The sequence below is a fragment of the Triticum aestivum genome, chromosome 6B, assembly GCF_018294505.1.
Source record: "Triticum aestivum cultivar Chinese Spring chromosome 6B, IWGSC CS RefSeq v2.1, whole genome shotgun sequence".
Lineage (NCBI taxonomy): Eukaryota > Viridiplantae > Streptophyta > Magnoliopsida > Poales > Poaceae > Triticum > Triticum aestivum.
This window is the reverse complement of record NC_057810.1, coordinates 272,243,742-272,315,830: the sequence shown is the minus strand read 5'-3', so window position 1 is coordinate 272,315,830 and position 72,089 is coordinate 272,243,742.

The window sequence follows — 72,089 nt, the reverse complement described above, 5'->3', positions numbered from 1 at the left end:
CGGCAGACCTTGGGATCAAGAAGCTTATTGTCAGGGGTGACTCGCAACTTGTCGTCCGCCAAGTTAACAAAGATTATCAGAGTCCGTTGATGGAAGCCTACATTGATGAAGTGAGGAAGTTGGAAGAGCATTTTGATGGCCTGCAGACGGAACATGTTCCGAGAGCTCAGAACGACATTGCAGACGGCCTGTCAAAGTGCGCCGCACTCAAGTTACCTGTGGAACCAGGAATTTTTGTGCTCAAGCTGACTCAACCATCTGTAACGCCATCAACTGGACAGAGCAAGAAGAGGAAGTTGGTTTCTGGTGACTACTTTCCAGCAGAGCTCCCCGAAGCCGCTGCCAAGAAGGTCCCCAAGATCAACACAAACAACACTGAGGGGCAGTCTGCTCCGACAAGCCCAAGGGTTTGTTTTGTTGAAGCAGACGCCCCCGACAAGCTTTGCTCCGGCAAGCTTGCCGGGGAACATCAAGCTCCGGCTGAACCGCGGGTTCTTGCCATAGAAGCTGATGTTCCCGCAGCAGCATTTGTGCCTTTAGTCCTTGTCGTTGAGCCACAGGCTCCGGCATGGGCGCAGCAGCTTGTCCATTTCCTCCAAACAGGAGAACTTCCCGAAGAGCAAGAAGAAGCCGAGAGAGTAGCCCAGCAATCAAGTATGTACCAGTTTGTTGATGACATACTGTACAGAAGAAGATTCAACGGAGTGAAATTGAAGTGCATTTCCCGGGAAGAAGGACAGGAGCTGTTGGCGGAGATACATGGAGGCATATGTGGTCACCACATTGGCGCAAGAGCACTTGCCGGCAAAGCTTTTCGGCAAGGTTTCTTTTGGCCGACAGCCCTCCAGGATGCAACTGCACAAGTAACCAAGTGTGAAGCATGCCAGTTCCACTCCAAACAGATACATCAACCAGCTCAAGCTCTCCAAACAATCCCTTTGTCCTGGCCATTTTCGGTCTGGGGGCTCGACATCCTCGGCCCCTTTCCCCGAGCTGTCGCTGGCTTCGAGTACTTGTACGTGGCGATCGACAAGTTCACGAAGTGGCCAGAGGTGGAAGCAGTGAGGAAGATGACAACACAGTCAGCAGTCAAGTTCTTCAGATCAATTGTTTGCCGTTTCGGAGTCCCTAACAGGATCATCACTGACAATGGCACACAATTCACGAGCCGCACCTTCATGCAGTACGTCCAAGATCTTGGCGCCAAGATCTGCTTCGCTTCTGTTGCTCACCCGAGAAGCAACAGTCAAGCGGAGAGGGCAAACGCTGAAGTGCTGCGCGGGCTCAAGACCAGAACTTTTTACAGGCTGCACAAGTGCGGAAGAAATTGGATCGAGGAGCTGCCAGTGGTTCTTTGGTCGATCAGGACGAGACCAAATCGAGCCACTGGCCAGACACCTTTTGCTCTAGTCTATGGAGTAGAAGCAGTTCTCCCCATGGAACTCGTATACGGATCGCCTCGAGTGCTCGCTTATGATGAGCTTGAGCAAGAGCAGATGCGGCAAGATGACGCGCTGCTCCTTGAGGAAGAGCGTCTTCAGGCTGCTGTACGAGCTGCTCGCTACCAGCAAGCTTTGCGCCGCTACCATAGCCACAAAGTTAATGCCAGAAGTTTCGAGGAAGGCGACCTTGTTCTTCGGCGCGTTCAATCCGCCAAGAATTCCAACAAGTTGACGCCGAAGTGGGAAGGCCCTTATCGGGTAAAGCGAGTCACTAGGCCCGGCGCTGTCTGCCTTGACACCGAAGATGGCTTTCCGGTGAGCAATTCCTGGAACATAGAGCATCTTTGTAAGTTTTACCCATAAGGCGCGGTTGCCGGAACCTGTTCCGGCAACCACCTTTTGTACAAGCCTTGCCGCTGTTGCTTGTAACCCTTTGTACAAAGCCGGGCGCAGATCCCGTGCATAAATAAAGCTCTTGTGCTTCACACATCTTGTTAAATTTCATGAATTTTTTTCTTTTTGCATGCTTTACCTGACACTTTGTGCAGCACTCGCCCCCGGTAAGCAGTAACGAGCCTTGAGGCTCCATATCTTTATTTTCTCTTCTTTCTTTTTCTCAAAAGGAAGGTTCCTCCGCCCACAAGTTCACCGGGGGGGAAGGAGAAGATAATGGTGTGGACCAGGCGTCGTTCAAAGAAGTTTTGGCCTTGCCGGGGCACAGACGACAAAACGAAAAAGCTAAGTCGCCAAAGTCTGAGCATGATCAGTTTTTAAAATTTTAAGTTATCTTCCTTGAACGACCGTGCTTTGTATGGAAAACCTGTGCGCGAAGGAACCTCCTCGTAGCTAGTTGCGCCCTTACTTTGTTTCGAGTCCGCTCAACAACTTAAGTGTGCTGCAACTAGTTGCAACAAGGTTTCTTGCCGGAGCCGGCACCGCCAGCGGGCTGCTGATGTTCCGCACTCAGCGCTCGCGGCAAGCGTGCCTGCGCCGGCAAGTTCCCTAAAAGCGTAGGGTAAAAACATACAAAGAAAGGAATCAAGTAAAGGAGATAACATAACAAGCATTGCCTAGAATAAAGTTATATTACAAAAGTAACTTGTTGCGGCACTGACTGAATTGTTTTCATAACTTAAATATCAGCGACAAGGAAAGGAGAAGAAGGGTGGCCTAATCCACGCGCTCACCGTCGATCCACCTGACTTCATTCACCTTGTCCACAATGGGTGCGACAATGGCTTTGAGCTCTTCAAGATCGGCACCCGCCGGCAGCTTCTTGAGGACACGGGTGAGGTCGAGGCCTGGATTGCGAAAGAGTACCTTCACCAACACCTTCTCCAAGACCTTGGCACAGATTTCGCGCGACTCGTCAGCCAGCTGCTTCAGGATCCTTTCCCGGAGTTGCTGGAGTGCCGTCGCCACACCCTTGAAGAAAAGAGTAAGCTTGGCGCTGGGCTGGAGGTTCTCATCGGAGGAGTACCCGAAGCCCTCCAAGTCCAGTTGCGCCAGCTCGTCGTCAATGACTGCGGCAATGTTGACGAGGCTCTCCGTCCAGAGCTCCACCGTAGCCCTGAAGGTGTTTTGAGTCTCGGCGGCCCTCGTTAGCAGCTCCTCGTTGGCCTTGATCTCTTTCTTCAAATCCTCCTCTCGCTTCTTGGCGCCGCCCAGTGTCTCCGTCAGCGTGGCCAGCTTCAACTCCAGATCAGCATTTGAGTCCTTGGCGGCGTTCAGTTCCTTGCCCTTATCGGCAAGTTGGACTTGCAGATCACCATGAGCGAGAGCATCCTTCTCGCGTTCGCGCTAGAGCGCGGCAAGCTCCTCATCTTTCCCTTTCAGATCAGCCTCCAGCTGCGTCATCTTCATCTCTAATTCCTTCTTGGCGGCCTCGGCAGCTGCGGCAACGTCCTTCGCTTCCTTGAGTGCCCCGCCAAGTGATTGCTCGCGTGCGGCGAGCTCCTCCTCATAGCTGTCCAGATTGACTTTCCGTTGTGTCAGTTCACCTTCCCGGGTGGACAGCTCTTCAGCGGCAAGCCTCTGCTGCTCCTCGGCTTCAGCCTTTTCAAGAATGAACGCCTTCTTCGCCTCGACAAGCTGCGCCCTCTCCTCAGCAATAGACCGGAGGGCCTCTTGGTTGCGGCTCTGGAGCTCCTCCGCGTGCTTCTCTATATCAACTCCCGCCTGCGCGACAAGCGCTTCCCGGGACTCCAGTTTCGCTTGCCGGGCGCGGTAGAGCGACACCAACTTCCGAAGAAATTGCTCCTCTTCGGATTCGCCACTACTGCTGCTTGGTGCGTCAACCACCGCCAACCCAGCGGAGGCGAGTACTTCTCCGTCAAAAGCCTCTCCCTCGATCGGCACCCTAGAGCTTGACGCCCAGGGGAGCCTGATGAAGATACCTTCGCCGGCCTTCAAGTAGGCGCCGGGCTGGGGCTCTTCGGGGCCCGGCGCTGTGTCAGCGGCGGAGGGGTCGGCGGTCGGCGTAGCGCCTTGTGCTCCTGCGGCCCCTGGGTCGTCAGTACGTTCGCCGGACCCCTCGCCAGCTCCAGCGCCAGCAGCCTTGGCGGCCTCTTCATCGGCGGGGTCGTCAGCGCCGGCCTCCTCTTCAGTAGCAGCGGCATCACCGGTATCGCCGCGCACGTTCTCCTCGCCGGTGGCCTCGGTCTCCATTGGCTCCGCGGAGGGAGGATCTGAAGGCAGGAAAAGGGGGGGAAAAGTCAAGCAAGTATCCAAAGAAGAAGACCAGAAGAAGAAGAACCCAAGGGAAAATTTCCAACAAGGAGGGTTACCTGTGCTGGGCTCTGTGACCATGGGCTCCACCACCGAAGGCTCGCTGGTTCCACCCCTTGCCAGGGACCCCTCCCTTGCCGGAGAGCGCTCCCTTGTCGGAGAATCGCCCCTTGGCAGCGTAGTTGAAGCAGATTGCACCTCCGGAGCGGCTTCTGGTTGCTCCTGATGGGCCTGTTCTGCTCCTACACAAGCAAGTCAACAATCAAGATATCAACGGAGAAAGAGCACCCATGCGCGCCCCACAATGGGAAGTGAACAAGTACTTACGATGGCGGCTGCTTCGAGGAGAGGGTGCCGGGTCTGTCAAGGTAGTCTCGGACGTGTCCTCTGCCATCACTGCAGGATCGTCCTCGATGACAACCACGGGGACCTTGGCCCTCTTCGCCGCTCTCTCGGCCAGAGTCCTGAAATGGAACGAGGTTCAGAGGGAAGCAGATTAGATACAAGACAAGGAACAACAAAAAAATCGAAGAAATATAAGTACAACAAGAAGAAAGCCTTACTCCTCCTCCTCTTCTTCCTCCTCGTCAGAGGTCAGCGCGGAGAGGTCAAAATCCGGCACTCTTTCAGTGCGACGAGGCGGAGGAGTAGGCTCCCTTGGACGCTTGGCGGGAGCTGCGGCAGGATCAGGAGTAGCGGCTCGAGAAGATCCCGCTCCAGTTGCCGGCGCGGCATGAGACGCTCCCGCGGCAATGGTGCTTGTCGCGGTAGAGCGTGTCCCGCGGTGCTGCGGCTGTTGGCCTGCCCGCCGCCCTGCTGTGTCCCCAGTCTTGCGGAGGCGCCTTCTCGGTTGAGCTGGGGGCTGCACTGAGGCCCCCGTCTGCGGCAAGTTGCTTGAAGATGGCTGGTCACTTGCGCCCCCGGCAGGCTCACTCGCTTCGGCTTCGGGCTCCCCCTCGCCAACGACCTCCCCGCCAAGGTCCTCCCGGTCGGCAAGGCTAGCCGCCTCGGCCGCCTCTGCCTCGTCCAGCGTAAAACCAAACTCACCCGCGGCGGCGGCTGCCGCCGCCTCTTCCGCCCTGGTGGCGATGTACCGCATCTCGTCATCAGTGGTGTCGCGGGTGAGGAGCCTCTCCTCGTCGGCACGGACCGCCACCTCCACCAAGCTGTCGAAGAAGTTCTTCACAACGTCGTCGGCAGGCTCCTGCCACGTTGGGATAATCCCATGCGAGTCGCACTCCGGCATCATTGCGCGGATGCGATCGAGCTGGGAGTTATTGCACAACGACACGACACCCTACGGCAGCCTGAACCACTCCGGGTGGTTGGAGTCGTGCTTGAACAACTCCTTGAGCATCCCATCCAACTCCAAGACTGTGAAATTAAAATTGAGGCCTGGACGCAGCCTCATGATATCTGCCGGGCCCCCGAACAGCCAGGCGGGCCTCCTCCTCTCCTGTAGAGGGGCGATGCAGCGGCGAAGGAAGTCCGTGCCAACGGCCCCTACAGTAAGCCCGGCAAGCCTGAGCCGTAGAATCCGCGTGGTGGCGATCTTCAATCTGGTGTCATCCGCCGCCAGGGCGCTCCAGTCGCCGCCGCGCACTACTCGGGCTTGACGCAGGCTGGTGAATGGATGCAGATCCGCGTCAACAATCCAGCACCACTCCGCCCTCCACTCATCCCACTTGCTGTGGAGCTCGCCCTCCAGGTAAACCTCCTTCATGCCGACCCTCGAGATCCAGGCGATCCCGCCAGCTAAGGGCTCCCCCTTCTTGGCCCGAGGCATGAAGTAGTGGCGAAAGAGGGCGACATTTGGGTGGATTCCAACGAAGTTCTTGCAGAGGTGTGCGAAAACCGCCATTGTCAGAATGGCGTTGGGGGTGAAGTCAAGAAGATGAAACCCGTAGGTGTTCTTGATATCACAGAAGAAATCGGAAAAAGGTGGGCAAAGCCCGCAATAGAAGAACAGGGGGAAGAAATAGTATCCTCTTGGACATTTTTTCGAAGTAGAAGCTTCGGCGGAGAGTACCTGCGTGCGCGGATGCGCCCGCGTATCCGTCGACCAGAATAGATAGAACTCCTCCCGTAGCGCCTTCGGGGTGAGCTCGGGGGGGAAATGTGCTCGCTCCTTGCGCAGCGCCTCAAGCCGCAGCGCCTCGGCCGACTTCGTACTCTTTCCGGTTTTCAGAGCCATGGCGGAAGCAGTGGAGGAGGTTGGCGGCGACGGCGGCGACAGCGGCGGCGAGGGCGGAGCGCTGCTCTCTTTCGGCTTGGGAAGCGGAGGGGAGCGGCGGAGCTTTCTGAGGAAGGAACCGCAAGTGGTGAAGGTGGGGGAACGGCCCCTGTTTTCTCTGCTTATAAAGAGGAGAGGTGAACGTTACGCCTTTCCTGATTAAAGAATTGCCCATGATCTCTCCCACGACGCCGCGTTTGACGTGTGCCGTTACGGGAGGGCGCGGTGGATACGGAGTTAGATTTGGTATGGGCCCAGGCCGCGTGTGCCCGTGCCCTGTTTTGGGCCTGGCCCAACAGCGCTCGGCACCGTGTGTGGCCCAGGCCCGGGGGCTCCTGTCGGTGTACTAAAGTAGGGGTACCTTAGTATCCCGAACTTGTGCATGGGCAGTCGCAGCGCCCAGCGGCAAGGCTTGCCGGGCATCAGCCAAGATCCTCCGCAGCTCATATTTGTGCCATTCAAGAACAAAGTGTTTTAACTAAGAAGACAAGGCTCCGGCAAGAGGAGCTTGCCGGGAAGGACAAGGCCCCGGCAAGAGGAGCTTGCCGGGAGGGCCAGCCAAGAAACTTGCCGCGACGCGCCCCGCATCCCGAAAAGACCCGGCGAGCGACAAGCTTTCGGGTGCGGCAAGACAACGGCCACGGCAAGACACTTGTCGCGGCGGAACCACCACTCTGCGCCCACACTCCAGCGCATCCGACGACGTGTCGCCACAGGATCGTTCCAGGCACACGTGGCGGGGAGCTGTGCAGCCAAGCAGTGCGAGGTGGCAAGTAGAGATGACGAGAAGGCCATCGTGGCAGGCGGTGGCGTCCCTAACAGTTGCTTCTCTGCACTGTTTGGGCGACCGGACGGGCATTAAATGCCCTTGTCCCCTGCCGTCAGAGTTAGGTAGGGGGCACTGTAGATAGCGGTTGTACCAACCCCTCTTTTTACTTTTATACCCCTGTCTGCGTTGCCACCTATCGGTGACCCCTTTAGCCTATAAAAGGAGGCCCATGCGCAACGTAGCAGGGGTTCGACTCATTCGAAACTACAGAACGCTCACTCCCTTGAGCAAGAACACAATACAAACACAAAGCAGCAGTAGGAGTTTTATCTCTCCGAAGAGCTCTGAAGCTGGGTAAAATCCCTCGCGTGCTTCGCCTTGATCTGCTCTTCGTGCGCCCTCCGCTCCCTTGCCGGACCAAAAGGGGCCCTGCCCCATAGGTGTTCGTTTCCCACGACATTGGCGCCCTTCCCGCTCATTATTTGGGAAGAGGCCCAGGGCCTCCCTCTATAAATAGGACTAGCCACCACAGTAGAGAGGGAGAGGATCTAGATTACGCATAAACTAGAGAGAGGCGACTGAACTCACCCAAGCAGTTCATCGCACCAGCTCAAGAACAACCCCTCGCGAGGCTGTTCTCCCTTTTGTATTGTTCATCATCAGCCCCTAAGGCAATCCACCACACCACACAGTGGAGTAGGGTATTACACCACAATGATGGCCTGAACCAGTATAAATCTCGTGTCCCTTGTGTGTTCTTCTTTCTAGCCTAGATCCTTTGCGAGCCTTCAAGACGCAAGTTCGTAGGGAAAGATCTTCGTGCGCACCCCAGAGTTCGAACCTCAAGGGTCCGCCGGAACCCGAAATCCGACATTTGGCGCGCTGGGTAGGGGTGCGCCGAGATCTTTCTTCCGCTGGTCACGTGTGATCTTCCGTCGTATCCATGGCTGACGCTCATCGGGCTTGTGCCGAGCATCGGGCTGCTCTCGCCACTCGCGTCGCCCGGACGGCGCCCGTCAGTGGACGCCCCTGTCGTTCCCCATCGCCTGCCATCAACGCCGCCACCGGCCCGACGGGGAACGAGCAATAGGCCTCGTCCCTGCATCCTTCGGTGCGGCGGGAAGGCCGCACTACCACCCCGTCGCTGACTCCAGCCGGTTCGTCGTCCCACGCCCGTCGCACCCCCACGGACGCGCACGCTGCGCTGCTCCTGGCACGTGAGCTCCTGCACTAACGTCCCGTCGACGACCTCTACGACGAGTGGCTCGCTCGCATCACTGAGCTCGTCAGCGCCACAGGGGGCTCCCCGGTGCCGTTCCTCTTGCTGCCTCGCCCTCCGTCCTCCGTAGGAGGCGCAGAACAGGAGGTGCCTGTGCCACCTCCTCCCCAAGAAGGCACCCTGGCTCCAAGGCGCGCAGCCCCAGGACGAGACCCTCTGCGTCTGACGCCCGCGCGACAAGAAAGGAGTTGCCAAGAAATCCCCGCCCCCAAGTAGGTGCCCGCATGCTCCCAGCACCGGTGCACCATGACCGCATCCCTGCGCCACTCGGCGGTGCGTGGGAATCCCCAGGAGCAAGCCCCGCACCAGAAAAGCGCTCCGGTGGCCACCGCAGGCTGCCGCGCCTTCACCCCCAAGCTAAAAAGTGTCGCATGGCCAGGCAAGTTCAAGCCTGACATGCCCCCTCGCTACGACGGCACTGCAGACCCCGCGGAGTTCCTACAGCTCTACGAGCTGGGCATCGAAGCCGCCAACGGGGACGAAAAGGTCATGGCGAATTGGTTTCCCTGGCGCTCAAGGACGGTGCCCGCACCTGGCTCCTGAACCTGGCTCCTGGCACGATCTCCTCCTGGGATGAGATGCGCACTCGCTTCATCGCCAACTTCCAAGGCACTCGCGACCGGCCCCCGGCCATGAGTGACCTGCGCCGCATCAAGCAACAGCCAGGAGAGACCCTGCAGAAGTACATCCAGCGCTTCAACAACGCTCGCCTCAAGATCCCCAGGGTGACTAAGGAAGCCATCATCTCAGCCTTCTCCGATGGCGTGCGTGACATCAAGATGAAAGAGGAGCTAGCAATCCATGAAGACCTGTGCACATCCCAGGAGCTGTTCAACTTGGCGACCAAGTGCGCCAGGGCTGAGGAAGGGCGCCTCTCCCTCCTCGAGCTTCCGGTTGCCGATCCAGAAGAGAAGAAGCCCAAGGTCAAGGACGTGAACCGTAAGGGAGCTGTTGTGCTCGCAGCAGAGCCAGACACCAAGCAAGGCAGGGATCATCCTAAGTCATCCAAGGGTAGCCGGTACTACGTGTACCACGACCTCCACACCCACAACACCAACGAATGCCAAGAGCTCAGGGCCGTACGAGATGGGCGTATCGGCAGACGCCCCGAGCGCAACGATCGGGGCTATGGCCGAGGAGGAGGAAGAGGTGGAGGATGATGGGAAGACCGTGGCCCTCACCAAGGGTGGCGTGACTGACCTCGCGAGGACCGTTGGCAGGACCAGCCTCGTGAGGGAGGTAGGAGGCATCAGCCTCGTGATGATCGCCCGCACGGCAACGCAGGCCTCCCTCCAGTGCCACCACCGCCAAGGAGGAATGAAGACCAGCATCAGGACGAGGGGGCTGGGGGCTTCCAGGAGCCGCGTGCAATCGCTTGCATCCTGGGCGACGCCCAGGCCTCGGCCTCACAATGCATCTTCAAGCAGTTTGCTCGCGATGTGAATGCATTCCTCCCCAAGCTTGAGTCCACGTGCCCTCTCAGGTGGTTTGCATGCGCTATCAGGTTCAGCTCAGCTGATCAGCTCAAGTGCGCAGCAACGGCCGGAGTCCTCCCGATGCTTTGTTCCCCAGTCATCAGCAATGTGCAAGTCACCAGGACCCTCATCAATGGCGGAGCAGGACTCAATGTCCTGTCCGTCGAGACATTCAACAATCTCCAAGTGTCATATGATCAGCTTCAGCCGACCAAGCCTTTCTCAGGAGTCACTGATGGTTCCACTGTTCCGATAGGGCAGGTTCGCCTTCCAGTCACCTTTGGGCAGCGCAACAGCTACCGCACCAAGCTCATTGACTTCGACGTCGCCCACATTCACCTGCCATACAATGCCATCCTCGGGTACCCATCCCTGGCCAAGTTCATGGCAGTGACTCACCATGGCTACAATGTCCTCAAGATGCCAGGAAGCGGTGGAGTCATCACAGTAACTTGCGAGGAAAGGGATGCAGTGTGTTCTCTTGAGCGTGCCTTCCAAGCCGCAGCAATCGAAGACCCAGATCACAGGAGAGGGAGACTTCCCGAGGCGGTCCCTAAGAAGAAGAAGGCTTCGCCTGGCCCAAGCCATCAGGAGACTGGTACCTCCGAAGGCATTGCGTCAGGATTCGCGCCTGTTCAGGGGAGCCACCCTCTGTCGCATAGGAAGGCGCGCCCGATGCCCTCCTCGGGCAGGGCTCGGGGGCTCTTTCTTGGAGAGCCTCCGACTTTGCCAAAGTCACAAGGGAGGCGCTCGGACACCACTTGGAGGCTTGCTTCAAGGCACGTTTCCCTCGGGAAGGAATGAGGCAAGGAGGGCCAAACCCTCAGGAGTTCATCGCGAGAAACACTCAGGAGCTGCAGGAGTCAAGAGTCATGCGCGGCAGCCGCAGCCCCCCATCCAGGCGAGGATGGCAGGCTGCACGTCTACATCGATGTGCCAGGGCTCAACCGAGCTGCGTCTCAGGAGCGCCTCTGGCCTTCGCGCGTGGGGCATTGTGAGGGTCCACCTCATAGCTATGTTCGCATGCCTTTCGGCCTGCCGAACGCGGTCGCCACTCATCAGTGCCTGCTGAGGGGCATTCTGGAGGCTCAGGAGGTCATGCATCATGTGGTCCTGGCGAAGATGGAGATGGCCCTCGAAGATCCACCTGTGCCCCCGGAGCCTCCCGAGGCTCCAGGTCCCGAGAGCTCGTGAGGGTCGGTTTCCTCACCTCGCGTCGTCCGCTACTTCAGCATCCCTTCATCTTCAACCGTATCAGGTGACATCTTTCAAAGTTCCATTTCCAGCTAGGAGCGCCCACAGGGCTGCCTCATTCCTAGGTCGCGTGGGTCCGTCCCTGCGGCATGTATCCGTTTTGCTCATGTCCTTTACTTACCTTGTTGGGGGCGCCCCTCGGGCTGCATTATCCCCAAGCCGCTCGGGCCTGACCCAGTGGTGGTTGCTTATTCTGCACCTATCTAAATGGATTTGCTCCTTCATGCTTAACATGCTTGACCTAATCGCCTGCTCGATTGACACCTACCTTTGGAGCCGCTCGCTCTGGCATGGTACTTGCGTACGGGTCCGTCCCTGCAACGCCAATAAATCTGAGTGGCCGAGCTCTGGTCGCGGCAGCCCCTCAAGGTGCCACCTCACCAGGCCCTCAGTGCCCCAATCACTCCCTCGGAGAGACCAATGGTTGGCTGGCAACCGTAACGATAGACCTTGTTTCCCCTCGTGATTGGTATGCATGACCCACTCCAGAAGTAACGCTGGGGACGTCGCGAGCTCTCTCTCCCTCTTTCCGGCACGATCCGCTCGCGTGTTAAAAGGGGGGCGCCTGAGCATCGCGACTCATGGGCTCTTACTGGCTCTCCAGCCCTCACCCCTGGCCTTGACCCACGGCATCGCGACCTGTCATACCAGCGGCGGCTGAGCATGAAGGAAAGTGCGGGGGAGAGGGAAGAAGCTCACGAGGACCTATCCCAGCAACACCTCAGCTGCCGCCATGCAGGCCTGGCACTTCACCGAAAACCACTCCAAACCTACAAGATAAGTCACGCAAGACTGAATCAACTCAGCGCTAAACCCTTGCCTACTGCAGCTCTGTCACAGCAGTGTTGCCTACCTTTCTTGCCCAGCGGAGGCTGCTTGAGCGCCAAAGGGGACCTCCTGAGCATCACGACTCAGGGGCTCTTACTGGACCTTGGGCCGCTCAACTCATGGCCTTGACCATGGCATCGCGACCTGGCATACCAGCGACGGCTGAAGCTTGCCTGGGGACCGGGACCTGTCGGTGTAGAGCACCAGGCCCTCGTGAGGAAAGAAAGGGGGAACTGAGCTGGGGCAGAACGCGCCTCCCGCATCGTTTCATGATAAGGATGTACAATTCACAAAACATGGCAGGCGCCTTACATACCCCCATGGGGTGTCATTTCGGTTCCTCGCAGGGAACAAAAGGTGCTAAGGAGCGATAACTATGCGCGCCTCCGCAGGAGACGCCATCATCAACAGTGGGGCCTCAGGCGCCGGCGCTAACCCCATCCAGATCAGCAGCACCGACGGCATGGTGTGGCCGCCCTGCTTCGGGCGCGACGCGAGCTCGAAGGCTCGTAGCTATCGTCGCTTGTCTCCGGAGTCGCATGGAGCTAGGAGGAGTCGCTGGACCCCTCGGCTCCTCCGCTGCTGCATGAGGAGCTGTTGGGGAAGCGGTTGGCAGGCCTGGTCCTTGCCACGCCGATTCTCCGGCCGCCTCCCTCAGGGCAACATTCCAGCCAGCGTCCTTCCGCGTTGAAGACCTTGAAGAACATCAAAGAGGCGCCATCGTATTCGAGATGGATTACGAGGGCGCCCCCCGTCCGGCAGACCCGGGCGATCTCGCCCCAGCCGCGGGTCAGGAAGACCTTGCCCGGGGCAACAACCTCGACCTCCGCCCCGGTCGCGGGGGTGTTGCAGTCGGCGTGCTGCAGCCAGAGCTCCCGAGGCCCCCTCGGCGGAATCTCGAAGGCGAAGGAGGGAGGAAGGTGAATCCAAGATCGAGGAGGCATGGCGGGGTGAAGCACAAGCTCGCGAGAGGAGCCCTCAGCATGGACTCCAGAAGGAACAACGCGCATCACGGTAACTCGCCGGCGTCGGCGGCGGCACCATCGGTGTCGCTTGACGCCTTCTTCTCTAGGGCCCTCGATTCGGGCGTACAAGGGCAGCGGAAACCCAAGCGGCGGCCGCTCGTACCAGGGCCTCGACGCCTCCTACAGAGCACCCTCATCTCGGTGGCAGAGGACTAGCCGTTTCTTCGGTGGAAGCGGTTGGGACCCTCTTGGGGTGCCTTTCCCTTCTCTTCCGCAGAAAACCGGCGGATAGGCACCATTGGCGTAAGGTGGAGCAAGGGCAAGGAAGAAGGAGAAAAAGAGTAGCGGGAAGGGATGGACTGGAAGAGCTTGCAGCGTTCCGTACTTATAGCCGGAGAAGGCCAACCGCCGGCCACCACGATCGCAGGTAATCATGATCCATTTTTGCATGCAGGGACTTGTCAAGTCGTGCGGTTGCCGAGGCGTCGTGGGGAAGCGAGGGCGCCCACGTCCAATGAATCGCCACGCGACGCCCAAGGCCGCAGGCTATTAGGGCCCGCGGCGCTTCGAACTTGCCCCTTCGCTTCTCTGCTAAGCCAAGTCCGGGCGCGCCTTGGGCCCGGGGGCTACTGTCGGCGTTTTGGGAATGGGGGTCCCCAGACTTGCTGTAACACCCCGAATACAACTTTCCATATTCGTAACTCCAACTCTTGCTTTTTCCGGAGATGCGATATGTTATTTCCTCCGTGGTTGGGTTTTTGTTTTTGTTTTGCATCTTGTTCACGTCATGCATCTCATCTCATAGCATCATGCGCATTTCATCTGCATGTTTTCATAAAGCTTGCACCCGTTCGTAGTTGCCGCGCCCCCCCCCCCCTTGCTTTTGTTGGCCGTTCCGAGACCAACCGTGTTTTTGGTTCCCTCTTGACCGTGACCATCTAACCTCTTTCGCCAGCTCGCAGCCCCCTCGCGCGTATCCGAAACTTGCCCGAACCCAACCCGCTCAGTCATCACCGTTGCATTCGGTTCATCCCCAAACATCCCTAAAACATCTCCGTTTTCTTAATTGGACTCCCATAAGCCATTTATCTTCGACCGTCCGATTACGATCGGAGGGACCAAATACCCCAAAACCTACCCCACTTGCTATATAATCAGATAAAACCCTAGCCTAACCCTATTCCCCTCCTTGCGCCGCCACCCAGTCTCATCCTTCCTCGGGATCCTCCCCGACGAGCCAAGCCAATCGACAGCCTCCCTCCATCCTCGGGATCCCTCTCGATCCAGCCACCATTTCTCCTTCGTTTTCAGCACCACCCCAACCGGCAGCCTCCACCTTGCCCCGATCCAAATCCACCAGAGCTCCCTCCACCGTGGAGCACCACCAGCAGATGAGTTGCCGCCTGTCTCCTCTTTCTCTCCCCTGTTTCCCTCTCCTTCCTTCTCTAATCTCTCTCCCTTCCTCGTTTGAATTCTTATCTGCCAGGAAACAAACGGGGCTCACCCCTGCTGCAATGGCCGCCGGCGACCGAAGCCGCCGTGTGTGTTCTTCCCGTCCCTGCCGTTCGTGCCGCTCGATCGGGTCGTCTCCGCCCGGCTCCTCTCGCCTCGACTGCCCGTGCTCGCCTCCCCTGCCCTGCTCCCTCTTCTTCATCATGAAGCTGCTCGAGGCCCCGAGCAGGAGCGCTCGGCCTCGTCCCCTCGCGCCGTCGCAGCCGACGACCACCTCCAGTAGGCCCGTGCCGCGCCCCATCTCTCTCGCTCTCTCTTCACTTCCTTTTCTTCTTTCTGCGATTCATCTCTCTGCTCTCTCTTCGCTGGACAGGAACCCCATCGATGGTCGCGTCCTCGTCGCCGTGCCCAGCCTCAGCTGCCGCCTCGCACGCCACCAACTCCGTCCCAAGCACCCGCAGAAGCTCGTCTGCCATGGACGCCAGGTCCCAAGGAACTAGCCCGCCATGGAGTTCGTCAGCCGCGTCTGCCACTTCTGCACCCGCAGACGCACGCCCGCGTTGACCTCTCCCCTGCGCCTCAAGTTCCTCCGGCCGGAGTCCCAAGTCCACCTCTGCCCCGCGCCGTGGATCCCGCGCCAAGTCCCTGCCTCGCCGGACCCCGCTGCTGCCTTCCCGTCCAGGGCCGCCGCTGCTCTGCTTCCTGACGAGAAGACGCGCCCGCCCGCTTTCAGTGCCTCCCAGCTGTCCAGATCGAGCGAGAGGAGCTCGCTCGGTCAAGCTGCGCGTTGACCTCCAGCGCCAAGGCCCAGCGCGCCAGCCCTCTGCTTCCTCTCCACCGATGGCCCAAGGCCAGTTGGTGAGCAGTCCCAGATCCAGCGCTCACCAGTCCGGCCCAGCCCAGCAGTTTCGGCCCTGATATGTTTTTTGTACCATCTGCGATTTGTCTAATTTCCACAAAAAACTGCATATTTACAGATTGACCCCTGTTGTTCATGCATATAATAACTCCACAACCGTGCATCGGATTAAAATGATTCAAACATGTAAAATTATTAGAATTTCATCTAGTTTCATAATATTCAATTTTTATCCATGTTTGAAATGTTTAAAATGCTGTTTGTTTAAATTTGCTCAAATGCCATGCTAAAATGATTTATTTCATAACTAAATAATCGTACCTTGGTTTTAAATAAACTTTATATGTAAATGGGGTGAAAAAATGCCTAATTTAACATGGTCGACTTTATTTTCCTATTTAACAACGTTAAAATATCTTTTAGGGCAGAACAGTACCAAATTCATAAATATGGACATGAGGATTTTCCGGAAGTGTTGTTTGTTGTTTCGGCCTCATTTAAACTTGCCTAAATAGCTAGTTTAATTATGCTTCACCTCTTTCCATGTTTAACAACATTTAATATTGTTGTGTACCTAAACGAGAGCAAACTAAATAACTCGAATGTGGTGTTTCGTCAATATGTAACTCGTTGCATATTGAGCTCCACTTAACTTGTAGTATTGTTTGTTGCACTTTGCCATGCCATGCCTCATTAAACCGGACATGCATCATACTTGTTTGTGCATCATGCCATGTTTATGGTTGTGCATTTACCATGTTGTTTGTTTCTTTCCGGTGTTGCTTCTTAGTTCCGGTAATGTTGTGATTGTGAGGATTCGTTCGACTACTCCCGTTCGTCTTCTTCATGGACTCGTTCTTCTTCCTTGCGTGATTTCAGGCAAGATGACCGTCACCTTGGATCTCAATACTATCATTGCTATGCTAGTTGCTTCGTTTTATCGCTTTGCTGCGCTACCTATCACTTGTTTCTTTAAGCCTCCCAAGTTGCCATGAACCTCTAACCTTTTGCACCCTTCCTAGCAAACCATTGCTTGGCTATGTTACCGCTTTGCTCCGCCCCTCTTATAGCGTTGTTAGATGCAGGTGACGTTGAAGATTGCTCCATGCTGTACAAGGTTATGTTGGGATATCACAATATCTCTTATATTATTAATGCATCTAGATATTTGGTACAGGGTGGAAGGCTCGGCCTTATGCCTGGTGTTTTGTTCCACTCTTGCCGCCCTAGTTTCCGTCATACCGGTGTTATATTCCCGGATTTTGCGTTCCTTACGCAGTCGGGTGATTTATGGGACCCCCTTGACAGTTCGCTTTGAATAAAACTCCTCCAGCAAGGCCCAACCTTGGTTTTACCATTTGCCTCACCTAGCCCTTTTTCCCTTGGGTTTCTGGAGCCTCAGGGTCATCTTTATTTTAGCCCCCCCCCCCCCGGGGCCAGTGCTCCTTCGAGTGTTGGTCCGAAACGGGCAGACTGCGGGGCCACCTCGGGGCAACTCGAGGTCTGGTTTTACTCGTAGGTTGACCTATCCGGTGTGCCCTGAGAATGAGATATGTGCATCTCCTATCGGGATTTGTCGGTGCATCGGGCGGCTTTGCTGGTCTTGTTTTACCATTGTTGAAATGTCTTGTAAACCAGGATTCCGAGACTGATCGGGTCTTCCTGGGAGAAGGAATATCCTTCTTTGATTGCGAGAGCTTATCATGGGCTAAGTTGGGACACCCTGTAGGGTATAAACTTTCGAAAGCCGTGCCCGCGGTTATGTGGCAGATGGGAATTTGTTAATGTCCGGTTGTAGATAACTTGACACCAGATCCAAATTAAAACGCATCAACCGTGTGTGTAGCCGTGATGGTCTCTTTTCGGCGGAGTCCGGGAAGTGAACACAGTTTTGGGTTATGTTTGGCGTAAGTAGGAGTTCAGGATCACCTCTTGATCATTACTAGCTTCACGACCGTTCCGCTTGCTCTCTTCTCGCTCTCATTTGCGTATGTTAGCCATCATATCATGCTTAGTCGCTGCTGCAACCTCACCACTTTACCCCTTCCTTTCCCATTTAGCTTTGCTAGTCTTGATACCCATGGTAATGGGATTGCTGAGTCCTCGTGGCTCACAGATTACTACAACAACAGTTGCAGGTAGAGGTTATGCGATGATCACTATGCGAGAGCGATGCTTGCTTGTTTTGGAGTTCTTCTTCTGCTTCTTCTTCGATCAGGGGATAGGTTCCAGGTCGACAGCCTGGGCTAGCAGGGTGGATATTGTTTGAGTTTCTGTTTGTGTTTCATCTGTAGCCGGATGTTGATCTTATGTTTGTTGTATTGATGTACTCTTGTGGCATTTGTATGCCTTGTATGATCCCCATCTATTATGTAATGTTGATGTAATGATATCCACCTTGCAAAAGCGTTTCAATATGCAGTTCTATCCTTGGTGGGACCTTCGAGTCTCTTTAGGATAGTATCGCATATTGGGCGTGACAAGTTGGTATCAGAGCCTCGACCGACCATAGGAGCCCCCTTGATTGTCGGCCGTTGTTGAGTCTAGAAGAAAACTATTTTGAGTCTTAGGATTATATATATCGGAGAGTAGGATTCTTTTTACTCCTCAGCCCCCTTCGTTGCTCTGGTGAGGACTCCTGACGTAGATGTTTTGACTTTCCTCTTCTCAAATTTCACTAAAAAAAAATTTAGGATCACGCGGCTATCTTGGGATCGTTCCAATATTCTTATGACGAGAACATTGTTCTTGGTGCCTCCTGACATTTAGGGGTTGTGGCAGTGTCCCGGGGAGTTGAGCTCCGAGGTGTTGTCGTCGTAATTTTATCGTTGCAGTTCTGGAATACCTGAGTTTTGCCGACATCGAAAATCTCTTTCATGCAGTTGTTGGTGAGATAACCTCGACACCACCCAGTACTGGGGAGTTCGGGAGTATTGCCATAGCTTGTATAACGGATGCTTTTCAAAGGTTGAGGTACACGATTTCCGAAGGTTTCTTGGTTATGTGTTGACGGATGGATACCGCTGGATGTAGGGATTGTTAGTTTGGGTGAGATATATTGCTTCCCCTGTATCCCCAACACCAGATTGCATAACCAGAAAGTTTCGGGCGTTTATAGGTGGGAATTCAAGTAGCTCCTAGAATATCTTTCCCACAGATGCAAGATATGGGATTGAGTAAATCTCTATCATATGTATTTGTTCCGGCTTATTCTGCAAGCCAAATCCTTTGTTTTCTTTTATTTGTGGTATTCGAGTTGCTTCGGTGTCAAGTGTTGATCCATACCTTCCTAAACGGTGTTCTCATATTGCTATGTGAATACTAATCCTTTTGATCATCGAGATAGTCATGTCAATTCTTTCCAACCGGTGTGCTTCTCTTCAAGTGGATCCGATCATTTCAACATTTGTGAGATCAATTCTAAGTTTTCTCAACGGTATCCATTTCATCCATCCCCAAGTTGCCTTTGTTTTCCCGCCCTCCCACCCTTTTCTTCAAGGACTCAGATATCTTAATCAAGTATCCATCTTATGGATGTGAAGTTTCTCCATTTTTTCCCGTCAATGTTCTTATCCGGTGATTCTCAGGAAGATACTAACGACGGAGCTTTGAGTTCATCATTCTTCATTATTTTTCTTCTCCGGTGGATTTAATTCAAGCTTTTGGTGTTGATTATATCCCTTTCCTCGTTTCAAATATTTTTCCATGTCGGTGCACCTCTTAAATGTTCACCTCTCTCTATTCTTATCCGAAGTGCTCAAGATATCTCATAAGATTCGTGTTTTCCATTCTTAATCCGTTCAAGCTATTTGGAGATTATTATCTCATTCAAGCCATTTAATTCTACCGGTGCAATCTCTATTTCAAGCAATCCTTCAACGATGTTTCTTTTGAGTGGGCCCTAACCCACAGGTATTTTCCTAGGATCTTACCTGACTCTTTTAATTTTCCCGGAGCCATTCCCAAATTCTTTTCGAAGTTTGATGTAAGAATGAATTTCATCAGTCAGATGTTTTCCAAGATCAATTTCGAATCATTTTCGTTGTTGGCTCAACCTCTTTGTTTTTCATTCTCCCAGAGTATCTCAACAATCCATGGTGGTATTTCTTGTCGTCATTTCTCGGATTTTGAAGACCGAAGAAGAGTTCCTCTTAAATCCTTACCCGTTCTTCCAAAGATGCGTAGTTCAAGTTTGATGCCATCCTCTCATAATTGTTTTCGATTGTGGCAATTCTTTTCTTACCATCCGGAGCATTTCATGAGTTGTTTCCATTTCTTTCCTCCAAAGGCCATCATGTCATAGTTCTTCATTCTCAGCTTGTAGCTATTGTTCTCCAAATCTTACCGGTGAATCGTTCAAATACCCTCTAATCAGCTCATGATCTCTTTGTTCTTTTGCATCTAAATCCCCTCTAGCATATTGGTTCTTCTAATTCTTCCCGGTGATTCATTCTCTTTCGTCAGTCATTTCCAAATTCTTACGGTGGTTCGTTCAAGATTCTTTTGTCCTTTTGTTATCATATTAATTCATTCATTCTTTCCAAATCCTACCGGTGGTTCAAGAAGACTTTCTCAAGTTTTGTGCTATACCTCCCCCCCTTAATCCTTTTCAACAAGAATAAGTAGTATGCAAAAATTCGTTTGTCATCAATTAAATTTGATGAAGGATAAGCATACAATAAATCTTATTCTTATTTCCTCGAGGTGACTCAATTCTTTTTACGGAGATTATTCATGATGAATAAATTCTTGATGACAAGTGATTCATCTTTCTTTCCGGAGTTGGTCATCATATCACATTCTCGGTTCGAGAGGCTTCATCTTTCTTTTCGGAGTTCCAAGCTCTCGCAATTATCTCGTCGCGAAGCTACTTCTAAATCATCGCAAGGCTTCACCTTGTGTTTACAACTTCTCTTTCTTTGTATCATCCTTCTATTACCGGAGTTCTTCATTGAGGCTCTACATGGTGGTCCGTCAAGGATTCCTTTCATTCTTCAATTGTTCTTCAAGATTTCTCTCAGAGTTAAGATCCGCCAGGCTATACTCAAAAATTAACATGGTGTTCAACACATGTCTTGTGTTGAGGAGTTCAAGTATTCTTTATCTTGCATCCTAAGTGCAATTCTTCCTACCTTATCTTTTGAGGCGGTGTTATGTCATTCTTGATAATTTTCCTTCGTACTTCATGATTCACAAGTTTTCAAGACTGACATATTTAAATACATCATTTTCTGTTCGTTCAAGATATCTTTTCAACCAATCAATATTTTCTTGGAGTTATATTGGGTTATATGTCACCTACAACCTTCCCTAAGGAATGTCGCTATTTGTTGTGCTTATCAATGATCCAATTTTCTCTTTCCCATCTTGGTGAAGAAGTTTTTTCATCTCTTTGGTGCTCTCAATCAAATCAATGGTTTCCATTAGTGGCCGGTTGTCACCTCATAGTCTTGAGATGTTTTCCATAAGCCCACTACAAGCTTATTCGTTTCGTTGTTGGTTTTCCAACAACTTTGTTATAACCTTCTCGGAAGGGTGCTTTCCAAGCTCATTTGTGGCAGAAGTTGGCATTTTCTATTACATTCTGTTATTCCAATGATCTACCTTCTATTCTTTTGTTACATAGGCATTGTGATGTTGTGCTCTTCACCCATCACCTCGTTTTGTGAGGATCGTGTTCTTTTCTTGCTTATCCATTTAACTGGAGTGTTGTATCATCTCTTCAGTATCTTTTCATCTCATCAAGTTTTCTTCTCTTTTCTACCAGAGTGCTATCCAAATTCTTTCATTCTTGTTCCTTGGCTATCTCATTATACCGAGGTGGTCATATTCTTTTCGTTCGTGAAGCTCTTATTTCCATGTCTTCCAACCTTCAAGTTCTCGTAATACTCCTTGTTCCTCTTTTCTAACGGATTGCTTGCAATCTCGTTCATCTCTGTTGTACTCTTTCTTTTAAATTGCTCAACCTCTCAAGGACCATGGTTTCACTCGTTCGTCAAAGAAGCAACTTTGTTTTACCTCTTCCTCTTCCTTTTCCCTCCGGTGCCATCCTAGATCTCGGGACGGGATCCTCTCGTAGTGGTGGAGTGTTGTAACGCCCTGGATACAACTTTCCATATTCGTAACTCCAACTCTTGCTTTTTCATGACATGCGATATGTTATTTCCTCTGTGGTTGGGTTTTTGTTTTTGTTTTGCATCTTGTTCACGTCATGCATCTCATCTCATAGCATCATGCGCATTGCATCTGCATGTTTTCATAAAGCTTGCACCCGTTCGTAGTTGCCGCGCCCCCCTCCCCTTGCTTTCGTTGGCCGTTCCGAGACCAACCGTGTTTTCGGTTCCCTCTTGACCGTGACCACCTAACCTCTTTCGCCAGCTCGCAGCCCCCTCGCGCGTATCCGAAACTTGCCCCAACCCAACCCGCTCAGTCATCACCGTTGCATTCGGTTCATCCCCAAACATCCCTAAAACATCTCCGTTTTCTTAATTGGACTCCCATAAGCCATTTATCTTCGACCGTCCGATTACGATCGGAGGGACCAAATACCCCTAAACCTACCCCACTTGCTATATAATCAGATAAAACCCTAGCCTAACCCTATTCCCCTCCTTGCGCCGCCACCCAGTCTCCTCCTTCATCGGGATCCTCCCCGACCAGCCGAGCCAATCGACAACCTCCCTCCATCCTCGAGATCCCTCCCGATCCAGCCACCATTTCTCCTTCGTTTTCAGCACCACCCCAACCGGCAGCCTCCACCTTGCCCCGATCCAAATCCACCAGAGCTCCCTTCGCCGTGGAGCACCACCAAAAGATGAGTTGCCGCCTGTCTCCTCTTTCTCTCCCCTGTTTCCCTCTCCTTCCTTCTCTAATCTCACTCCCTTCCTCGTTTGAATTCTTATCTGCCAGGAAATGAACGGGGCTCACCCCTGCTGCCATGGCCGCCAGCGACCGGAGCCGCCGTGGTGTTCTTCCCGTCCCTGCCGTTTGTGCCGCTCGATCGGGTCGTCTCCGCCCGGCTCCTCTTGCCCCGACTGGCCGTGCTCGCCTCCCCTGCCCTGCTCCCTCTTCTTCGTCGTGAAGCTGCTCGAGGCCCCGAGCAGGAGCGCTCGGCCTCGTCCCCTCGCGCCGTCGCAGCCGACGACCACCTCTAGTAGGCCCGTGCCGCGCCCCGTCTCCCTCGCTCTCTCTTCACTTCCTTTTCTTCTTTCTGCGATTCATCTTTCTGCTCTCTCTTCGCTGGACAGGAACCCCATCGATGGTCGTGTCCTCGTCGCCGTGCCCAGCCTCAGCTGCCGCCTCGCACGCCACCAACTCCGTCCCGAGCACCCGCAGAAGTTCCTCTGCCATGGACGCCAGGTCCCAATGAACTAGCCCGCCATGGAGTTTGTCAGCCGCGTCCGCCACTTATGCACCCGCAGACGCACGCCCGCATTGACCTCTCCCCTGCGCCTCAAGGTCCTCCGGCCGGAGTCCCAAGTCCACCTCTGCCCCGCGTCGTGGATCCCGCGCCAAGTCCTTGCCTCGCCGGACCCCGCTGCTGCCTTCCCGTCCAGGGCCGTCGCTGCTCTGCTTCCTGACGAGAAGACGCGCCCGCCCGCTTTCAGTGCCTCCCTGCTGTCGAGATCGAGCGAGAGGAGCTCGCTCGGTCAAGCTGCGCATTGACCTCCAGCGCCAAGGCCCAGCGTGCCAGCCCTCTGCTACCTCTCCACCGACGGCCCAAGGCCACTTGGTGAGCAGTCCCAGATCCAATGCTCACTAGTCCGGCCCAGCCCAGCAGTTTCGGCCCTGATATGTTTTTTTTACCATCTGCGATTTGTCTAATTTCCAGAAAACTGCATATTTACAGATTGACCCCTGTTGTTCATGCATATAATAACTCCACAACCGTGCATCGGATTAAAATGATTCAAACATGTAAAATTCTTAGAATTTCATCTAGTTTCATAATATTCAATTTTCATCCATGTTTGAAATGTTTAAAATGTTGTTTGTTTAAATTTGCTCAAATGCCATGCTAAAATGATTTATTTCATAACTAAATAACCGTACCTTGGTTTTAAATAAACTTTATATGTAAATGGGGTGAAAAAATGCCTAGTTTAATATGGTCCACTTTATTTTCCTGTTTAACAACGTTAAAATATGTTTTAGGGCAGAACAGTACCAAATTCATAAATATGGACATGAGGATTTTCCGGAAGTGTTGTTTGTTGTTCCGGCCTCATTTAAACTTGCCTAAATAGCTAGTTTAATTATGCTTCACCTCTTGCCATGTTTAACAACATTTAATATTGTTGTGTACCTAAACGAGAGCGAACTAAATAACTCGAATGTGGTGTTTCGTCAATATGCAACTCGTTGCATATTGAGCTCCACTTAACTTGTAGTATTGTTTGTTGCACTTTGCCATGCCATGCCTCATTAAACCGGACATGCATCATACTTGTTTGTGCATCATGCCATGTTTATGCTTGTGCATTTACCATGTTGTTTGTTTCTTTTCGGTGTTGCTTCTTAGTTCTGGTAATGTTGCGATTGTGAGGATTCGTTCGACTACTCCCGTTCGTCTTCTTCATGGACGTGTTCTTCTTCCTTGCGGGATTTCAGGCAAGATGACCGTCACCTTGGATCTCACTACTATCATTGCTATGCTAGTTGCTTCGTTCTATCGCTTTGCTGCGCTACCTATCACTTGTTTCCTTAAGCCTCCCAAGTTGCCATGAACCTCTAACCTTTTCCACCCTTCCTAGCAAACCATTGCTTGGCTATGTTATTGCTTTGCTCAGCCCCTCTTATAGCGTTGTTAGATGCAGGTGAAGTTGAAGATTGCTCCATGGTGGACAGGGTTTCGTTGGGATATCACAATATCTCTTATATTATTAATGCATCTATATATTTGGTAAGGGGTGGAAGGCTCGGCCTTATGCCTGGTGTTTTGTTCCACTCTTGCCGCCCTAGTCCGTCATACCGGTGTTATGTTCCCGGATTTTGCGTTCCTTACACGGTCGGGTGATTTATGGGACCCCCTTGACAGTTCGCTTTGAATAAAAATCCTCCAGCAAGGCCCAACCTTGGTTTTACCATTTTCCTCACCTAGCCCTTTTTCCCTTGGTTTCCGGAGCCCGAGGGTCATCTTTATTTTAGCCCCCCCTGGGCCAGTGCTCCTTCGAGTGTTGGTCCGAAACGGGCAGACTACGGGGCCACCTCTGGGCAACTCGAGGTCTGGTTTTACTCGTAGGCTGACCTATCCGGTGTGCCCTGAGAACGAGATATGTGCAGCTCCTATCGGGATTTGTCGGCGCATCGGGCGGCTTTGCTGGTCTTGTTTTACCATTGTCGAAATGTCTTGTAAACCGGGATTCTGAGACTGATCGGGTCTTCCTGGGAGAAGGAATATCCTTCGTTGATTGCGAGAGCTTATCATGGGCTAAGTTGGGACACCCTTGCAGGGTATAAACTTTCGAAAGCCGTGCCCGCGGTTATGTGGCAGATGGGAATTTGTTAATGTCCGGTTGTAGATAACTTGACACCAGATCCAAATTAAAACGCATCAACCGTGTGTGTAGCCGTGATGGTCTCTTTTCGGCGGAGTCCGGGAAGTGAACACGGTTTTGGGTTATGTTTGGCGTAAGTAGGAGTTCAGGATCACCTATTGATCATTACTAGCTTCACGACCGTTCCGCTTGCTCTCTTCTTGCTCTCATTTGCGTATGTTAGCCACCATATCATGCTTAGTCGATGCTGCAACCTCACCACTTTACCCCTTCCTTTCCCATTTAGCTGTGCTAGTCTTGATACTCATGGTAATGGGATTGCTGAGTCCTTGTGGCTCACAGATTACTACAACAACAGTTTCAGGTACAGGTTATGCGATGATCACGACGCGAGAGCGATGCTTGCTTGTTTTGGAGTTCTTCTTCTGCTTCTTCTTCGATCAGGGGATAGGTTCCAGGTCGGCAGCCTGGGCTAGCAGGGTGGATATTGTTTGAGCTTCTGTTTGTGTTTCATCCGTAGCCGGATGTTGATCTTATGTTTGTTGTATTGATGTACTCTTGTGGCATTTGTATGCCTTGTGTGTATCCCCATCTATTATGTAATGTTGATGTAATGATATCCACCTTGCAAAAGCGTTTCAATATGCGGTTCTATCCTTGGTGGGACCTTCGAGTCTCTTTAGGATAGTATCGTATATTGGGCGTGGCACTTGCCTGCCTGCGGCGTCGCTCAAGCGAAGGCCCAATGCAGCCCAGCGTCATCAGCTCAAGCTCAAGACCCTCGCGAGGGGCCAAGCCTTGCGGGGCGGACGACAGGAAGCTTCCTTAGGAGCAGCCTCATCAGGCAGGCTCGCGAGGAGGCGGAGAGATCAAGGCAGGGCACCTTGTGAGGAGCCCGTGACGCAAGCCATGACGATCGAGACCAGGCGGGCGCCGGCCTACTGATGACCCACAAGTATAGGGGATCTATCGTAGTTCTTTCGATAAGTAAGAGTGTCGAACCCAACGAGGAGCAGAAGGAAATGATAAGCGGTTTTCAGCACGGTATTCTTTGCAAGTACTGAAATAAGTGGTAATAGATAGTTTTGTGATAGGATAAATTGTAATGAGCAACAAGTAACAAAAGTAAATAAAGTGCAGAAGGTGGCCCAATCCTTTTTGTAGCAAAGGACAAGCCTAGACAAACTCTTATAATAGGAAAAGCGCCCCCAAAGACACATGGGAATATCGTCAAGCTAGTTTTCATCACGCTCATATGATTCGCGTTCGGTACTTTGATAATTTGATATGTGGGTGGACCGGTGCTTGGGTACTGCCCTTACTTGGACAAGCATCCCACTTATGATTAACCTCTATTGCAAGCATCCGCAACTACAACAAAACTATTAAGGTAAATCTAACCATAGCATGAAACATATGGATCCAAATCAGCCCCTTACGAAGCAACGCATAAACTAGGGTTTAAGCTTCTGCCACTCTAGCAACCCATCATCTACTTATTACTTCCCAATGCCTTCCTCTAGGCCCAAATAATGGTGAAGTGTTATGTAGTCGATGTTCACATAACACCACTAGAGGTTAGACAACATACATCTTATCAAAATATCGAACGAATACCAAATTCACATGACTACTAATAGCAAGACTTCTCCCTTGTCCTCAGGAACAAATGTAACTACTCACAAAGCATATTCATGTTCATAATCAGAGGGGTAATAATGTGCATAAAGGATCTGAACATATGATCTTCCACCAAATAAACCAACTAGCATCAACTACAAGGAGTAATCAACACTACTAGCAACCTACTAGCACCAATCCCGGACTTGGAGACAAGAATTGGATACAAGAGATGAACTGGGGTTTGGAGATGAGATGGTGCTCGTGAAGATGTTGATGGAGATTGCCCTCTCCCGATGAGAGGAGCGTTGGTGATGATGATGGTGATGATTTCCCCCTCCTGGAGGGAAGTGTCCCCGGCAGATCAGCTCTGTCGGAGCCCTAGATTGGTTCCGCCAAGGTTCCGCCTCGTGGCGGCGAAGTCTCATCCCAAAAGGTTGCCTTCTATTTTTTTCTCAACAAAAGACTTCATATAGGAAAAGATGGGCGTCGGAGAGCCACCAGGGGGCCCACGAGGTAGGGGGCGCGCCCAGGGGGGCGCGCCCCCCACCCTCATGAGCAGGGTGTGGGCCCCCTGGCCTTCATCTTTGGCGACGATTTTTCTTTATTTATTTTACGACATTCCGTGGAGTTTCAGGACTTTTGGAGTTGCACAGAATAGTCCTTCAATATTTGCTCCTTTTCCAGCCCAGAATTCCAGCTGCCGGCATTCTCCCTCTTCATGTAAACCTTGTAAAATAAGAGAGAATAGCCATAAGTATTGTGACATAACGTGAAATAACAGCCCATAATGCAATAAATATTGACATAAAAGCATGATGCAAAATGGACGTATCAACTCCCCCAAGCTTAGACCTCGCTTGTCCTCAAGCGAAAAGCCGATAACAATAAATATGTCCTCATGTTTAGAGGTAGAGGCGTCGAAAAAATAAAATTCGGACATGAAGGCATCATGATTATTTCATAACAGCAACATATATAGATTTTGTCATATGATTACTCATGTTCAAGTGATGATCTTCTCACAAAGCCAAAGTATGAATCAGAAACGTTACTGGGCACCAACAAATTATACCCTCTGTCATTGAAGCAACTGCAATTTATCATAACATCGGAAAGAGTCGATGTCAGAGCTTAAAAGCAAGTCCACATACTCAACTATCACTTAGTCCTTCATATATGCTAACACTCACGCAATACTTGTGGTTATGGAGTTTTAATCGAACACAGAGAAAGATAGGGGCTTATAGTTTTGCCCCACAACTTTTTACCTCAACAATAATAATTCATGCTCCCCCACATCCAATTAGATATATATATATATCATGTTCTTTCCAACATGCCGAGCTTGCCAAAGGATAAAATAAAAAAGGAAAGGTGAATATCACCGTGACTCTTGCATAAAGTAGGGGATAATAATAAAAGATAGGCCCTTCGTAGAGGGAAGCAGAGGTTGTCATGCGCATTTAGGGTTGATGCACAAAATCTTAATGCAAAAGAACGTCATTTTATATTGCCCTTTGCATGTGGACCTTTACTATGCAGTCTGTCGCTTTTATTGCGTAAACAACAAGTTCGTACAAAGTTTATTTTCTCCGCACTAATAAGTCATGCATATTTAGAGAGCAATTTTTATTGCTTGCACCGATGACAACTTACTTGAAGGATCTTACTCAATCCATAGGTAGATATGGTGGACTCTCATGGCAAAACTGGTTTAAGGGTATTTGGAAGCACAAGTAGTATTTCTACCTAGTGCTGAGAATTTGGCTAGCATGAGGGGGAAAGGCAAGCTCAACATGGTAGAGGATCCATGAAAACATACTTTATCTCAGATGTAAGAAAACATAACTCATTATGTTGTCTTCCTTCTCCAACCTCAACTCTTTAGCATGTCATATTTCGATGAGTGCTCCCAATCATAAAAGATGTCAATGATAATATATCTATATGTGAAACCTCTCTTTCCTCATTACTTCCTATTAATTGCAACGATGACCAAAGTTATATTTGCCAACTCTCAACAACTTTAAATCATCATACTCTTTCTATGTGAAGTCATTACTTTCAATAAGATCAATATGAACTCTTTGATTCTTTTTATTATTTTTCTTCTAATCACCCAAGATCATGGCAAAATATGCAAGCCCTTGACTCAACGCTAGTCTTTATTATATAGCTCACGGACTTGATTACAAAGAAGGATCATAAAAGCAAAACTCAAAACTAGATCATGCCATGACTTTATTCTACTAAATCAAGATACTACTAAAAGGATCAAACTAAGAAAAACGGTAAAGATAGGAGTTGTGATGGTGATACGATACCAGGGCACCTCCCCCAAGCTTGGCAGTTGCCAAGGGGAGTGCCCATACCCGTGTGATTATATCCTCGAAGGTGATGGAGGTGGTGATGATGACGGTGGATAATCGCACATTGAGTGTAAAAGTTCCTCCAATTTGCGGATAATGCCCTTGAGCCCAGCAATATGATCCTTCAACAAAATATTCTCCTGTGTGAAATACTTGTTCTGTATGCGGGCTAACTCAATCATCCTGAAGGCTTCAAGCTCTGTTGGAGTAAAAAGGTTAGGTAAAGGTTGAGGGATGTCTTCTTCTTTCACCACCAGAGCTTGAACCTCCATGGCCTTCTTGATCCCTTCATCTTTGTGGATTTCTTCTTCTTCCTCTCTTTTCAACTCTATCTTCAATAGCCAAGCATCCTTGTCTTCGTTGTTGGAGGAGGGAGAAGTCATGGTGCTCTAGACCTGTCAGAAAAACAGCTCGAAACAAGAACAGGGGAGATTTGCGTGATACGAGAGTCAAAACCTTTGGGAGTTTATATAATGATTTTTTACCGACCAAAATACGTATCATGCAAGGAAACGGAGTCTGGAGGGCACACGAGGTGCTCACGAGGTAGGGGGCGCGCCCAGGGGGGTAGGGCGCGCCCTCCACCCTCGTGGAGGCCTCGTGTCCTCCCCGGACTGCTACTTATTGTTCTATTTTTCTAAATATTCCAAAACGGAGAAAAATTGCCTTAAAAATTGTTTTGGGGTCGGTTTACTTACCGTACCACATACCTATTCCCTTTCAGAGTCTGGAACGTTCTGGAAAGTGTCCTTTATGTATTCCTCCGGGGTTACGGTTTCAATAATATTAGTTTCAACATTTATAGGATTACCTGAGATATAGTGTTTGATCCTTTGACCATTTACCACCGTCGGATTTGTGCCTGCGAAGTTGTTGATTTTTATGGCACCGGAACGATAGAACTCCTCGATAACGTAAGGACCTTCCCATTTGGAGAGAAGTTTTCCTGCAAAAAATCTTAAAGGAGAGTTGTATAGCAATACATAATCACCTACATTAAACTCACGTTTTTGTATCCTTTTGTCATGCCATCTTTTAACTTTTTCTTTAAACAACTTGGCATTTTCATAAGCTTGGGTTCTCCATTCATCAAGTGAGCTAATATCAAATAACCTCTTCTCACCGGCAAGTTTGAAATCATAGTTGAGCTCTTCAATAGCCCAATATGCCTTATGTTCTAGTTCGAGAGGTAAGTGACATGCTTTTCCATAAACCATTTTATACGGAGACATACCCATAGGATTTTTGTATGCAGTTCTATAGGCCCAAAATGCATCATCAAGTTTCTTGGACCAATTCTTTCTAGACCTATTGACAGTCTTTTGCAAAATTAATTTGAGCTCTCCATTGCTCAATTCTACCTGACCACTAGACTGAGGGTGATATGGAGATGCAATTCTATGATTAACGTCGTATTTAGCAAGCATCTTATGGAAAGCACCATGAATAAAGTGTGAACCACCATCAGTCATTTAATATCTAGGGACTCCAAACCTCGGAAAAATAACTTCCTTAAGCATTTTAATAGAAGTGTTATGATCACCACTACTAGTTGGAATAGCTTCTACCCACTTAGTAACGTAATCAATAGAAACTAAAATATGTGTATAACCATTAGAGGCAGGAAAAGGTCCCATATAATCAAAGCCCCAAACATCAAATGGTTCAATAACAAGTGAATAATTCATTGGCATTTCTTGACGTCTACTAATATTACCAATTCTTTGACATTCGTCGCAAGACAAAAAAAACTTATGGGCATCCTTGAAAAGAGTAGGCCAATAAAAACCGGATTGCAATACCTTATGTGCAGTTCTATCTCCAGCGTGGTGTCCTCCATAAGCCTCGGAGTGACACTTGCATAGGATCTGTTTTTGTTCATGCTCAGGTACACAACGTCTAATAACACCATCTACTCCTTCTTTGTAAAGATGTGGGTCATCCCAAAAGTAATGTCGCAAGTCGTAGAAAAACTTTTTCTTTTGTTGGTATGTGAAGCTAGGTGGTATAAATTTAGCAACAATATAATTAGCATAATCAGCATACCATGGAGTGCTACGAGAAGTGCTTATGACATTTAATTGTTCATCAGGAAAGCTATCATCAATAGGTAGTGGGTCATCAAGAACATTCTCTAACCTAGATAAATTGTCTGCAACGAGGTTCTCAACTCCTTTTTCTATCAACAATATGCAAATCAAACTCTTGGAGCAAGAGAACCCATCTAATAAGCCTAGGTTTTGCATCTTTCTTTTCCATAAGATATTTAATAGCAGCATGATCTATGTGAATAGTAACTTTAGAATCAACAATATAGGGTCTGAATTTATCACAAGCAAATACAACTGCTAAAAGTTCCTTTTCGGTAGTAGCATAATTTCTTTGAGCATTGTCTAGAGTCTTACTAGCATAATGGATAACATTCAATTTCTTATCAACTCTTTGCCCTAGAACAGCACCTACAGCATAATCACTAGCATCACACATAATTTCAAAGGGTAAATTCCAATCAGGTGGCTGAACAACAGGTGTACAGACTAATGCTTTCTTAAGTATTTCAAATGCTTCTACACAATCATCATCAAAGACAAATGGTACATCTTTTTGTAATAAATTAGTCAAAGGCCGAGAGATTTTTGAGAAGTCCTTAATGAACCTCCTATAAAATCCGGCGTGACCAAGGAAACTTCTTATACCTTTGATGTCCTTGGGACATGGCATCTTTTCAATAGCGTCAACCTTGGCTTTATCAACTTCAATACCTCTTTCAGAAACTTTGTGCCCCAAGACAATACCTTCATTAACCATAAAGTGGCACTTTTCCCAATTCAAGACAAGATTAGTTTCTTCACATCTCTGCAAAACTCGAGCAAGATTTCTCAAGCAATCATCAAAAGAGAAACCATAGACGGAAAAGTCGTCCATGAAAACCTCACAAATTTTCTCACAAAAGTCAGAGAATATAGCCATCATGCATCTTTGAAAGGTAGCAGGTGCATTACATAAACCAAAAGGCATACGTCTATAAGCAAAAGTACCAAAAGGGCATGTAAAAGTAGTCTTTGATTGATCTTTAGCCGACATAGGTATTTGAGAAAAACCGGAATAACCATCTAGAAAGCAATAGTGTGTATGTTTGCATAATCTTTCTAGCATTTGATCAATAAAAGGTAAGGGGTAATGATCTTTCTTACTAGCCTTATTTAATTTGCGGAAATCAATTACCATCCTATAACCTGTGATAATTCTTTGCGGAATCAATTCATCTTTATCATTAGGGACAATAGTAATACCTCCCTTCTTAGGGACACAATGGACAGGACTTACCCACTGACTATCAGCAATGGGATAAATTATACCTGCCTCCAGAAGCTTGAGTATTTCGTTTCTTACCACTTCTTTCATTTTAGGATTCAAACGTCATTGGGGATCACAAACTGGTTTGGCATCAGCTTCCAAATTTATTTTATGTTGACATAGAGTGGGACTGATGCCCTTAAGATCATCCAGAGTATATCCAATAGCAGCACTGTGCTTTTTCAGAGTTTTCAATAATCTTTCTTCTTCATGCTCTAAAAGGTCAGCACTAATAATGACAGGATATATTTTATTTTCATCAAGATAAGCATATTTAAGATTATCAGGCAACAGTTTAAGCTCAAACACGGAATCACCCTTGGGTGGAGGAGGATCCCCTTGGATTTCAACACGCAAATTGTGTTGCAGAATAGGTTCCTGTTTAAAGAATACTTCATCTATTTCCCTTCTTTCATTCATGAACATATCATTTTCATGGTCTAGCAGATAGTGTTCTAAAGGATCACTAGGAGGTACAGCAATAGAAGCAAGACCAATAATTTCATCCTTACTAGGCAATTCTTCCTCACGATGTTGTTTACTAAATTTAGAGAAATTAAACTCATGAACCATATCATCCAAACCAACAGTAACAACATTCTTTTTGCAGTCTATCATAGCATTAACAGTATTCAAGAAGGGTCTACCAAATATAATGGGACAAAAGCTATCTTGTGGAGAACCAAGAACAAGAAAATCAGCGGGATATTTAGTTTTCCCACACAAGACTTCAACATCTCTAACAACTCCCACTGGTGAAATAGTATCTCTATTGGCAAGTTCAATTGAGACATCAATTTCTTCTAACTCAGTCGGTGCAATATCATGCATAATTTCTTTGTATAAGTCAATGTGTATTACACTAGCACTAGCACCCATATCACACAAGCCATGATAACAGTGATCTCCTATTTTAACAGAAATAACAGGCACGCCTACCACAGGTCTATGTTTATCTCTGTCACAGGGTTTAGCAATTCTAGCAGTTTCACCAGAGAATTGAATAACATGCCCATCAATATTATCAGACAAGAGATCTTTAACAATAGCAATATTAGGTTCTACTTTGACTTGCTCAGGAGGTGTATAAGTCCTAGTATTGCTTTTACGAACAACAGTTGAAGCTTTAGCATGATTCTAATAGGGAAAGGTGGTTTCTCAACATAAGAAGTAGGAACAATAGGATCATTGTAAGTGACAGTCTTTTCTTCAACTTTAATAGGTGCAGCTACTTTTACTTCTATGGGAGGATGATATTTAAACCACTTCTCCTTGGTGAGATCAACATAAGTACCAAAAGATTCACAGAAATAAGCTACTATCTCAGAGTCAAGTCCATATTTAGTGCTAAACTTACGGAAAATATCGGTATCCATAAAAGATTTAACACAATCAAACTTAGGTGTCATACCTGACTCCTTACCTTCATCGAGGTCCCAATCTTCAAAGTTGCATTTAATTCTGTGGGGACCCCGACTCATAAGTCGTGATCACCGAATGCACGTGTACAGTGATCCCAGAGATCAATGCTCACTGAACACATAGAAGCTCAATAACAAGAGTCTTACATCCATACATACCGTTTTACACAAGTAGGACCATTATGGTCAAGTCTTGAGTATATCATCGCAGCGGAAATCTTAAATAACAACTTGGACCCAAGCCATCTGCCTTAACCCTACAGGCATTCTGACTGGGAAACGTCCTAGCTCGCATGTTCATCTCCAAAGAACTCTTCTTTGAACTCCGGTTCTTCCATGCCTGGCCAATTAAATAACCAGTGGCAAGCCAATGAGTACTTTGAATGTACTCGCAAGCAACCCATATTTTGGTTCAAGATACAACAATGCATGATATAGGTAAATTTTTGCAGAAAGCTAGTTTTGAGTGCAATGACATGTTCAACAACTTGTAAGACATGCATTAGGAGAATTCAAGTAACCATGAGGACAGGTTACAGATATCAACCTAAATAGAGTGGGCACCAACCCAACTCAATAACGGCAAGTCCTTTGACTTGACCCAAGTAGTTTTATCAACTCACACACACGGTTGTAAAACTCTGGACATAGTTTAAGCAGCACCGCCCAACTGTCCTTGACCGTGGACACGGCTATTCGAATAGTTTTACACTCTGCAGAGGTTGCACACTGTACCCACAAGATCCGGGGAACTTCCGTGTCATCCACGACCCGCGATACCTCAAGTACCCGGGGTAAGCACCCGATCACTACCTTTCCCTATACGACACTAACATGGAGTCCATTCGTTGTTCCGTATCCTCACGATGTACATCATACGAGACTCACTCGAGATCGTAACATCCGAGAGGGGACACAATGGTGTATCCGGTGCCCTGTAAAGACAGTCATGGCCGCCCTACCTGGCACGACCCCGTCCCGAGAGAGAGCACCAACTCTCCCCCGTCACTAGTAATGCGGGCTCCAAGCTAGTATCGACCTAGGTAATCAATAATGCCCTTTCCCATACAAGGGTAGAGTGGTTGCGCATGTAAGGTTGGGACAGTCGGCAAATCTTAAATCTAATCCGTTTTCGAAAACAACACACACTTTCCTTGGTACACCACTTCGTCATCAAGTGGTTACCCATCTCATCATCTCCCTCGGGCATAAGTGGCACCCGACGGGGTTTTCGAAAAGTCCTTTGAAAATACTTTGTCTCCTTCATCATGCATATACTCGTCCCTTTTTGCGTAGCATCTACTGTAGCATCCTATCTACTCCCATCGGCATAACCCTCATAAGGAGGTAGGGTCATGCATCATGCAAGTATCAACGAGGAAGACGGTGGCAAACCATCAAAGTGGTTACCACCTCATCATGATTCTGTTGCAACAACAATATGGCGCTATATGACATGCATAAAAAGGGTTTCATAGACATGGTCAAAGGGCTGCTTGCCTGTTCCTCAGAGTCTTCAAATCTTCTGGTCCTTCTCCAAGTACTCCGTCTACTTCGTCAACTAACGTCCGAAACAATCATAATAAGCAACACAACAAGGCAAAAACAAAAGTGCTCTAAAAATGTGAGTTGGACTTTTCTAGGATATCTCTGGTTATATGAAAAATAACCAGAGTGGTTTCATTGGAATTGGATCAGTGGATATCTCTGAACATTTTGATATGATCGAATCAAGGGGTTTATGGATTTGCAAGAAGCGTACAGAAACATTATTTTCAAAAATGAGCAGAGGCACCCATTTGACAAAGCATGATTTTAGAAGCACCTAGGAGTTGGTTTCTCTGGATTTGGAGTTCAAATGAATATCCTATGATTTTGCAAAGTTGGCTATACATGAAGAAATAGACCATTATTTGGGGTGATACAGAAAGTATTAGTAAAAATGTTCAAAACTAAGTTTTGAACTTATAAGCATCTAGGAATTTGAATCATGGAATTTGGATCAAAAATAGGCTCTCTATGATTTTCTAAAGTTCATCACAGAAATGGAAAAACAAGATTTGATAAATGTTTGTGAAGACAAAGTTCCTGGAAAAGTGTGCAAGTTACACCATGAGATAGATCATAATTTTATGAGCTACTAGAAATTTGAATCATCAAATTTGGATTTGATTTGAATTGTTTATGGATTTTACAATCCTACCAGAAAAAGAGAAAGAAAAGGAATTAGGTTATACCTAAAGCGCGCGCTGAGCGTAATATAGTACCTCTGCGCACTGGGCCGGCCCATTGGCTCGGACATGCGAGAGTAGGAGGCGACGTCGAAGGCGTACTCCGGTACTACGCCTTCTCGCACGGGAGGCGGCTCCGATCTGGACCCGTGTCCACTTAAACATGGCAGGCCCACCCGTCAGTGGCTCAGGCCCTGCGCCAAGCCGTTGACAGGCGGGGCCCACTGGGCGTCATGGCGTCGTCCTCAACCTCCCGCCCGAAGCCGAGGAGGTGAGGCAGGGCAGACGTCAGCGGCGACTGCCGGCGCTACCGGCCACTGTTTCCGGTGATCCAGCCACCGGAGTGCTCGGGGAAACGTGCCGCATCCGGGAGGCCACACTATGGGCGCCAGCTTCCTGAGAGAGGAGCGGGCCTTCGCCCGCGACGGAGGATGGCATCGGCCATTGCCGGCTTCGAGCGCAGGGGCGTCCCGGGGAAGAATGGAGGCGATGGGGGGCTTCGTGGTGGTGGTGAGGGAGTACTGAAGTGGGTGGGGAGAAGAGAGAGGGGCCATGGTGCCCGAATCCGAGCGGCGGTTGGCGGCGGCACTCCGGCCATGGAGAGGGCAGGAGAGCACTAGGGGTAGAGGGATGTTGTCTGGGTGGTGCATGGGAGAGAGAGGGATCCAGAAGAGTCGAGGGAGTGCCCGGGGGAAGGCTCTATATAGGGGGGGCCGTGGTGCACCGTGGACGCAGCCTACGGCGCACTCAGGTGAGGTCGTGGAGGGGAGAGGAGAGAGTTTTAGGAGGGGGGCGGCAGCTTGCCGTGTCCCAGACGCCGAGGCGGCCTCGTGAGACACGCTGGGGAGGCCCGAGGTGGCTGGAGGCGGTTGGCAGGGGGCGACTACAGTGCGGGAGCGCACTGTAGCGCGCTCCCGAGCGCCCATATGGCTGTCCAGGCCATTTTCTATGCTTGTGGGCGCGCCCTTGCATGTCTAGTAGCATTTGGGGGGTGCTAAGGAAGGGATCTTGGCCTTGGATGCTTTGGGTGGCCAGTGGGTGAAGAGAGAGGAAGGAGAAGAGTGGAAATGGGGCTGTCCAGAATAGAAAATTGGTGGTTCCATCCCCTTGATCAATAAGCATTGACTTGAGCGGAATGACAGAGGTAGAGGGAGGTTACGAGGATGTGTGGTAAAGAGGAGAACTCATTTGGATTAGTGGAAGAGGCCCAAACAGGGTTTTTAGTTAAAATGCAGAAGGTGTTTGATGCTAGTTTGGGCAAGTAGATGATCTCCATTTGCCATGAAACTCCACAGGGTGAAATGGCACATATAACTAGGGCCTTCCACCAATTTGGAGCTTATTTGGGCAAAGTTGCCAATGCAACTTTTGTAAACCCTAGAAATTAGCAGAAATGGATTTTCCAAGATTTAGTCATGCAAATATGTTCTCCTTGATGCACCACTTGGTGTAGTGTCATCATTTGAGGATATAAACATTTCCACAACAGTTGAGATCAAAAGGAGAAAGTTGCCAATGTAGAGTTTCTCAAACTTGGTTCTGGACAGGAATGGTTTTGGGGCACTTTCATCAAGTTAACTTGTTCTCCAACTTGTGCCATTTGGTCTAGATGAATTATTAGACCATTTGAGCATGTTCACAAGATTTTAGAGCATTTGGAGATGTTTGTCAATGTAAAGTTGCTCAAACTTCAAAATGGATAGAAATGGTTTTGAGGCGATTTCATGGGGTTATGCTATTCCCCATGACATGGTACTTGTCAATATCATCCAGCATGTCATATGTGACATGCTATAATTTTCTTGGAATGTTTGGAGAATATTCCCTTTGTAAATATTTCGAAAGCTTGAAATATCCAGAAAGGGTTTTTGAGGGATTTGACCAATATTTTGAACATGACCATGTGTTGAAACTCTTATATATGGACAATATATATCCACTGAGTTTCCCTAGGTTTTTGTCAAATATTTTTGAAACAATAAAATGATTTTTCCCTATTAAAGACCATTTCTGGCCTTAAGAAAAAGCTTTTAAATAAAATAGGAAAATAACTTTTAAAATTATATTTTTGTGGTTTATGGGAGTCCTACATCTAATAGGAGTCAAATATATTTTTGGAAAGATTTTTACTGCCTTTAATTAAGTACTTGCAGTGCAAACCTCAATTCAGGGGGTTTTGGAAAACTAAATTTTGAAAATACTATTTGGCCAAATTATTTTTGTAAGAAATTATTTTTATGTCCTATACACATGGCATGATCATTGGGCAAGGTTTTTGGATCAAGGAGAAGGAGTATAAGAGTTGGAGGATTTATTTGATTTTTAGAGCACTTGTAAACAACAGACAAAAATCAAATTAAGCAAGGACCAAAACACACAAAAGTTTTTGTCAAACCACAATTTATCATGATGTATTAGCTTAAGTGTTGTGCCATGAAAATCAGGGTGTGACAGACCTACCCCCCTTACAAGAATCTCATCCCCGAGATTCCCAAACTAGGCGTGGAAAGGAATATGAAATCTGGATCCGGGGTAGTCTTCAAGTCCTCATGCTGCTACTGCTTCCGTGTAGTGCTCCATTGAGCTTGAAGTACTTGATGGTGTGGCTTCGTGTATGACACTCTTCTTGATCTAGGTTGCTAATGGGTAGCTCGCGGTAGGTTAGATTGGGATAGGGGTCGATGGCTCAGTGGTCAATGTCCTTATTAGTGCTCGGACTAGCTAGGAAGTTGGAAACACTTCCGGGGTTGTGATGCATGGAAAGTGTTGTGCACATCAGGTAACTCAGGTGGCAACTCCAGCTGGTAACTGTCTTCTCTTTGTCTCGTAGTGATCTCAGAGGGGGGTGTTAAATCTTGGAGTGATCTCGAAGGGGGCCGATGAATCTTGGTGTGGGTCTCCTTGTCATGGAAATGCTTGGTTCCTTAAAGAGGAGTGGCTTGCAGATACACCTGGTCTTCGACGCGGATGTTTACTTCTTGATGATGGTGGTAGTTCTTCCTCCTTGGCATGGCGGTCTTCAAATGTTCCTGGACTAGCTGAACGGCTCTTCTTCCGTCTTCAGGTGGACAAGTAGGTCACTAAATGATGATGGAAACTATCTTGTCTAAGCACTCCATGAAGACTTTGTTCACGGGGTACATAAAGTAGCCTGGGGCATTAGTGGTGGTCTTGTTGAGTGTGGGCCAAGGTGGTTCTAGATCTAGTGTCAAGGCCATAAGGTCCTGATCTGACAATGTTGTAGCTTGGTAGGGCTTAAGGGTTTCAAGGATTCTAGTGTGCGAGTGAACATTTATCATCTTATCTTTAAGCACGGTTTCTGAGATGCCAATAGTCTATCTAGTACTTTAAACAAATCACATCATATCACCGATAGCATCATTTTGCATAGGTCAACTCCAATCATCACTCATGTGATTCATATCCTCATGGCTCCCGAGAGGATGTCTAACAAAATCATATATGTCTACAATCCCCAAACCCATATGTATGTCTACCCCTAAAAATCCATGGGTAGAGCATACAAGCTACTAAGCTTCAATTAAACATGACAATCCAAGTGCTCAGCCCATTCTTCCAAGGTCCAAGGTAGTGCATCTCTATCCTAAGGAAACACATCGTATGCCACCCCAAGATCTTGTTGCCTTCCAATGAATCAACTCCAACAACCTGTTAACTTCCATTAATCACTACATGATCCATGAATTCTACAAATCCGATGTCTACGGTGTTCCATACGATCTTCTAATGTCTTATAATCCCCAATACTTGAAAGGGCTGCCTTACTATAGTCAGTCCACCAATTTCCATTATCATGGTCAAGTAAACTCCAAGGTCAAGCTCATACAGATTCCCTAAATAAACCCCGACAATTAACCCAATCTCCTAGTTTATCGTCCACCGAGACACATGGTATCATGATCGAGATCATCATTCTAAATCCAATTTACTCTGAACCATGTAGACATACTCAGCATCTATATTCAACTAGAATCACCTACTTAAATCCAAATCTCTTGTCCAACGAGAATTCCTACATGTTCCCTGAAAGTGCGTTATATCGACTAGAGGGGGGGTGAATAGGCGATTTTTATGAATTCTTCACTGAGGAATTTGCTAGTGAGGAAATTCCTTAACGAAGAACTACTAGCAGCGGAATAAGTACTCAGAAGTAAGCATAACAGTATACAAGCATGGTCATCATGATGAAATGAAGACTAGCACAGAGTACAGAAAGCATAATCACAGGATAACACAAGATGAAGACAAATAGACTGAAGAAATTGAACTGAGGAAATTGAGAAAGTCTTCAGTCAAAGTCTTCAAACACATATATGAACAAACACTCAACACAGTAATGAGGAAATAGAACCAGTTAGGTTGGTGAAGACAATGATTTGGTAGACCAGTTCCAACTGTTGTCTCAGTTGTACGTCTGGTTGGAGCGGCTGAGTATTTAAACTCGAGGACACACAGTCCTAGACACCCAGTCGCTGAGCACGCAGCTCAGGACACCCAGTCCTCAACGTATTCTCCTTGAACTAAGGTCACGCAGACCTCGTCCAATCACTCGTGGTAAGTCTTCAGGCGACTTCCAAACCTTCACAGACTTGGTCACTCGGCGATCCACAATTCCTCTTGGATGCTCTAGACCATGACGCCTAACCGTCTGGAAGAAGCACAGTCTTCAAAGGTAATAAGCGTCGGATCCACGCTGGATCAATTTCTTCAGTGATGCTCAATCACTTTGGGTTTGTAGGGGTTTGGTCTTGGGTTTTCCTCACTTGATGATTTTCGCTCAAAGTCCTCGGAGGATGGGTTGCTCTCAAATGGTGTCAAGTTCTCTCGGAGCAGCCAACCAGCTAGTGGTTGTAGGGGGCGGCTATTTATAGCCTAGGGAGCAGCCCGACATGATAAGACATAAATGCCCTTCAATGATATGACCGTTAGGTGGATAAGATATTTGGGACAGCTGGCGCGCAGCACAGCAATGGTCGGAAATTTGACTCTCAAATTCCTCAGGGCTATCATGTTCCTCACTGTGTAGGAAATTCGCACTGGCAAATTCCTAACTCCTCAGTTAGAACAAATTCATCAGCGACCAAAAGAACTTCGTCTCTGTCACTGAAGAAAGTGACTGAACTGTATGAGATTTCCAAAGGCTTCACTCGAAGGGATTGGTAGGTGTAGGATTTTGAGTTGAGCATCACATGGAAATTTTTCCTTAGTATTTCCTCGACCCCCTTTAACAGTACGGTGTTTCCTATGACTCAAGAAAGAGAAAATGAAACTGCGAAAACAAAAGTCTTCACGCTTCATGTTCCAAAAATGAATACCAAGTCTTCAAGGTCACACCAATTTCTTCACTTTCAAAGTCTTCAGAAAGTCTTCAGAATATCAAAGTCTTCAGTCGAAGAACTTCATTTTTAGGGGTCGACTTTCTCTGTAAATATCAAACTCCTCATAGACTTATAGACCTGTGTACACTCACAAACGCATTAGTCCCTTAACCTATAAGTCTTCAATACACCAAAATCACTAAGGGGCACTAGATGCACTTACAATCTCCCCCTTTTTGGTGATTGATGACAATATAGGTTAAGTTTTCAACGGGGATAAATATATGAAGTGTAAATACTGATATTGAGGAATTTGATTGCAAGATATAGAAGAACTCCCCCTGAAGATGTGCATAGTGAGGAATTTGCGTTTGAGGCAATGCACATTTAAAGAGTTGAATCATGGAGATCTCCCCCTATATCTTGTAATTCATACACGCATTTGATATATAATATGAAGAATTTGAAATGCATGATGAAATATGGTACCTGATGAGATTCAGCATGCGTGCAATGTCATTAACGAGGAATAAGCATGCCGAAAGCATCAAAAGCATAATGCAACAAAAGTATCAGCGCACCATCGGGTTTAAGATTACAACTCAATCCAAATAACAGTTTCAGAAGAACGAGAGTTGTAACTTAAAAAAATGCCCTTAATATAGACCCGCTTGAAGACTAACTCAGATTTCTCCCCCTTTGTCATTAAATGACCAAAAGGATTGAAACTGAGGACTAACGCCCCTGAAGAATTTCAAGTCGATGGAGGAGCGCCAGCGTTGTCGGGGTCATTTGTTGTAGCAGGGCCTGCCGCAGTGTCGTCCAAATCTTCATTCTCATCAGTGTCACGCAATGAAGAATAAGAGCTAGCCACCAGTGGAGGAATTTTGACCCTCTTGAATTTCTTCGGAGGAGGTGCAGACCAGTCAAATTCTTCCTTGAGACCCATAGTCTTCAGTTCTTCAGCGCTATAGACATGAGTGAGGACAGCCCAGGTGCGGTTGAAGGTTTCATGAAGGTAGTATTGGTTCTTCTTCACAGCATTGTGTGTTGAGGTCATATTGTGAAGAAGTGCATCAAACTGGCGCTTTACCCATTTGTGATTGCGATCAACCTTCTGATGAAGACTGAGGAGTAACTCACGGTCAGTCATTACCCTGGGTGTTGTGGCTTGAGGATTTTGCTTGGCTGAGGTACTTGCGGTAGAGTCATGTGTGGCAGAGTCGTCATTGGTAGAGTAAGATGTAGCCTTGCAAAATTGACCATCCAATGGACGAATGCCTTCATCGATCACAGCAGCTGCCTTGCCTTTATCATCAGCTAATGAAACTGTCCGTTTGAGGACTTCAATGGGAGGCAAGTAGCTGCCGTGGTTCAGAGTGTCAGCTTTGTAATTCGGTGAAGATCTTGCCCTGATGAATCTCATAATCCAAGGCGCATAGGGCTTCAGCTTGAATGGTGACATAGCAATATTGCCTAGAGTCCTCATGAAGAAATCATGGAAGTTAACGGGAACGCCATGAATGATGTTGAAAAGCATAATCTTCATGATGCCAACGACTTCTTCATCATTTGAGTCGTGGCCTTTGATAGGACTCATTGTCTTCGTCAGAATGCGATAGACAGTCCGAGGCACATAGAGTAATTCCTTGACGAGGAATTTGGTTCGTGGGGCCTGCCCAGGCTTCAAAGGCTTCATGAGCACTTGCATATAGTGATTTGTCAGTTCAAGGTCACTGTAGGTGCAACGTGCACTATCATGGGGAGGATTGAGAGGAAGGACACGAAGCAATTCAGTTGCCGGTGCCTTGTAGTGAGTGTTTTCAGTCATCTAGTCCAACACCCATGAGTTGACATCTTCAGCATCTCCAGTGATATGCAGTGTAGCGTAGAACTGAAGAATGAGTTCTTCATTCCAATCACAGATGTTAGTGCAGAAATTGAGTAATCCTGCATCGTGAAGAACACTGAGGACTGGCTCGAAGCAGGGCAGAGATTCCATATCCACGTGAGGAATATGTTCATGATCGAAGATTTTGTCTTTGTCAAACAGCACAGAGGAATAGAAGTTGACCTAACTAGCAGTCCAGAAACGCCTCTTCCTTATGCGAGCAGAGTCATAGGGGTTGTAGTCAGTGAAGAATACATGCTCGGAAAAGAAGTCTTCAGCCTTGAACTTCTGTTTTCTTGAGAACGAATTCTTTGGCTTTGGCAGAGGGGTGTCAGTGAGTTGCATTACCACCTCAGGAATCGCGAGCTCAGGTTCTTCAGGTTGAGGAATTTCTGGTTCCTCTTCATGTGCAACCTGAGGATTAGTAGCAGCAGGTTCTTCAGCACTAGTGGCTGGAATTTCTTCATGCACAGAGGGAGTGGGATGAGTTTCTTCAGAGCCCAGTTGAACTGTTGTTTCAGGGGACTGAGGAATCTGTTGGATAGGTGTGAATAGAGGAGTATTGGGATGCTGACTTTCCCAAAAGTCATCATTCATCACAGGTGTGGTGCATCCTATATCCACATCTTCATCTTCAACTTCCTCAACACCAGCCTCTTCAGCTGTGAACTGAGGCATAGGTGAGGAAATGACTGGCGTTGAAGGGATTTCGTCCACTTCAATTTCTTCATCAATCTTCTCTGACGTAGCAGCAGAATGATTTTGTTCATCAGATCCGCTTGGGATCACATAGTCTTCTCCAAAAGGAACAAGGTCCTTTCATGGTATGGAGGAGATTGGAACAACATCAATACGATTTTCAAATGAGCTGGTCATTGGCTTCATTTTCTTTGCAGCCGAAGAATTTGACGCAGCTGATGCCTTCCTCTTCTTCATTGTAGCTCGCTCTGCAGCCTTGGTCTTCTTCACATCTGATGCAGATGGAAGAATTGGAGTTGGTGTAGGTGCGGGAGGAGCTGAGGAATCTGGTTGATTTTCTTCAGGCGCAACTGATGCCGTTGCCCTGATCTCTTCAGTTTCTTCAGGCGCACCACTAGTGGATGCCCTGGCAATTTCTTCAGCGGCTGGAATGGAGTCATCAGCCCTGAAACTAGCATTTTCTTCAGCAGGCTGAAAATCATCAGCGGTGATGGCATGTTCTTCAGCAGGCTGAGCAGAGTCTATAGCCTGAGGATTTTCTTGTTGCAATGGGGCTGCAACATTTGTGAATTTCTTCATCAGGTTGACGAATCTCACTTTAGCTCCTTGCCAATCAGCATAGTAGGCATCAAAGTCTTTGCTGAGGGCTTGAATTTCAGACTGAGCCTTGAGAAGTTCCTCAGGTGTCATTCTGACAACATTTTTCTTCAGGAGCTTCTCCTTTCTGTATTGCACTTTCTTGATCTCTCTTGCCTTTTCAAACTTCCATTTCTCTTGAGTGATGAAATGGGTCAGCATGTGACTTTGACCAGGAGTCAGATGAAAATCAGGCATTGGGGTGTTTGGATCCTTGTGCCAGAGATCAATGAAATCGAGGATCTTCTTCGGATCCAAAAGCAGTGGCACAGATGTGCCTTTGGCTCTAGCGGCCTTCACCTGTCTGTCTCTGATGATTTCTGCAAGTTCATCATCAGAAGCTTCATCATCAGAAGGCACATGGAATGCGACCTGTTTCTTCTTTGGACTTGGCCGAGGACCTCGTCCAGCTGTTGCTTTGGTCTTCAACAGTGTGGGGCCTGATGAGGAAATTGGTGCAGCTGAGGAACTTGCTGAAACACCAGAGGCAATCGAGAAACCAGCAGTCCTTTGACATGTAGCCAGATGCACAGGAGCTGAGGACCTTGAAGGAGCTGCTGAGGACTTTGAAGGAGCAGTAGCAGTGTGAGGAATTGGCCGTGAGGGCGCTGTTGGTGAAGCACTTGGCTTACGAGCAGGCTTCTTTGGCATGGATTTCCTCGGTTTGACCGAGGCCTCAGTAGCAGTAGCAGTGGCAGAATCCTCATTGAATTTCTTCACTGCCTCCTTGGCTTGTCTTGCCAATTTAGCTTGGCACTTAGCCCATTCTTCAGGAAAGTCCTCACCATGCTTGATGCTGGTGGGGTCAGCTACTTGGCCAGGTGCCAATGGAGCTCTTGGGCATGGAGGATTGAGGGCGAATTTCTTCATGTACTTTGGAGTCACATATCTGTATTCCCTCCATTCCCTTGCCCATCTTCGTTCAATCTTCTGTATGCGCACCTTGCGCTGATTTTTGTTTTCTTTGCCAAATTTTGCTTCATCAGGTGTGCAATAGCCAGCATAAATTTCCTCAGGGATTTCAAACGCAGTCATAACCTCAGGTTTCTTTCCTCTTTTCTGCGGCTTCTTACCGTCTTCCATATTCTTCAGATGAGGAATTTGAACAATTGAACACTCTGAAGAAGTATGCAGTTTTTCTTCGAGGAACGCTGCAAATGAGTTAAGTTGATGAGAACCTAGTGATTCAGCAGCAGACATGAGTACCTGTGAACAGAGTATAGGTGCGAGGAATTTGGAGAGGTCATATGCGTTCTCAGAAGGTTTTTCGAAAATAACAAGTTTTGAGGAATTTGACCAGATGAACCTTGAGGAATTTCACTAAGTGTTCTTGTCTTAGGTTCCAGAGTTGTACAGATCGAAGATCCACACAATTAGGGAATCTTGAAGAAAATGATTGCTTAGAGAAATAGTTCAAGATCATATGATGTGTGAGGTGTTCATATGTGTGAAGATTTGAAGAATAAACAAACACCTTTGAAGATTTTCAGGAAAGTTTGAGAATCAAAGTGAGTAATAAAAGTAACTTTTAATTACCCGAAGTGAAGAACACGACGAACTGAGAAGAACAGATGTGAAGTTCGTCAGGTTAGATCTCCCACGCCCTAACTTGGCAGAGGAAGACAGCTACGGCGGCGGCGGAGTGAAGATTTCCGCGGTCGGCGTGAGTACGATGGCGACGAGGTCGAGGCAGCGAAGCTCTTCCTCACCGGCGACGATGGAGTAGCGGCGGCGCTAGGGTTTGAGGAGCTTGAGTGAGAGAGTAGCGATCGAGCGGAGTAAAGGAAGTGAGGAAGGGGAGAGGGCTATTTATAGACACGGTGAAAAACTGTTCGCCCGAAGATTTTGGGACGAACGTGCCCCTGCCCTTTCTCTTTATCGCGACATGTGTCACCCACGTACTGTGTAATTGAGATCGTGTACGATCGTGGGTGAATAGAATAATGCATTGTGGGATGCGGAACGGTTGAGCGGCAAAACCGAAAATTTGGATAAGATTTGTTTTAAAGTTTCGTTCGCAATTTCTTCAGCTGACAAGGACACAGTGAAGATTTTGAACGAGTTTCAAATAGAACGCACATGAAGAATTTGTGAGTAGATTGGGTTGAGTATAGCATAGAGGGGGAAGGGTCCGATCACATTCACTTAGCAGAAAAAGCAACTTGAAGAAATAGCTATAAGTGAATGCTGTAGAGGACATAAACTCATATATATATATATATAGCCAATGAAGAAAGACGACGGAAACAGTGAAGATTTTGTAAAGTTGAAGAATTTGAAAAACTGAAGAATTTCAAAACTGAGGAAAAACTCAAATTGAAGATTTTCAACTTTTTGTGGTGGCGTGACCCACCATATAAGAATGATGATTTCAGACACCGCGTACAATTGTCGTAGGGTCCTGAGAATCAAATTCTTTATTAATTTCTTCACACTTAGAGTGTTATTCTTCATTGATTGAAGAAAAACGTTTCTTCATGTGTTGCACATCTAAGTCATCAATTTTGCATAAGTGTCAGGGTGTGTGTCCTCTTCAAAGAACATTCGAAGATTCTAAGATATTTAGCTCACACTGCAACTTGCTAAATCTCTTCTCATCCAAGGGCTTAGTGAAGATATCAGCTAGCTGTTCTTCAGTCTTCACGTGCTCGATGGAGATGTCGCCCTTCAACACATGATCACGAAGAAAATGATGACGAATCTGAATGTGCTTTGTCTTCGAGTGCTGAACTGGGTTGTGAGCAATCTTGATGGCACTCTCATTGTCGCAGAGGAGAGGCACATTCTTCATGTTGACGCCATAGTCCTTGAGTGTTTGCTTCATCCAAAGCAGTTGAGCACAGCAAGAGCCAGCAGCAATGTATTCAGCTTCCGCAGTAGACAGTGATACGCAGTTCTGTTTCTTCGAGGACCAACAGACCAAAGATCGTCCGAGGAAATGACAAGTGCCAGAAGTTGACTTGCGGTCCACACGATCACCAGCATAGTTAGAGTCACAATATCCAATGAGATCAAAGGAAGAGCCCTTGGGGTACCATAATCCTAGTGTTGGTGTGTGAGCTAGATATCGAAGAATACGCTTCACAGCCTTATGGTGTGATTCCTTCGGTGCAGCTTGAAATCGGGCACACATGCAAACACTAAGCATTATATCTGGCCTAGATGCACATAAGTACAATAAAGAACCAATCATGGAGCGGTATACCTTGTGATCGAAGTCAATACCATTTTCATCAGTGCATAGATGGCCATTTGTGGGCATAGGAATTTTGACGCCTTTGCAATTTTGCATGCCGAATTTCCTCAGTACATCTTTGAGGTATTTCTCCTGAGATATGAATATACCATTGCGCTGTTGACGAATTTGAAGACCTAAGAAGAATTTCAACTCTCCCATCATAGACATTTGATATTCTTCACTCATCATATAGGCAAATTCATCACTATAACGTTGGTCAGTACAGCCAAAGATAATATCATCAACATATATTTGGCACACAAACAGTTCACCATCATAAGATTTAGTAAAGAGAGTAGGGTCGAGTGAACCGGGTGTGAAGCCATTCTTCACGAAGAATTCCTTCAATGTATCATACCACGCCTGAGGGGCTTGCTTTAGGCCATAGAGGGCCTTATTAAGTCTGAAGACTTTGTCAGGATTCTTTGGATCTTAAAAACCTGGGGGTTGAGCAACATATACTTCTTCCACAAGCTTACCATTGAGGAATGCACTTTTCACATCCATTTGATATAAGATGATATCATGATGGTTAGCATAAGCAAGTAATATGCGAATAGCCTCAAGTCTAGCAACAGGTGCAAAAGTTTCATCGAAATCAATTCCTTCAACCTGTGTGTAGCCTTGAGCTACCAGTCGTGCCTTATTACTCACCACAAGGCCATTTTCATCTTGCTTGTTGCGGTAGATCCACTTTGTGCCAATGATATTATGCTTGCGAGGATCTGGATGTTTGACCAGTTCCCAGACATTGTTGAGCTCGAACTGATGTAGTTCTTCTTGCATAGCCTGAATCCACTCCGGCTCCAAAAATGCTTCATCTACCTTAGTGGGCTCTGTGATAGAGACAAAAGCATAGTGCCCACAAAAGTTAGATAAATGTGAAGCTTTTGAGCGTGTGAGAGGACCTGGTGCTCTAATGTCATCGATGATCTTCTCCACTTGCACTTCTTTTGCAACGTGAGGATGAGCTGGTTGTCACTGAGGAGTTTGATCAGCATTTTCTTCAGCACCATTTTCCTCAGCATTTTCTTCAGGTGCATCAGCTCGACGTTCTTCATGAATTGGAATGAATTCTTCAGCAGATTCTTCAGTAGGAATGACATCCTTAGTTGCCTTGAACTTGATAGAATCCTCAGGTGCTGGTTCATCTAACACAGAAGGTAGGTGCTCTCTTTGCGAGCCATTAGTTTCATCGAACCGCACATCTACAGTGTCAACAATCTTGTGAAGAACAATGTTTAAGATTGTAGGTGTGCGAGTCCTTTCCGTAACCAAGCATAAAACCTTCATGTGCTTTCGGTGCAAATTTAGAATTGTGGTGAGGATCTCTAATCCAACATTTAGCACCGAAGACTTTGAAATAACTCACATTGGGTTTCTTGTCAGTGAGGAGTTCATAGGCCGTCTTCTTGAAGAATTTGTGAAGATATACTCTGTTGATGATGTGGCACGCAGTATCAATTGCATCAATCCAAAAACGATGAGGCGTTTTGTATTCATCAAGCATAGTGCGAGCCATCTCAACAAGAGTTCTGTTCTTGCGCTCCACGACGCCATTTTGCTGAGGAGTATAGGGAGCAGATAATTCATGAGTGATACCAAGTTCATCAAGATAGTCATAAAGACCGGAATTCTTGAACTCAGTTCCATTGTCACTTCTGATGTGCTTGATCTTCACACCAAGGTTGGTTGAAGCCCTCGAGGAAAAACGTTTGAAGACTTCCTGCACTTCATGTTTGTAAGTAACAATGTGTACCCATGTATATCGAGAGTAATCATCAACAATGACAAAACCATATAGAGATGCATCATTAGTGACTGCTGAGTAATGATTAGGTCCGAAGAGGTCCATGTAAGCAATTCGAATGGACGAGTAGTGGTCATGATAGTCTTCGCTGGATGCTTGGCCTTGGTCATTTTTCCAGCTTCACAGGCTCCGCATAAGTGATCCTTGAGGAATTTGACATTCTCAATGCCAATGACATGCTTCCTCTTCGCAAGCGTGTGCAAATTCCTCATGCCTGCATGACCAAGTCGTCGATGCCATAGCCAGCCTTCTGAAGCTTTTGCAAGTAGACACATGGCTGGTTGTGGTCCTATAGAGAAATCAACAATATACAAATCTCCTCTCCTAAAGCTTTCGAAGACTTTGGAATTGTCAGCTTCCATGATCACAACACAGCGATACTTACCAAAGACAACAACCATATCAAGATCACAAAGCATTGAGACTGACATGAGGTTGTATCCTAAGGACTCAACAAGCATGACTTTGTCCATGTGTTTATCCTTAGAGATTGCAACCTTACCAAGACCCAATACCTGACTTTTGCCTTTGTCAGCAAAGATGATATGCTTCACATGTGACAGTGATAAGGGAGCATCCATCAATAGATTCTTGTCACCAGTCATGTGATTCGTACATCCACTATCAAGGACCCACTCAGTAGCTTTGGGTTGATCATCCTGCGGATGAATTAGTGTAGCTTACAATCTCATATGCTTCATTTGTGAAGAATATGATATCAAGTTCATCAGATGAATTTCATCAATCAGTAAATAGATATAGCAGTATGAGGACGTGTGAAATGAAGGTTCATTTCATCATGATTCGCCTGCGTCCTTTCAGGCAATTTTTGTCAGGTCCCCAGCAAATTCTTCAGACGTTAAAGCACGTCTGGAGACCTGACCCTGCAGAGGAGATTAGTTCTTTTTCTTCACCACCCACATCTGAAGGGGTGGCAAAGAGTCCATCATTCTGCGAGCACCATAAGAGAATGGTGGCATAGAGGCCAAACCATTTCGTTTCACATAAGAGGGGTTAGGGTAAGCATATGAATAAGCAGAGAAATTCTTCGAGGACTTATGAACATAATGATTTGAAGAATAATGCACATATTCATAGCCCTTAGCTCTACCCTGCGAAACAGAGTTGTAAGCACGATGATAATCATATGAGGACTTTGATCCTGTTGAGGAATTTGATCCACGTGAGGAATTTGGTCCGTATGAGGACTTGGATCCATATGAAGAATTTGGTCCATATGAAGAATTTGATCTGGGGTTCCTGTTCTTCACAGGTGGTGTCATGAGGACATTCACCTGAAGACTTTCGAGGCACTTCTTGGGAACCCAGATTTCCTTCATAGGAGAACCGTTCCTGCAGTTAGTGCCAACATATCTAGCAAATACTTCACCATTCTGATTTTTGAATAGTTTATAGTTGGAGTCAAATGACTCATCAGAAGAATGAGGAGATTCACATGTAAAGCTAGATAAGTTAGATGGATCAACTGGAGGTCCCTTTGCAGCAACCCATGAGGTTTTGGGGTACTGCTCAGGCTTCCAATATGTTCCATCAGCATTAAGTTTCCTCTCAAAGGCGATACCCTCTTTCCTAGGGTTTCTGTTGAGGATCTGCTTTTTAAGCACATCACAAAGAGTCTGATGCCCTTTGAGGCTTTTGTACATGCCTGTCATGTACAATTCCTTCAGCCCTGCATCGTCAGTGATACTAGCAATGTCCTCAGATGAGGAATTAGTGATAGCAGAGGCAGGTGAAGAATTTGTAACAGTTGAAGCATTTGAACATTCAGGTGAAGAGTTAGCAGATTCACGTTCAATGCACTTTAAGCATGGAGGAACAAATTCTTCCTGAGAAGCGCTGATTTGTTGAGCAAGTAATGAATCGCGCTCCTTCTGAAGATCTTCATAACTCACTCTTAGCTTCTCAAGATCCTGCTTTCTTTGAAGAAATTCATAAGAAAGTTTCTCATGATCAGATAAGAGAGTGTTATGATGACTTTGAAGGTTATCAAACCTAGACTGAAGTCTCTGAAGATTTTCAGTCAGGGCTTTAGTGCGATCCATTTCTTCACCCAACATATCATCACTTTTGTCTAGCATGTTTTGAACCTTTTCAAAAGCCCTTTGTTGTTTTACAGCAATCTTAGCAAATTTAGAGTAGCTGGGCTTGAGATCCTCATCAGATTCATTTCACTAGATTCAGAGGAGGTGTATTTGAGTACCTTTGCACCTTTCGCCATGAAGCAATAGGTGGGAGCGTAGTCATCATTATCTTCATCAGGCTTGTCGGTGGGGTCAGTTTCTTCAGTGTTGAAGATGGACTTGCTAACGACAGCAGTAGCGAAGGCCAGACTCGCCACACCAGATTCGGATTCTTCAGACGCCTCCTCTTCCTCAAGTTCCTCAGATTCAGCTTCAGAGTCCATTTCCTTGCCAATGAATGCCCGAGCCTTCTTGGAGCTGCTCTTCTTGTGAGATGAAGACTTCGAGGATTTTGATGACGAAGATTTTGACGATTTCTTCTTCTTCTTCGCATCATCAGAACTGTAATCCTTGTATTTCTTCTTCTTCATTTCCTTTTCCCACTAAGGACAATCTTGAATATAGTGACCGGGTTTCTTGCATTTGTGGCACAGCCTTCTCTTATAGTCACTTGATGAGGAATCACTGCTTCTTGAGGATTTTCCAAAGCGACCACGTCTTGAGAACTTCTGGAATTTCTTCATGAGCAGTGCTAGTTCCTGGCTCAATTCTTCAGGATCACCAAGGCTACTACCAGAATCCTCACATTCAGACTCAGACACAACCTTGGCCTTTAGGGCACATGGTTTGCCATAGCTCGAACCATAGAGATCTCTCTTTTCAGCAAGCTAGAACTTGTGAGTATTTAGCCTTTCGAGGATATCGGCAGGATCAAGAGACTTGTAGTCAGCCCATTCTTGTATCATCAGTCCCAGAGTATCAAATGAGGAATCAAGCGATCTCAACAGTTTCTTCACCACCTCATGGTCAGTGATGTCAGTGGCACCGAGGGCTTGAAGCTCATTTGAGATGTCAATGAGGCGATCAAAGGTTTGTTGGACATTTTCATTGTCGAGTCTTTTGAAGCGGTTGAAGAGATTCCGAAGAACATCAACTCGAGAGTCACGCTGAGTTGAGACTCCTTCATTCACTTTGGACAGCCTATCCCAGATAAGCTTAGCAGTTTCCAAAGCACTCACTCTTCCATACTGTCCTTTACTCAGATGGCCACATATGATATTCTTCGCTTGAGAATCGAGTTGCTTGAATCTCTTCACATCGGTAGCGTTCCGTGAGGGTGAGACACAGGGAACACCGTTTTCCACAACATACCAGAGATCGTTGTCAATTGCCTCAAGATGCATTCGCATCTTGTTTTTCCAGTAGGGGTAGTCCGTCCCATCAAAGGTAGGACACCCAGCCGAGACCTTGATCATACCTGCGGTCGACATAACTAAAACTCCAGGCGGTTAAACCAAAATCACACAGAACAAGGGAGTACATTGCTCTGATACCAATTGAAACTATGTTATATCTACTAGAGGGGGGGTGAATAGGCGATTTTTATGAATTCTTCACTGAGGAATTTGCCGGTGAAGAAATTCCTTAATGAAGAACTACTAGCAGCGGAATAAGTACTCAGAAGTAAGCATAACAGTATACAAGCATGGTCATCATGATGAAATCAAGACTAGCACAGAGTACAGAAAGCGTAATCACAGGATAACACAAGATGAAGACAAACAGATTGAAGAAATTGAACTGAGGAAATTGAGAAAGTCTTCAGTCAAAGTCTTCAAACACAGATATGAACAAACACTCAACACAGTAATGAGGAAATAGAACTAGTTAGGTTGGTGAAGACAATGATTTGGTAGACCAGTTCCAACTGCTGTCTCAGTTGTACGTCTGGTTGCAGCGGCTGAGTATTTAAACTTGAGGAAACACAGTCCTGGACACCCAGTCGCTGAGCACGCAGCTCAGGACACCCAGTCATCACCGTATTCTCCTTGAACTAAGGTCACGCAAACCTCGTCCAATCACTCGTGGTAAGTCTTCACGCGACTTCCAAACCTTCACAGACTTGGTCACTCGGTGATCCACAATTCCTCTTGGATGCTCTAGACCATGACGCCTAACCGTTTGGAAGAAGCACAGTCTTCAAAGGTAATAAGGGTCGGATCCACGCAGGATCAATTTCTTCAGTGATGCTCAATCACTTTGGGTTTGTAGGGGTTTGGTTTTGGGTTTTCCTCACTTGATGATTTTAGCTCAAAGTCCTCGGAGGATGGGTTGCTCTCAAATGACAAGTGTCAAGTTCTCTCGGAGCAGCCAACCAGCTAGTGGTTGTAGGGGGCGGCTATTTATAGCCTAGGGAGCAGCCCGACATGATAAGACATAAATGCCCTTCAATGATATGATTGTTAGGTGGAAAAGATATTTGGGACAGCTGGCGCGCAGCACAGCAACGGTCGGAAATTTGACTCTCAAATTCCTTAGGGCTATCATGTTCCTCATTGTGTAGGCAATTCGCACTGGCGATTTCCTAACTCCTCAGTCAGAACAAATTCATCAGCGACCAGAAGAACTTCGTCTCTGTCACTAAAGAAAGTGACTGAACTGTATGAGATTTCCAAAGGCTTCACTCGAAGGGATTGGTAGGTGTAGGATTTTGAGTTGAGCATCACATGGAAATTTTTCCTTAGTATTTCCTCGACCCCCTTTAACAGTACGGTGTTTCCTATGACTCAAGAAAGAGAAAATGAAACTACGAAAACAAAAGTCTTCACGCTTCATGTTCCACAAATGAATACCAAGTCTTCAAGGTCACACAAATTTCTTCACTTTCAAAGTCTTCAGAAAGTCTTCAGAATATCAAAGTCTTCAGTCGAAGAACTTCATTTTTAGGGGTCGACTTTCTCTGTAAATATCAAACTCCTCATAGACTTATAGACCTGTGTACACTCACAAACGCATTAGTCCCTTAACCTATAAGTCTTCAATACACCAAAATCACTAAGGGGCACTAGATGCACTTACATTCCCCAAGTCATTTACGTAATATCAATTGTCTCTTATCAATATCCCCTGGCTAAGTCAAATCCTTATACTTCCAAGATTTTTTTTAGCTTGCGATCATTATTGTCCCACTAAATCCAATTTACCCAGGGGCAATGAGAGTCTTGCCTCTCTATTAACTGATCCCACCAAGTTCATCTACCAACATGAAAGCCTTATAATCCTCCAAAGAGTCTCAAATAATTCCTCAAGGTCACTGATATAAACTCATCAAGTCATTTGTCCTCTGTTCCTATATCCTCAAATTGGTCTTCCCTATGGCATAGTCAGTTTTGGTGCTATCTTAGGATGATAATGTGCTTGTTCACTATGTCCTCTAGTTCCGTAATGAACCCAGTGATAAGCAAGGTTACGGAGGCTTAACAGGTTCTCTTGCAATTCTGTGGGTTAAGCACATAGTTAAGGATTCGAGTTGGGTATCTTATGAAGTCTCGAAGGGTCTAGGAATGGGTTCCTAATCTTGAGGAGTAGACATAATGCTACTGGGTTGCACTTGGTCAAGGAGGCTGCAACAAAAGTCTCCAGTGCTTGGTAGTTGTTGAAGTAGAATCCTTGGTGTACCTTGTCTTGCCGGTCTATGGTTGAGGAGAGAGATGAGAGGGAAAAGTAGCATAGAGGAGGGGGATGCCTAAAGGGGGTTCTATAGTCCAAGTGCAAACAAACGGGTGACAAAGGGCCAAATAGAAGAAACAAGGTGAGGAAGGTGATATAGTCGCATACTTGTCGCTTAGGGAAAAAGTGTGACCAATATCAAAACACAAACAAATAAAAACAAGCAACACACAATCATGGTTCTATTCGAACTATCATACTGACCCGACTACGCATAGGGGGTACACGACTCATCCTACCCTAGGGGTTCTCGGACTCAGTGGTCATGCCTTGTGCCTCATGCAGTCTTCTGAGTTTTCCTCAGGTGTTGCTACGTCTCTTGTAGTTGTTCGATGAAACAATCCGGGTTGAGCCTGAAGATTCTTCAACAACTTCTTGCCTGTTGAAGTGATGGGGTGAAGGTGGCTCCTCGTAACTAGCATTGACTTGGTCTTCTATTGTCTTCTTAATCACGACGATCCCTTTTTGTCTTCTAAGCCGTTGATGGTACCAGGTAGGTAATCCTTTATGCAATGACATTATCAGGGCGTAATAGAGGTCCATCATGTCAGTTACGTTGATGACAACATCGACACCAAGAGCGGGGGATAAGGAGAACCGTTTTCCTGCTCACTATGGTGAGGCAGACCAAATGGCTAGGTTCTCATCCATCGGTGGTTGCCGATACAACAACGGTAGTGACAGGGTTACTCTATTAGCGATGTATATCTTGATCTTGCATATTCTATGCCCTAATCATCATACGCTAAGGTTGCATCATCTTGGGGCAGTGTCAAGGGTGTCACCATCTCCTGGGTCTTCAGGTCCTCATTCCTCGAGGATGTATCTTCTATTGGTATCGTCTTGTTGTGATGTCGCCAATCTTGTGTTCAAGAGATGTGGGTGAATGTCTGGCAAGGCATCTTCCTTCCAGATTATCCACAAGGATTACAAGGAATCCAGTGGTCAGGGGCATAAGGGTTCTAGCGACCAAAGGTTTTGAAGGGGAAGAGATCAATAAGGAAAGTATACCTTAGTTTTCGAAAAACTGAGAAGGGAAGAGAAGTACGGATAGTTTTGAAAACTAGTAGTAGTTTTGGAAATAGTTTTACCCTAACTAATGACCATGCTAACTAAGGCTTCCTATAGTCAGGATGGCTTTGATACCAGCTCTGTGGGGACCCCGACTCATAAGTCGTGATCACAGAATGCACGTGTATAGTGATCCCAGAGATCAATGCTCATTGAACACACAGAAGCTGAATAACAAGAGTCTTACATCCATACATACCGTTTTACACAAGTAGGACCATTATGGTCAAGTCTTGAGTATATCATCACAGCAGAAATCTTAAATAACAACTTGGACCCAAGCCATCTGCCTTAACCCTACAGGCATTCTGACTGGGAAACGTCCTAGCTCGCATGTTCATCTCCAAAGAACTCTTCTTCGAACTCCGGTTCTTCCATGCCTGGCCAATTAAATAACCAGTGGCAAGCCAATGAGTACTTTGAATGTACTCGCAAGCAACCCATGTTTTGGTTCAAGATACAACAATGCATGATATAGGTAAATTTTTGCAGAAAGCTAGTTTTGAGTGCAATGACATGTTCAACAACTTGTAAGACATGCATCAGGAGAATTCAAGTAACCATGAGGACAGGTTACAGATATCAACCTAAATAGAGTGGGCACCAACCCAACTCAATCATGTCAAGTCCTTTGACTTGACCCAAGTAGTTTTATCAACTCACACACACGGTTGTAAAACTCTGGACATAGTTTAAGCAGCACCGCCCAACTGTCCTTGACCGTGGACACGGCTATTCGAATAGTTTTACACTCTGCAGAGGTTGCACACTGTACCCACAAGATCCGGGGAACTTCCATGTCATCCACGACCCGCGATACCTCAAGTACCCAAGGTAAGCACCCGATCACTACCTTTCCCTAGACGACACTAACATGGAGTCCACTCGTTGTTCTGTATCCTCAAGATGCACATCATACGAGACTCACTCGAGATCGTAACATCTGAGAGGGGACACAATGGTGTATCCGGTGCCCTGTAAGGACAGTCATGGCCGCCCTACCTGGCACGACCACGTCCCGAGAGAGAGCACCAACTCTCCCCCGTCACTAGTAATGTGGGCTCCAAGCTAGTATCGACCTAGGTAATCAATAATGCCCTTTCCCATACAAGGGTAGAGTGGTTGCGCATGTAAGGTTGGGACAGTCGACAAATCTTAAATCTAATCCGTTTTCAAAAACAACACACACTTTCCTTGGTACACCACTTCGTCATCAAGTGGTTACCCATCTCATCATCTCCCTCGGGCATAAGTGGCACCCGACGGGGTTTTCGAAAAGTCCTTTGAAAATACTTTGTCTCCTTCATCATGCATATACTTGTCCCTTTTTGCGTAGCATCTACTATAGCATCCTATCTACTCCCACCGGCATAACCCTCATAAGGAGGTAGGGTCATGCATCATGCAAGTATCAACAAGGAAGTACGGTGGCAAACCATCAAAGTGGTTACCACCTCATCATGATTCCGTTGCAGCAACAATATGGCGCTATATGACATGCATAAAAAGGGTTTCATAGACATGGTCAAAGGGCTGCTTGCCTGTTCCTCAGAGTCTTCAAGTCTTCTGGTCCTTCTCCAAGTACTCCGTCTACTTCGTCAACTAACATCGGAAACAATCATAATAAGCAACACAACAAGGCAAAAATAAAAGTGCTCTAAAAATGTGAGTTGGACTTTTCTAGGATATCTCTGGTTATATGAAAAATAACCAGAGTGGTTTCATTGGAATTGTATCAGTGGATATCTCTGAACATTTTGATATGATGGAATCAAGGGGTTTATGGATTTGCAAGAAGTGTACAGAAACATTATTTTCAAAAATGAGCAGAGGCACCCATTTGACAAAGCATGATTTTAGAAGCACCTAGGAGTTGGTTTCTCTGGATTTGGAGTTCAAATGAATATCCTATGAGTTTGCAAATTTGGCTATACATGAAGAAATAGACCATTATTTGGGGTGATACAGAAAGTATTAGTAAAAATGTTCAAAACTAAGTTTTGAACTTATAAGCATCTAGGAATTTGAATCATGGAATTTGGATCAAAAATGGGCTCTTTGTGATTTTCTAAAGTTCATCACAGAAATGGAAAAACAAGATTTGATAAATGTTTGTGAAGACAAAGTTCCTGGAAAAATGTGCAAGTTACACCATGAGATAGATCATAATTTTATGAGCTACTAGAAATTTGAATCATCAAATTTGGATATGATTTGAATTGTTTATGGATTTTACAATCCTACCAGAAAAAGAGAAAGAAAAGGAATTAGGTTATACCTAAAGCGCGCGCTGAGCGCAATATAGTGCCTCTGCGCACTGGGCCGGCCCATTGGCTCGGCCAGCGAGAGTAGGAGGCGACGTCGAAGGCGTACTCCGGTACTACGCCTTCTCGCACGGGAGGCGGCTCTGATCTGGACCCGTGTCCACTTAAACATGGCAGGCCCGCCCGTTAGTGGCTCAGGCCCTGCGCCAAGCCGTTGACAGGCGGGGCCCGCTGGACGTCATGGCGTCGTCCTCAACCTCCCGCCCGAAGCAGAGGAGGCGAGGCAGGGGAGATGTCAGCGGCGACTGCCGGCGCTACCGGCCACCGTTTCCGGTGATCCAGCCACCGGAGTGCTCGGGGAAACGTGTCGCATCCGGGAGGCCACACTACGGGCGTCAGCTTCCTCAGAGAGGAGCGGGCCTTCGCCCGCGGCGGAGGATGGCATCGGCAATTGACGGCTTCGAGCGCAGGGGCGTCCAGGGGAAGAATGGTGGCGATGGGGGGCTTCGTGGTGGTGGTGAGGGAGTACTGGAGTGGGTGGGGAGAAGAGAGAGGGGCCGTGGTGCCCGAATCCGAGCGGGGTCGGCGGCGGCACTCCGGCCATGGAGAGGGCAGGAGAGCACTAGGGGTAGAGGGATGTTGTCTGGGAGGTGCATGGGAGAGAGGGATCCAGAAGAGTCGAGGGAGTGCCCGGGGGGAAGGCTCTATATAGGGGGGGCCGTGGTGCACCGTGGACGCGGCCTACGGCGCACTCGGGTGAGGTCGTGAAGGGGAGAGGAGAGAGTTTTAGGAGGGGGCCGGTAGCTTGCCGTGTCCCAGACGCCGAGGCGGCCTCGTGAGACACGCTGGGGAGGCCCGAGGTGGCCGGAGGCGGTTGGCAGGGGGCGGCTACAGTGCGGGAGCGCACTGTAGCGTGCTCCAGAGCGCCCATATGGCTGTCCAGGCCATTTTCTATGCTTGTGGGCGCGCCCTTGCATGTCTAGTAGCATTTGGGGGGTGCTAAGGAAGGGATCTTGGCCTTGGATGCTTTGGGTGGCCAGTGGGTGAAGAGAGAGGAAGGAGAAGAGTGGAAATGGGGCTGTCCAGAATAGAAAATTGGTGGTTCCGTCCCCTTGATCAATAAGCATTGACTTGAGCTGAATGACAGAGGTAGAGGGAGGTTATCAGGAGGTGTGATAAAGAGGAGAACTCATTTGGATTAGTGGAAGAGGCCCAAACAGGGTTTTTAGTTAAAATGCAGAAGGTGTTTGATGCTAGTTTGGGCAAGTAGATGATCTCCATTTGCCATGAAACTCCACAGGGTGAAATGGCACATATAACTAGGGCCTTCAACCAATTTGGAGCTTATTTGGGCAAAGTTTCCAATGCAACTTTTGTAAACCCTAGAAATTAGCAGAAATGGATTTTCCAAGATTTAGTCATGCAAATCTGTTCTCCTTGATGCACCACTTGGTGTAGTGTCATCATTTGAGGATATAAACATGTCCACAAAAGTTGATATCAAAAGGAGAAAGTTGCCAATGTAGAGTTGCTCAAACTTGGTTCTGGACAGGAATGGTTTTCGGGCACTTTGATCAAGTTAACTTGTTCTCCAACTTGTGCCATTTGGTCTAGATGAATTATTAGACCATTTGAGCATGTTCACAAGATTTTAGAGCATTTGGAGATGTTTGTCAATGTAAAGTTGCTCAAACTTCAAAATGGACAGAAATGGTTTTGAGGGTATTTCATGGGGTTATGCTATTCCCCATGACATGGTACTTATCAAGATCGTCCAGCATGTCATATGTGACATGCTATAATTTTCTTGGAATTTTTGGAGAATATTCCCTTTGTAAATATTTCAAAAGCTTGAAATATCCAGAAAGGGTTTTTGAGGGATTTGACCAATATTTCGAACATGACCATGTGTTGAAACTCTTATATATGGACAATATATGTCCACTGAGTTTCCCTAGGTTTTTGTCAAATATTTTTGAAACAATAAAATGATTTTTCCCTATTAAATACCATTTCTGGCCTTAAGAAAAAGCTTTTAAATAAAATAGGAAAATAACTTTTAAAATTATATTTTTGTGGTTTATGGGAGTCCTACATCTAATAGGAGTCAAATATATTTTTGGAAAGATTTTTACTTCCCTTAATTAAGTACTTGCAGTGCAAACCTCAATTCAGGGGGTTTTGGAAAACTAAATTTTGAAAATACTATTTGGCCAAATTATTTTTGTAAGAAATTATTTTTATGTCCTATACACATGGCATGATCATTGGGCAAGGTTTTTGGATCAAGGAGAAGGAGTATAAGAGTTGGAGGATTTATTTGATTTTTAGAGCACTTGTAAACAGCAGACAAAAATCAAATTAAGCAAGGACCAAAACACACAAAAGTTTTTGTCAAACCACAATTTATCATGATGTATTAGCTTAAGTGTTGTGCCATGAAAATTAGGGTGTGACAAATTCTATCCAATAAATTCCATCTAAATTCAATAGGCTTCATCATAAAAGAGCCAGCACAAGAAGTATCGAGCATGGTGCGATTGTTACCAGAAAGCCGAGCATAAAAACTTTGCATAATCACTTCTTTTGCGAGCTCATGATTGGGGCATGAATATAACATTGATTTAAGCCTCCCCCAAGCTTGAGCGATGCTTTCTCCTTCGCAAGGCCAAAAATTATATATATAATTGCGATCACGATGAACAAGATGCATAGGGTAATACTTTTGATGAAATTCCAATTTCAATCTTTTATAGTTCCATGATCTCATATCATCACATAGCCTATGCCGTGTCAATGCGTCTCCCTCCAAAGATAAAGGAAAAGCCTTCTTCTTAACAACATCATCGGGTATACCTGCAAGCTTAAATAGTCCACAAATATCATCCACATAGCATAGATGTTCATCAGGATGCTTTGTTCCATCTCCTGCAAAAGTGTTAGCTAGCAGTTTTTCCATCATACCCGAAGGAATCTAAAAAGGAGTTTCATTTTCAGTAGGTTCGGTAGGTTCAGTAGGTTCAGTAGGTTGAGGAGCAACTCTTGGCTCAACTAGACGGGGTGAAGATACCCCGAACAAGCCCCTCAAACAATTACTTTCCATAGTAACAAGTGACAGAAAATTTCAGCACACTAAATAAATTTTTCCTTACCAAATTCCACCTACCAAAGGCGCTTCACTCCCCGGAAACGGCGCCAGAAAAGAGTCTTGATGACCCACAAGTATAGGGGATCTATCATAGTCCTTTTGATAAGTAAGAGTGTCGAACCCAACGAGGAGCAGAAGGAAATGATAAGCGGTTTTCAGCAAGGTATTCTCTGCAAGTACTGAAATAAGTGGTAACAGATAGTTTTGTGATAGGACAAATTGTAACGAGCAACAAGTAACAAAAGTAAATAAAGTGCAGCAAGGTGGCCCAATCCTTTTTGTAGCAAAGGAAAAGCCTGGACAAACTCTTATAATGGGAAAAGTGCTCCCGAGGACACATGGGAATATCGTCAAGCTAGTTTTCATCACACTCATATGATTCGCGTTCGGTACTTTGATAATTTGATATGTGGGTGGACCGGTGCTTGGGTACTGCCCTTACTTGGACAAGCATCCCACTTATGATTAACCTCTATTGCAAGCATCCGCAACTACAACAAAACTATTAAGGTAAACCTAACCATAGCATGAAACATATGGATCCAAATCAGCCCCTTGCGAAGCAACGCATAAACTAGGGTTTAAGCTTCTGTCACTCTAGCAACCCATTATCTACTTATTACTTTCCAATGCCTTCCTCTAGGCCCAAATAATGGTGAAGTGTTATGTAGTCGATGTTCACATAACACCACTAGAGGTTAGACAACATACATCTTATCAAAATATCGAACGAATGCCAAATTCACATGACTACTAATAGCAAGACTTCTCCCTTGTCCTCAGGAACAAACGTAACTACTCACAAAGCATATTCATGTTCATAATCATAGGGGTAATAATGTGCATAAAGGATCTGAACATATGATCTTCCACCAAATAAACCAACTAGCATCAACTACAAGGAGTAATCAACACTACTAGCAACCTACTAGCACCAATCCCGGACTTGGAGACAAGAATTGGATACAAGAGATGAACTAGGGTTTGGAGATGAGATGGTGCTGGTGAAGATGTTGATGCAGATTGCCCTCTCCCGATGAGAGGAGCATTGGTGATGACGATGGTGATGATTTCCCCCTCCCGGAGGGAAGTGTCCCCGGCAGATCAGCTCTGTCGGAGCCCTAGATTGGTTCCGCCAAGGTTCCGCCTCGTGGCGGCAGAGTCTCGTCCCGAAAGGTTGCCTCTATTTTTTTCTCATCGAAAGACTTCATATAGGAGAAGATGGGCGTCGGAGAGCCACCAGGGGGCCCACAAGGTAGGGGGCGCGCCCAGGGGGCGCGCCCCCCACCCTCGTGAGCAGGGTGTGGGCCCCCTGGCCTTCATCTTTGGCGATGATTTTTCTTTATTTATTTTAAGACATTCCGTGGAGTTTTAGGACTTTTGGAGTTGCACAGAATAGTCCTTCAATATTTGCTCCTTTTCCAGCCCAAAATTCCAGCTGCCGGCATTCTCCCTCTTCATCTAAACCTTGTAAAATAAGAGAGAATAGCCATAAGTATTGTGACATAACATGAAATAGCAGCCCATCATGCTATAAATATTGACATAAAAGCATGATGCAAAATGGACGTATCACCTACGCGGTGTCCCTGTTTCCCCTTTGGTGCAAAGGGGGGAAAGCACAGGCCAAGGCATCAGGCAAATGTTACTGTTTTGGTGCAACAAGACCAAGACCAGCAGAGCGGCAGGATGGAAGTCATTGTAGAACCCAGGACGGCGTCACCGCCAGAGTCTTTGGTTGTCGAAGACCAACTTTAGTCAGGATAAGTGTACTAGATGTTCCCCTTCAAAATGGCCAATTGTTGGCGCCCTTCCCGCTCATTATTTGGGAAGAGGCCCAGGGCCTTCCTCTATAAATAGGACTAGCCACCACAGTAGAGAGGGAGAGGATCCAGATTACGCATAGACTAGAGAGAGGCGACTAAACTCACCCAAGCAGTTCATCACACCAGCTCAAGAACAGCCCCTCGTGAGGCTTTTCTCCCTTTGTATTGTTCATCATCAGCCCCTGAGGCAATCCACCACACCACACACTGGAGTAGGGTATTACACCACAATGGTGGCCTGAACCAGTATAAATCTCGTGTCCCTTGTGTGTTCTTCTTTCTAGCCTAGATCCTTTGCGAGCCTTCGAGACGCGAGTTGGTAGGGGAAAGATCTTCGTGCGCACCCCAGAGTTCGAACCTCAAGGGTCTGCCGGAACCCGAAATCCGACAGCATGCATGCAACGGAGCACGGCGTGGTCAACATGGTCAAGGAACGACTTCCATCGGAAGAGTACTGTACGTGGAGAGGCTGACAGCTGGGTCCACGGCCACAGTAAAGAAGTGCCTTCTTATTACGCGGAAAATAATGATTCCTCCACCTGACAGCAGGGACCCACCAGACGGGCCACCATATTTCGTGAAAAAAAGTTTCCCCCCTGACTGCTGGGACTCACCATCTACATATTCACACGCAAGGAAGTGCGTTCGGGCAAAAAAACGACTTGCCCCCCTGACTGTTGGGACCCACCAGCTACATCTTCGCACTCAAGGAAGTGCGTGACAGTCGGGACCCACCTGGTCGAAGCATACGTAGCACTGTCATTCTAGCCGCGAACGTGTACATACATACTGGTCGATGTAGAGGCGCGCAACATGTCATATTAGAGGCGTGCACGTAGCATGTACACGTACGTACAGCGGCGAGTGTGCAAGAAAGAAAATATGGCCATGTACGTACATACGGGCGGGGTCTCGAACGCCTACTCGTGCATACGTACGGCCAGGGCTCGTGTACATGGCTGGGTCAGAACGGAGAAACTGTGTCGTCGTCGTGTCCAAGGGGAGCCAACCGGCTGGGTCAGAAAGGAATGCGTCGTCGTGTTCATCGGGAGGGCTTGGATGGAACAACCGATGGAAATGAGGCCTGGCTACCGCACAACGGAGGAAACGGCCTTGTGTTCCACCGGCCACGGTCGAAACAGGATCATGTTCATCGGGAGGGGTCTGGCGTACCGCAAAACAGAGGAAACAAACTTATGTTGGACCTCCTACGGTCGAAACAGGGTCTTGTTGATCCGGAGGGGTGTGGCATACCGCAAAACGGAGGAAACAGACTTGTGTTGGAGTGTTACGGTCGAAACGAGGGTCCTGTTCATTGGGAGGGGTGTGGCGTACCGCAAAACGGGACTCCACGGGATACTGTTCATCTCCATCATCAACCTCTGCCGGCCTCCACGGGCTACTGTTCATCCACCGTCGATCTCCTCCAGCCTCCACCTACGACTGTTCATCCACGGGCTCCTGTTCATCCAGCCTCCACCGCGTGCTCCTCCACCGGCTACTGTTCAACCAGCCCTCTCCACGGGGTCTTGTTAAACCACCCATCCATGGGCTACTGTTCATCTAGCCCTCCACCGGCTACTGTTCAACCAGCCCTCCACCGGCTACTGTTCAACCTTCCCTCCACCGGGTCTTGTTCATCCAGCCCTCCACGGGGTCCTGTTCATCCACGCCCAACCGGCTCGATTGATCGGGGTTCTGTTCATCTAGCGGCAACACCATGGGGTCCTGTTCATCCAACTCCCACCAGGAACTGTTCATCCAACCCCCCCCAGCAATGCTCACTGTTCATCCAGAGGCAGCATCGATCGGCTTCAGTTAGCAGTAGTAGCGAAGGAATCGCTGGACCGCTTGGGTTCAGCAACGCGTAGCCTGCAGTGCGATCGCTCGGGTTCAGTTAGGCGATGCCTCGCTCGGGTTCAGTTAGATACCAATGCCTCGCAACCACGCGCATATGGTATGAGAGAAACGTGCATCGCTCGGCCCCGACAACCAACCGTAATCGGGAACTCCCCGATATTTTCCTCGCCCTCGCTTCTACCACGGTTTTTTCCGTCATGGACGGCCCAAAGAATGTCATGCAGCTGCATCTCCGGCCTGCCCAGGATGAAAAGCCCATTTTTTGTCATGATTTTTTGTCATATAAGTAGGAGCCCACCACATCTATGATGATACCGGGTTTTGTCACAATTATCGTCATAAAAGCATCATAAGTATGACAGAAAAAAAATTCGTTCGGCCCAAAATGTCACGGATGTGTCTTTTTTTTTGTTGTGTAAGTGGGAACTCTGCTTGTACATCAAAAACCTTGAACCCAAAGTTATTCCAGATGAGTCCACCATACCTACCTATATGCGGTATTACCCTGCCGTTCTAAGTAAATTTGCATGTGCCACCTCTAAAACCTTCTAAAAAATTATCCTTTTTATGTGCCTGGATCATTCGTGGAACGACAGGAGGTGGTCGATATCTTCCATGCTAAGCGGGTTATTCTCAGGTCGAGTGTTTATTCACTCGCCATCGCACGAGAAAATGGGCGGTAATAGGGATGCCCAGTCCCAAACTGCAAACACGAAAAAGAGTTCATCTCTGAAATAGTCAAACAAAAACTCCCAATGGAGTCAAAACCTTTACATTTCTGCTTGGGAACCGCCACTAGCGTGCTGAGCATGGAAGATGTTGATAACTGATGGTCATGAAGTGAATAAGAAGGGTGCATGTCTCAAAATATCATTTATCTCTGTTTTAAAAATTGAGCTCTGGCACATCTACAAATCACTGCTTCCCTCTGCGAAGGGACTATCTATTTACTTTTATGTTGTGTCACCACCTTCTAAAACAAGTGCCATAAACTGAGTAGAGCACAGCGGTCATGATTTATGCATTATGTGTAGCTAACGTTGGGTGCATCATGACTGGATCTTCTCTACCATGAATTACAATGTTTAGTCGCTGCTTAAACTTTGGAAGTGCTCTGTATTTATATTTTGTGGTCTCAGAAAGGTCTAGCAAGATACCACTATTGTCATATTCTATCATGGTTGTTTTCATAATGTATTGATGTTTGAGATATTTTATTATTCCTCGCTGGCTGATTATGTCATTGATATGACTCATTATAATGTTAAATGTTATTGTTGACATGGTTAGTTATAATGTTGGCTGAAAACCTGGGTGTTTTTTAAGCTTATTTATGCAAACAAGGGCAAAAGAGTTCATAAAAGTTTTTCTTTCTATCTTTTTGTTTATCAACTGAATTTCTTGAGGACGGGCAAAGGTTTAAGCTTGGGGGAGTTGATACGTCTCCAATGTATTGACTTTTTCACATGCTTTTCCCCTTGTTTTGGACTCTCATTTGCATGATTTGAATGAAACTAACCTCGGACTGATACTGTTTTCAGCAAAACTACCATGCTGTTGTTTTTGTGCAGAAATAAAAGCTCTTGAAATGGAACGAAACTTTGCAAGGAATTTTCATGGAATAAAAGAGGATTTTTGGAGCCAAGACCCACCATAGAGGGACCCCTGAATAGGCACAACCCACCAGGGCGCGCCCCCCTCTCCTGGTGTCACACCCTAGCTAGTTCATGCATTAGAGTGTTGCATCATGTCTATTCCATTCAACAGAAACTTGAAATGGGGATGACAGAACCCCTAGCCCCCTCTGTATCCATCTAGGGTTTACTAAAAATATTTTCAATGAACCTGAAATGCCCTTCTAAAATGTCCATCATTTTTGTCTTGGTTCAGAACCTCTGCCAAAAGTGGTGCACAATTTTCTAGGTCATCCTAAGGTCTTTGAATTAAATCGTAAGTATTTGAATTTGGACGTTTAAAATTTATAAAATATTTTAAAGTTTCCAAAATGCTATGGGAACCCGCCTTTCCTTTAGCACCGCCTTTGACCCTCAATCAAGTGGTCAAGTAGAACGCGTCAACCAGATTCTAGAAGACATGCTTCGGACTTCTGTTATCTCATTCGGAATGGATTGGGAAAAATGCCTTCCATTTGCCGAATTTGCTTATAACAACAGCTATCAATCTAGCTTGGGTAAAGCCCCTTTTGAAGTTCTCTATGGACGAAGGTGTCGAACGCCTCTTAACTGGTCAGAAACCGGGGAAAGACAATTCTTTGGCCCGGATATGATCCAGGAAGCAGAAGGGCAAGTTTGCATCGTTCGTGAAAAGTTGAAAACAGCCCAATCTCGTCAAAAGAGTCAATATGACCGAGAACATAAGGATATGACTTTTGAGGTTGATGAGAAGGCTTACCTTCGGGTCACTCCTCTGAAGGGAACCCATTGTTTCGGTATCAAAGGCAAATTGGCTCCTCGCTACATTGGACCTTTTCGCATTCTTGCCAAACAAGGAGAAGTTGCCTACCAATTGGAACTACCTCCGCATCTCTCCAAAGTCCACGATGTCATCCACGTCTCTCAACTCAGGCGTTGCTTCTCGGATCCTATCCGTGGAGTGGACCACGAAACGCTTGATCTTCAATATAATCTCACGTATCGAGAGTACCCCGTTCGTATCCTCGATCAAGCCGAGCGTACCACTCAACGACATAATATCAAGTTTCTCAAGGTTCAATGGTCGCACCATTCTGAGAAAGAAGCAACTTGGGAAAGGGAGGATCATCTTCGACTCGAGTATCCCGCCTTCTTCCCGGAGGATCCTAAATCTCGGGACGAGATTCTTTTGAGTGGGGGTGAGTTGTCACACCCTACCTAGTTCATGCATTAGAGTGTTGCATCATGTCTATTCCATTCAACAGAAACTTGAAATGGGGATGACAGAACCCCCAGCCCCCTCTATATCCAACTAGGGTTTACTAAAAATATTTTCAATGAACCTGAAATGCCCTTCTAAAATGTCCATCATTTTTGTCTTGGTTCAGAACCTCTGCCAAAAGTGGTGCACAATTTTCTAGGTCATCCTAAGGTCTTTGAATTAAATCGTAAGTATTTGAATTTGGACGTTTAAAATTTATAAAATATTTTAAATGTCCAAATAATCCTAAACTAATATGTTCCATGTTGTTTATATTCTAAACAGTGGGCATGAGCAGTTTGGGGATTTTTGGAGTTGCTTAGGTATTTTTCGAAAGTCCACAAACTTACAGAAGAATAGAAAAGGAAAATCAAAGCAAAGCAGAGGCTTACCTGGCGCCCACCTGGCAAGCCCACCTGCCGGCCCAGCCCAACCACCGCTCCAGGGAGCTGCTTGGCTTGGCCAGGCAGGCAGCCAGGTGCTCGATGTCGGCACTAGCACGTGCCACGCAGCTGCCCGCCGCCCTGCTTCCTCCCCTCACCGTTTTGCCGCCCTGGGTCGGTCATCCACTCCTCCCCCGAGCTCACAGACACGCCCCTTCCTCCCCAGCTCCTCTCCCTCGCTCTCCCGCACCATGGCCGACGCCACCGCAGCCGCACCATCGCCATAGTCGCGCTCTCCATCGTCCCTGCGCCGCGCCATCGTGTCCAGGAGCTGCGCCGCCCTCTTCTTCTTCGAGCAAGCCGAGCCCCGAGCGCTCGCTTGCCCCGAAGCCACTGCACCGACCTCGCCCGACTCCGTCACCGCCGAAGAACAATACCAATGCACCGACCCATCAGGCAAGCAACCAACCATTTGATCATATCGATACAATCCCATGTTCTCGCTCCTGCTCTCTTTTACTGCATTAAGACTACGCGATTCAAACTGCTGTGTGCTGCGGTAGTTGAACCCATTTCCTCTGCATGACCTGTCATTGCCACACTAACAAGATGAAACCCACTAGCATGTGTAGGAGTTGATTGAGCCATGTGTATGTGTTGTTCCTACCTTGCTATGCCTGCTATGCTTAGAGTCGAGTCGGGTCTGGTTCATCTGGGTGATGGGCTAGAGTGAAATGATCATGTCAGTATGAGAGTGATGTGTTGAACATGATTTGGTAAAGGTATCGATGAGAGGCCATGTAGGAGTACATGGTGGGTTGTTTCATTGAGGCCGTCCTTAAGCACTGAGATCTGTATGTGTGATTTAAGATTCAGCTACTACCATACATTGGGCCCTGAAATATGACCCCGCTTGACTTCTTATTCACCCTAGTTCTCTGTCCAGGAGTTGCAAGTAGTTTCTGGTGTTTGTAGCCTACTAGAGGCCGTGGACAGCGCTGACCGCGGGGTGGGCTGTGATGCAGTAGGTACGTGGCCGGGTACACCGGGCACCCGTTATGTGTCTCGGAACCCTGTTCACATCGTTCGGGGCCATATGTGGAAACCTCGGCCGAACTCCCTGCGGATGGAACCTGAATAGGCGATAAACCTGGACTAGAGACTTAGGTGTTTAGGTAGGTCGTGGTCTACACCCACGTCGGCTTCCGCTTGAAGTCTGCCTAGCACATGTCGTGTGCAGACGCTAAGTGGTGGAAACATGTATGAAGAAGTACACCCCTGCAGGGTTAACATCATCTATTCGAATAGCCGCATCTGTGGTAAAGGACTACTTGGTTGCCTATACAGTTCATAGACAAGTAAATGGAAACTACTAAAAGCCTCAAGATAAGCGTGAGTGCCGAGGATGGCTCTTCCGTAGGAAGACGGAGGTGGATCCTCGGTAGTGTATTGAAGTGGTGAGTAGTGGACTCGAGTGCGCAAAACCATTTCAAGTTGGAGTCTCGTAGGATAGCTTAGCCAAGAGTCAAAGCTGGCTTGCTGCAATAACCCCACCAACCCTTCTTGATAATGTGCATGTATGTAGGATCTGATGTAAGTCTTGCTGAGTACTACTCATGTTGCTTTAATTTACATTTTTTAGAAGATGCTACAACCCCTTCTGACGGGTTCTTCGTAGACGTTGACATCGATGAGTAGACTGAGGCCCAGGTGGTGATCCTGAGCTTGTGAAGGACCATGTAGTATAGCTAGGCTTACCCAGGCCTCTTTTATTTTACTAGTTGTCTGTACTCAGACAAGTTAGTTCCGTTGTTGGCTTGTATGCTTGTATGACTTGAATGTGGGTCATGTGACCCGTACTTGTGTGTACGATATGATGGCTCTCTGAGCCTTTAAATAAAGTACTTGTGTTGTAGAGTCATGTTGTGATGCCTTGTTGTATTTGCACATATCGAGCGTATTGTGTGTATGATTGAAATGTTTGGTATGTGTGGGATATGACTATCTAGTTGTTTATCCTTAGTAGCCTCTCTTACCGGGAAATGTCTCCTAGTGCTTCCACTGAGCCATGTTACCTTGCTACTGCTCCGGAACACTTAGTTTGGCCGGCATGTGTCCTTCTTCGTTCCTGTGTCTGTCCCTTCGGGGAAATGTCACGCGATGAATACCAGAGTCCTGTTAGCCCGCTACAGCCCGGTTTACCGGAGTCCTGCTAGCCCAGTGCTATAGCCCAGATTCACTCGCTGATGACCGACATGTTCGATGTTGGGTCATGGATGCCTGTCCCTGTAAGTCTGTGCCACTTTGGGTTTACGACTAGCCATGTCAGCCCGGGCTCCTTATCATATGGATGCTAGCGACACTATCATATACGTGTGCCAAAAGGCGCAAACGGTCCCGGGCAAAGGTAAGGCGACACCCGTGGGAATACCGTGCGTGAGGCCGCAAAGTGATATGAGGTGTTACATGCTAGATCGATGTGGCATTGAGTTGGGGTCCTGACAGCGTTGGCATCAGAGTCGGACTGCCTGTAGGTTCTCCAAGCCAAACTGGTCGATGTTGAGTCTAGAAATGCTTTATTTATATGTAGGGAAATTGATTGTGGGATGGAACGTAAGGCTCTTTTTATTCCTTTACCTCATGGTATTCTGATCTGAGTCAGTCCATTCTTCCACCGGGGGTTAAGGATTAGGATCTCTTCTCTCTATCAGGTTCACGTGTTACTAATCAGTAGTACCTTATAGGTTTGATGATTACAAGCCTAGTTCAGTTCTACTACCCTGTTATGTTGTTAAGTTGGACCCAGAACCTTGATATGATATTGTTGAGAGTCTATGCAACTCTTTGCAAAATGTCTCAAAATCCTTTTTGAGCATTTACAGCCGTTATGCTGTCCAAATTCTGCTAGAAATTCTAATGCATTTGCATTGTGGTTGTGCTTTCAGATGGCCACTCATGCTCAAAACCAAGTGGTTCGCCTGACACGGTGCCTCGATGTGCCCGGTCATACGGCTATGTTAGTTCGGGTAATGATCGAGACGGGTTACCGTTGGTATCCCAAACACACTGTCGAAGAGCAGTTCCGAGACTTTAATCAAAGCCAATATCTCTGCATTGTCAGGATATTTCCCTCTTATCCTGGATCTACCGAGCCCCTCCACTGTTCCTATGGACTCGGGGTTACTATTGAGATGGTTGTGCAGGATGTTGCCTATTCTATGATGACCATCATGCGAGTCAGGACTGGCCTGCTTCGGAATACCGACTTCGTTATATGCCAGTTTCACTTCCTAGAGCGCAGGGGTATCTCCAGGCTATCTATGCTGACTCCACACAGGAGGACTCACTAACTCGCACCACTGCCGAGATGCTCGAGGATAAGGACCGAGAGAATCGGGCCTTGAGACTGGAGCTTTTCAACACCCGAGCTGATCATTGGGCCACCTTGACTCGGTTTGCACCGGCTGTGCAAGCTGGATGGATGGATGCGAGGGATCTATATCCTGTGAGATCTGCTCT